Source organism: Humulus lupulus, chromosome 1 (assembly GCF_963169125.1).
Source record: "Humulus lupulus chromosome 1, drHumLupu1.1, whole genome shotgun sequence".
NCBI classification, from domain to species: domain Eukaryota; kingdom Viridiplantae; phylum Streptophyta; class Magnoliopsida; order Rosales; family Cannabaceae; genus Humulus; species Humulus lupulus.
In genome coordinates, this window is record NC_084793.1 from 273,127,287 (window position 1) to 273,199,375 (window position 72,089).

Below are 72,089 nucleotides of genomic sequence, written 5' to 3' on the forward strand. Positions count from 1 at the left end.
CCAAGAAGATGATGAATGCTATCAAACATTCATGATTAAATCCTTAATTCCCAAGGAGGTTCAATTGTGAAGCAAATTTGATAATCATGGTGAACTCCTCCTTCTATTTGACAACGAAAGCCCCAGTCCTATTGAGTCTCTCTTGCAATATCAGATCACATAGACTCATGCAATAGAAGGACTCAGTTTTGGAAACCTCACTTTGAAGAGCTACCTCGTGAGAAGGCACAGCTGAAAACTTTAGCGGAAGAGGTTCCAATTGTTCAATTGACCCAACTTCCCGAGGGTTTGAAACATGTCTTCTTGGGAGATAGTGAAACCTTTCCAGTTATCATCTCGTCCAACCTTCAAAATTCTCAAGAATTGCAATTACCCGAGCTACTGCGAACGCATAAATTTGCGATAGGTTGGACGCTTGCTGATATTAAAGGTATTAGCCCTTTAATTTGCTCTCATCGGATCAATCTGGTGGATGAGTCTATCCCTCAAAGAGACCCTCAAAGGTGACAAAACCCCACAATGAAAGAAGTTGTAAAAAATGAAGTTTTGAAATTGCTAGATGCTGGTATTATTTACACAGTAGCTGTAGTGTCCCAAAATATTTACTTAGCTAGATAGTAGTAGCAGTAGCAGTAGTAGTAGTGGCTAGTCGTGGTTTGTAGTATGATAGTTAGTAGTAGTAGTAGTAGCTAGTAGTGGTTTGTAGTATGATAGTTCTGTGGATTTTGGTTCAAGTCGGGACTTAGTTGGAAACTCATAGCAACAGTTATGGATTTTATAAGTTTAACCTATAGTTTAAGAATATTAATTATAACATAAGGTTTGATTAATATTGTTGGTTTCAGAAATATTATTTATTATAACCTAAGGTTTAGATAGAATTATTAAGAGCATGACACTTGTCATAATCATGTTTATTAAGGATTTACGTATTTTTGATGAATAGTTTAAATAAAAGAAAGATCTAGAAGCTCTAGAACCTTCCAGAGACTGTTAGGACCATGTTTAGACTTAGTCAAAGTTTTTTTATCAATTCAAAATATGCTGAAAAAGTACAAATACGTGTTTGATTATCAACGTATGTCGATATATCGCAGCTATAGGGGCCGATATATCGCCTACAGAAGATACGAAAAACACGTCAACTTTACAGAACGATCGAACGGGGCTCGGGAATATGGGGGGAGGCGATATATCGCCTATAGGCGATATTTCGGCTCCAACTCTCATTTTTGGAAGTTTGAGGATTTTTTCAATTTAAAAATAGCCTTAACCACTTAGACCTGCCTTTGAACGATTTTGACTGAGTTCTGGGCATCTGTTGAACGAAAATTCAAATCTTTTTCATTTTATAATCATTTATTTATTCAAATTAAAATGGGTTAGTTTCACTCCTTGAACTCTATAAATAGGACCTAGTACTCAACCATTTTCTTCATTCTTCAAGCATTTGTTCAAAGCCTCCAAGTTGCTAAGGTTACTATAGAGAGAAACACTTGGGTTTTGGGTTAAAAGCTTTATCATTCTAAGCTTTTCTAAACACTTGGGAAGTGAGATATAGTGAGATTTCGGTATCGAGGTTTAGATCAATAAGATCATTCAAGGTATTCTTATCCCTAAGTTCAGTTCTTTATGGTTCTTTAGTTTTCTTTTATTTTCTTTTCTTTTCAGATCCTAACTCTTGTTTATGATTCTTGGTTAGGTATTGAAGTTTCTTGAAACTTAAGATTCTTTTCGGTAAGTTTCTACTTGGATGGTTTGGTTCTCTTTACATCTTCATTCTTTAGAAATACTCATGGTTTTGCTGTTGGTTTTTAGGAGTGTTCCAATCCCGTTCTTGTTCTCAAATATCCCGATTTTCGGTAAGGAAAATAGGATATATTATATGTGTTTATATGTTTATGTTATGATATGTTTTATGCTATAAATATGTTTTGTAGTCCTTGGGCATATGACTTGCTTAGATAGCAAGCCCCGAGAATTTTTATCATTTTCATGGTTTAGAGTTATGATTTACCCTACCTCGATTAGTAGACAGAGGACCTAGATGGGTTATCATATACTACCATGTGATCTAACCTACCTCGATTAGTAGACAGAGGACGTAGATGGTTTATCACATGCTATGTTAATGAGTTAATGGCCATTAATATTATAGTCCTATATGATATACGTTTTTATAGTCATATGTTTTATAGTATATGTTTATGATAAAGTTTTATGTTTATGATTTATGATATATGTGTTAGTAGATTTTCCTTGTTGGGCATTAGGCTCATTCCTTTATTTTTAGCTTGATGCAGGAAAATGATTATGGAAGGCGGAAAGATTCATGGCAGCTTGGCTTGTGTGTTAAGGATGAATGGACTGCGTGAACGTCGAGGATGACGTTATTTTAAGTCTTTTGAATTATGTTTCTTTTGTAATTCTGCACTTAGTTTTTTTTAAACAATTGATTTAAGTTTATTGTTTATGTTTTTATGTATTAAACAATGGGTACCCATACCGTATTTCATATTTTACTTTGTATTTTGCACAATATTTATTTTGGGGTTTTAAATAAAGTTGTGTTATTTCTTATGTATGTTTCCCAAAATAGTAGCTATGTCTAGTAGTTTTAATGGTCCAAGGTCTTAGAAATAGTTGGGTCGTTACAGTAGGTGATAGCAAATGGGTGAGTCCAACTCAAGTCGTGCCCAAGAAATCTGGTGTCACTGTGATCCAAAATGAAAAAGGGGTCCTTGTCCCCACAAAAACTGTGACAGGGTGGCACATGTGCATTGATTATAGAAAATTAAATGTCGCCTCTTGTAATGATCATTTTCCACTCCCATTCATTGATCAAATCCTTGAACGTGTAGCTGGTCATCCATTCTTTTGCTTTTTTTATGGCTATTTTGGCTATTATCAAATTGAGATTGCATTAGAGGATCAAGATAAGACCACTTTCACTTGTCCTTTTGGCACTTTTTCTTTTCGGCTATGCCATTTGTCTTGTGTAATGCACCTGCTACTTTCTAAAGATGCATGATGAGCATCTTTAGTGACATGATTGAAAAATCAATGGAAGTATTCATGGATGACCTAACCATTTTTGGAAATTCCTTTGACACATGTCTTCTTAATCTTGAAGCTGTTTTAAAATGGTGTATTGAGAAAGGACTTGTGCTCAATTGGGAGAAATGTCACTTCATGGTATCTTCTGGCATAGTCTTAGGCCACATTGTTTCTGAAAGAGGAATTGAGGTTGATCAATCCAAAGTCGACCTTATCTCCAACCTGCCTACTCCTAAGACTGTCAAAGACGTTAGGTCATTCCTTGGTCATGATGGTTTCTATAGGAGGTTCATACAAAAAATTTCAATGATTGCTTGTCCGCTAAGCAACCTCCTAGCCAAAGATGTTACATTTGAGTGGACACCTAAGTGTGAGGAATCATTCCGAACGCTTATAAATTCACTCACTTTCGCTCCCATCATTCAGTCACCCAATTGGAGTCTTTCTTTTGAGATCATTTGTGATGCCAGTAACTTTGTTGTGGGAGTTGTGCTAGGACAGCGAAGGGAGGGGAAACCCTTTGTTGTCTATTATACAAGTTGAACTCTCAATAGTGCTCAAATGAGCTATTCCACTACTGAAAAAGAGTTGCTTGTCGTCGTCTTTTCCCTTGACAAATTCTGATCTTATTTGATTGGATCACCTATTACGATCTTCACAGGTCACTTCGCTCTTAAGTATCTCCTTTCCAAAAAGGATGCTAAGGTGCGATTAATACGATGGATCCTTCTTTTGCAAGAATTTGATATCACAATCAAGGACAAGAAAGTTGTTGAAAACGTCGTCGCGAACCACTTATCCCAACTTGAATTCAGGGATCCCACTGATGGTCCACCTATTCATGATGATTTCCCCGATGAACAATTGCTTTCTGTTGCTAAGTTACCGTGGTATGCTCACATTGTGAATTACTTAGTAACAGGTGAACTCCCATCTGAATGGAGTTCACAAGACAAACACAAATTGTTGTTCGAGGTGCGCAATTTCTTTAGGGATGACCCATACTTATTCAAGTATTGCCCCGACTAAATCATGCGAAGATGCATCCATGATGATGAGGTGTCTAGTGTGCTGAATTTTTGCCACAATGATGCTTGTGGTGGTCACTTTTCTGTGAAGAAAACCGCTGCAAAAATCTTACAATGCGGTCTTTACTGGCCCACTCTGTTCAAAGACACCAATGAGTTATGCCATTCTTGTGTAAGGTGTCAAAAGTTAGGTTCCTTATCCCGTTGGCACATGATGCCCTTGACCCCAATTCTTGTTATCGAAATATTTGATTGTTGGGGGATAGACTTTATGAGACCATTTCCACCTTCTTTTGGCTACCTTTACAATCTTCTCGCTATGGATTATGTTTCCAAATGGGTCGAGGTTGTACCATGTAGAACCAATGATAACGCTACAGTTGTCAAATTCTTGAAAGAAAATGTGTTATCAAGGTTTGGTACTCATCGCGCTATCATCAGTGATCAAGGCACTCATTTTTGCAACAGATCCTTTGAGGCTCTTATGCGCAAATACGGTGTACTTCATAAAGTTGCAAATGCCTATCATCCACAAACTAATGGTCAAGTTGAGTTAGCCAATAGGGAGATAAAACACATTCTGGAAAAGATGGTAAATCTCAACCGTAAAGATTGGTCTACACATCTTCTAGACGCTCTTTGGGAATACCGCACTGCTTTCAAACCCCCTCTTGGGATGTATCCCTATCGGCTTGTCTTTGGAAAAGCCTGTCATTTACCTGTCGAGCTCAAACATAAAGCTTATTGGGCTATCAAAGCCCTAAACTTTGATCTGAATGCCGCAGGTATCAATCGCAAACTCCAATTGTCTGAAATTGAGGAGTTGAGAAACGATGCATACGAAAATTCCAGGATTTATAAAGCGAAATTGAAAATTGCTCACGATAAACAAATCTTGCGAAAACACTTTGAGCCAAATCAGAAAGTGCATCTGTATGATTCTCGCTTGCACTTGCACCCCGGTAAACTGCGATCGCGATGAACTGGTCCATTTATAGTGAAGCAAGTATTTCTCAATGGTTCTGTTGAGGTCGAGGACCCAGCCATTGGGAGAATTTTTCGAGTCAATGGCCAAAGACTGAAGCATTACATTGAGAGTGTGAGTCATGTTGAAGAGGTCCTTCTTAAGGACCCAATTTATACACTCTGAAGTTCTGAATGGTTTGTTTGTTTGTTTTTATTTTATTTATTTCATTTTATTTTTATCTTTATTTTTATTTTTCTGTCTTTCTTTTATTTTTGTATGTTTTTTTTTTGTATTTTGTTTGTTTTGGGGTATTGTTATCAGGCTATTTACGCCCTCGCCTCGTGGACATGATCATCATCCAGGTGTTCTCTTTCCCTACCTTTGTCATTGATTATTCATTTTTACATTGAGGACACTGTTTGATTTTTGGTTAGGGGTGGTGAGCATTCATTAGCATTCATTTGAAAAATCTTATTGTCGAGTTGAATTTTTAAGTCAATGTTTTTCGAAATTATCCAAGCATGAGTACAACTTGTTGGTTTGAGTCAGTATTTACTATGCTTAGCTATTAAGAAGTGAATTTCAGAGTTCTTTTGTGCACTTTCCAAACATGTGATAAATTGGTTGTTAACACAAATAGTTGAGAGAAATTTCAAGTTTAAAGTTTTTCATTTCTTGGTGAGTTGTGAGAGTTGAGAAAACAACTTTTTGAACTTTTATTGATCATTTGAGTTGGTAAAGTCACATTTTTGGAATTTAAAACATAACATTTACTAGAATGATGTTTTTCATATAAGAATGAGTCTTTGTAATAAAGTTTAAATTTGTGTTCTATATATTTTATTTGTAATTTTCTTTTTATTTTTGTGTTGTCTCTTATAAAAAAAAAAGAAAAAAAAAAGGAAAAGAATGATGAAAAAAAATGAAAGAAAAAAAAAATAAGAGCAACACTTTCCTTTATTATTTTGTAGTTTTTGAAAAAAAAATTCTTTATATTATTATTTTCTGCTTTGTGTAATTGTTTAAAAGAAAAAATATATATATTGTTAATCGTTTCCTTTTCTTATTTATCATCTCTAGTTAGTTGTCATTTTATTTTTGAGCTTTCTCATGTAAATCCCAGAGGTTGTTTGTCATTTGAATTCCAATAAGTTGATATGTCTATCTTGTGATCAATACGTGTTCAAATTGCTTGTCCTAAAAAGTTTATCTTTTCTCATTTGAGCGTAAACTGTTACATTTCCAACTCCAAGAGTGGTATCTTTCCCATTAAAAATACTTTCAATGCCCGTGAGGAATTTGGAGTTGAGACATTTATACTTTTGAGATTTTTTGATACTATTTGTGTTATGACTTGCGATAAAAAGAATATGGTTTGGTGCACACACACACAACTCTGAAATTGCAATTGATGTAGCTTCGATGGTAATCTCTGACTTCTTGCTGATACTTTGAGAATGCTTAGATGATTTTGCTTGGTTTGACTTGACTATTCAACTTGATAATTTTATTTTTCGCTTGAATTGCTAGGGACTAGTAATAAGCTAGTTGGGAGTTGTGATTAGTGGTGAAAAATACACATTTATTGATTTTAATAGTCAAAATAAATTAAGTTTTAATTAATATTTTCATGGAATTAATATGATTTATTTTATAAATGAAAATATTTGATTATAATTTAATTTATTGTTATTTTTTAGGAATTAAAGTTGTATTTTGGCACTTTGAAATGAAGAGAAAAGAAAACAATTAAATCTGAAAAAGAGAATAGAAAAATGGCATTTTTCTTGAAACAAATGGGCCCAATCCGAAGGAGAAGCCCAGCCCAGCCGCCTAGAGGCCCACCTGCCTAGCGCCACCTAGCGCGCTCCTGCAGTGCCACGCGTCGCGCACCCCAGCCTGGTGACCCACGCGTGACCCGACGACCCGCCTGCTGACCCGGTTCGGCCTTTTCCTCTCCTAGACAGTCGTCCATGTGGCGCCTTTCCATTGGCCACGGCTAGGTCAATGGTCCAGCTGCCATAATGCTTCCAGCCCAACCTTTGATGCACTTTGGGCCATGAACCTCCTATTTTGAGCTTCAAAGCTCTTTTTTTTTTTTGTGTTTTAGAAAAATGGCAAATTGACCATTCACCAAAATAACTAGGTTAATTTTAATAATAAAATTTGATTTTTCAAAATCATATTTTATTATTAATATTTCAAATTTATTGTGTAACCCCCGTTTGTTGTTTAATTTCTTTTTAGTCATTTTCTCTCCCTATAAATAGGGACTCTTTCTTTCACAAGCATATGTAATTTTTAGAGTAAAGAAACTATAGCAAAATTTCTACTCACTTTCTTCTCATATTTTCTTTTTAGAATTTTGTGAGAATCATGAGCATAATGGCCTAATCTTTCTAGGAGGGTTGGGGATGATTCCATGTGCTAGTGATGTTATTTTGCTACTTTGATTTACTATGTTCTTAATGTAATGTATTTGAGTTATTTATGTTCTTTCATCCTCATCTCTATTTTGTTATCTATATTTGCTTGTGCTAATAGTATATAGGATTAGTCATGCTCTTTCTATGTGCTTCTAATTAGTAAAAGTAATATTGATACATAATTTTATGTCTAATCTTCTATTGCATTATTGCCTTTGGGTATTTTGTCATTTTTAGATTTTTTATAAGATTAACATTGTGCTCTTAAAGTAAATAACTTTATAACTCAAATGGACTTTTGTTAGAAAATAATATCGACTTTAATGTTAGATATTCCAAGTAAATGTTGGGATGTGAACTATTTACTTGTGTATTTTTGTAAATCAAGTAACTAAGTAACCAAACAAGCATATGGATGATTCTTGAAACCTTTCTATTTCTCAAACTCTTGATTACGCCTTACTTTTATTTCACTTGTCTCATTTTATCATTTCATCAAAAAGACAACACCAAAATCACAAATCTCTTTTCATTTCCAATTTTATTTATTCCATGTTACTAACTTTTTGTGTTATTTTCTACTAATATTTTGGTTTTAGGTTACCTCCTTGTGGATTGTCCACCCGATTTTACTACAACTACCGCTTAGTGGTTGTCACATTTTGGGTGTTAAACAATGTCATATATATGAACATCCGATTCGTGAATTAAAACAAATACAAAGATGTAGAAACTCACTTATACGCAGCGGAACAATAACTCCTTCCTTTAGATTCTCTAACATTTGATTCCTGGTGGTAGCAAAGTATTGTCAAGAATCTAAACCGCTTAGATTGTGCCAAAGTCTTCCAAGCCTATATCTAAATAAAGTCTAACAAAGAGTGGGCAAGTTCTCAACACATGAGATAGAATTAGAGAGGGAAGAATAAGAGAATGAGTGACCAAGAAAGGATTAGACTGTCTAGGTTTTCACTTACCCAATGAGTCAAATGAGACTAACTTGTGAAAACCCTAGACATCACATTCCTTATATAGGCAACTTAATGGGCTTTATTTAAATTTAAATTAATTAAAATAATAAAAAATCAATGCATTGGGCTCCCACAAATGGACTTTGGTCAAATCTCTTTATTTTGAATTTAAATCCCAATTGGGTCTAAATTCAAAAAAAAATTATTTATTTATCTTTCAACTAATTAATTAATTAAATAAATAAATCCTTATTCAAATTAACTAATTATAATTTGAAACTTGATTTAATATTATTTATTTATATTGACAAAAATTTATCAATATTAATAAATTTTCCCAAAGATTATCTTTTATCCCCAAATTCTTTTTACATGTAAATATCACTAAATTGACCTAGTCAATTTGATATTTCTAATTAATAATTAAGCCAATTGTTTAAGACTATTAAACTTGATTTGATAAAAGACAACATGGGGACCATGGATCCATGAATACAAGCTTCAATAAATTCTCGTGAGTTTATTTATTATATAAATTATCTCACAATTTATTAATTCTTTGTGACTCCACTATAGACTCAGAATTGGACTCTTGTGTTCATAAAACATATTGTACCAAACCACAAATATGTTATCTATTGTTATAACTGTTACAGCCAGTCAATCCTCTATCAATGACTTACTAACAATTCGGGTGCAAATTCTCGTTTTACCCCTCATTTGTATTTTATCCTTAACTCTCACTAAGTCCCTTGTAAATGATAAATTAGTGAATGTGATCATAGATTTATGAGCGCTCAACCATTTACTCTTTTGGACTAAGCTATTAAGGAAGTATTTTTTCACCTCTCATACAGAAGCTACAAATTTCATATCTATTAATAATACTCTCACTCAATTACACTACTAAATCTCCAAGATGTATGTATGGGCTAGACAGTAGGGTAAGCTGGTAACGAACAAGTTAAAAGATTTAAATAATATAATTAACAGAATATTACCACTCAGAATTAAGATCAACTCGACCTATAGTCAACGTTGTGACATTGATTAGATTCGATATCAACAATACTTATTTATCTATCAATAATCAATATCGGTCCTAGTTCAATGTACCCATATACATCTTATCTTATCTACTTGGTCAATGTCTTGGATAAGACATCACACCCCGAATGTGTTAGTAGATCATATCGTAGATTACCAGATCAGTGAAAATCCAATGCACTGACTTAACCTTAGGATTTGTTCTTTTGAACATATAATTAAAATTGTAATCCACTGTGACCTAGTCACTATAATTGTAACTATTTATATGATCGGGATTTTATAAATGTTTGTGTTATTCCAATAATCATGTAATAAAATAAGCAAGCAACACAGTTGTCAAACTAAATGATTTCTACTTCTTTTATTGACAATATAAAATCGTGTTACATATCCAACATGGTTTTATAAAGGCATAAAACCCAACAAAGAGGTCCAACCTAGGGTATCTCAAAGTGTGGGGGTGCATTGCTTATTGCAAGAGCACGGAGCCTAATAGGACCAAGTTGGGTCCAAGATCCATCAAATGTCTATTTGTAGGTTAAACCTCAAATAGCAAGGCCTATATGTTATTAGAGTTGGAGTCTAATGTGATAATTGAATCAAGAGAAGTTGAGTTCTTTGAGAGTTTGTTGTATAGTGACAATAAACCTCAAGAACCGATCTCATTAGAAGGAACTCAAGAGGAGTTACCTTCAAGGGTTTTAGAGCAACTGACATTCCCTAGAAGAAGCCAAAGGCTAAAAGAGAGTGGATCACAAAATAAAACCTCACAAGTGGAAACTCTTTGCCTAGTATAGGGAACCCACAAGGGAGTCACTAGGAAGTATCCTATGGCACTTCAAGTGGAGGATGATCCTAAAACTTTCCAAGAAGTTATGTCCTCAAGGGACTCTAAATTTTGGAAAGAGGCAATAAATGATGAGATGGATTCAATTATATCTAACCACACTTGGGAGATTGTTGATGTACCGCAAGGATCAAAGCCAATAGGTTAAAAGTGGGTATTTTGAAAGAAATACAACACTAATGAAACCATTCAAGCCTATAAGGCAAGATTGGTGGCCAGAGGGTTTAGACAAAATGAGGGCATAGATTATTTTGATACTTATGCACCAGTAGCAATCACAACATCTATAAGATTGTTGTTTTCCTTATCACCAATACACAACCTATATGTTCATCAAATGGATGTCAAAACGACATTCCTAAATGGTAACATCGATGAGGAGGTGTACATGGAACAACCATAAGGGTTTGTTCTAAGGGGAAATGAACATAAGGTGTGTAAGCTTGTTAAATCATTATATAGTTTAAAACAAGCACCAAAACAACGACATGAGAAGTTTGATGAGGCCATTGTTTCGGATGGGCTTAGACATAATAGTACGAACAAGTGCTTATACTCTAAGAGTTGTGATGACTATGCCATCTTAATGTGTTTATACGTTGATGATATGTTAATATTAAGTAATGACATGAAAGACATAATAGAAACGAAGATGTTTCTATCTTCGAACTTCAAGATGAAGGACCTTGGAGATTTTGATACTATACTAGGTATCAAAGTTAGAAGAAATGTGGATGGCTATGCCTTAGGTCAAGCTCATTATGTTGAGGAAATGCTTAACAAGTTTGGTGATCTTACTATCAAATAGGCAAACACACCCTTCGATTCAAGTGTAAATCTTGAAAAGAATGAAGGGAGAGCGGTGGCCCAACTAGAGTATGCAAGTGCAATTGGAAGTTTGATGTATGACGCTCATTGTACAAGAGCGGGCATTGCATTTGCAGTTAGTAAACTAAGTAGGTTTACTAGAACTTGAGTATCTTACATTGGAAGTTCGTGGAAAGAGTATTTGAATACCTTAAAAGGACCAAAGAGTTATGCCTATAATATTCTAAGTTTCCTAAGATACTAGAGGGATCTTCCGACGCAAGTTGGATATTCGGTGTAGGAGATAATCTCTCCATAACCGGTTGGGTGTTTACCTTTGAAGGGGGTGTGGTTTCTTGGGGATCTAAGAAACAAACATGTATATGTCACCCAACCATGGAGTCCGAGTTTGTAGCTCTAGCAGCAACCGACAAAGAGGTCAAGTGGCTAAAAGATCTCATGTTGGAGATACTAAAAATCGCAGTTGATGTATCGACGATTTCAATACATTGTGATAATCAAACCACGTTTATTAAAGCTTACATCAAAATATATAATGGGAAGTCTAGAAATATAAGTCTAGGACATGACTATGTGAGGGAATTGATTGATAAGAGTATCATATCAATTTCATATGTGAATTCTTGTGAGACTTTAGCGGATCCGTTTACCAAACCTCTTTGGAGAGATTTGGTTAGTTCTACAAATAAAGGGATGAGACTAAAACTCCTTGACAAATAGATTCCCCAATGATGGCAACCCAACTCAAAACTTGTATACATCGAGCGTCAAGTTCAATGGGTAAGAAAAAGTCATTGATAAGGGAATATTTTCAACATTAACAACTTAAAGGTCTCATCAAGGGTAAGTTAATGTTGGTTGCTATCGAGCACGAGAGTTAAGTCATAAGCTTCTAATGAAATTCTATTAAAGAGCAATAAGCATCTCTAAAGGTAGCAAAGATGTTGTAAGAATTTCACCTATGTGAACCTAAATGATGGCCGCCACTCAAGAGAGTAGGAGTTTTCTCTCTAGATGGTTCATGAATGGATCAAGCACAAGGCCATTAAAAGTGCTAAGCGCAAATAGTGGGAAATACATAAGTATTCAGATAGAGGTGTGTGAGACATTACCGGTTTTTATCACTAGGAATGCTGGGTTCATTCTTTTAAGAATACCTTAGAATTTTGATTTAAGCTTTGTAGTGTATTCACTACGATAAAGTTCAAACCCAAAAGGTACATTACTTTATGCACTAATATCATTTGGCTAGAGAATTAAGGATGTATTTAACCAAGTGGGAGAATGTTGTGATTGGTGAAATACATGGTGAAATTGGTTAGGCACGAAGATGTGCAAAACCATAACGATTTCACAAAAGTCAATATGTGAGAGTTGACTTTCGGTATAGGCATTTATAAATCTTCTTTTTGGGCTCAAAGTGTTTTTTTGGAGTATATGAGAGTACCCAAAAAGTTTGGAAGCATTTGGGGATGTTTTGAGATTAGTTTTGGAGCGTCAAAACAGAGGCATCGGCGATGCGTCAAGAGGCGACGTGTTGAGAGGCCAAGAAATGGTAGACCAGGCAACACGTCGCCTGGTGCTAGGTGTAATGACCCACTAATCTAGACTACTTGGACCATTAACGAATCTATACATAAAACTTACATTTTTGCGGAAATACCATAATTTTATTGAAACTTGTGGAAACAAAGGTTACTTTCATAAAATAAGTAGGATATGGGTACCCATTGTCTTTAAAACAAAAAAATAACTTAAAGTAAAAAGGGTTACATAGAAAATGCGGAAAAATACATTTAAAAACCATAAAAACATAAATAAGACTACATCCTCGAATCGAATAACGCTCGGCCCCTTGACTCCATTCACCATCGATACACATCCTCTAAGCGTCACGAATCTTTCCGCCTCTAAAGCTTATTTCCTGCACATAAACAGAAAGGAATGAGCCTAATGCCCAGCAAGGAAAATCTAACACATAGTCATAAACATAAACATAATTTCATAATAACGTAAAGACATATCATAACACATAATACACTTATTATAATGGCCATTATTACTTGGGGTCCCATAGACTAAACAAGCATATGCCCATGGGATTAGTGGGGTCCTACTAGCTAAGTAGGTCATATGCCCATAACCCATTTGGGGTCTTGTTAGCCATATGGGTCATATGCCCAAGCCTACAAACATACACATATACATATCATAACACATTAATAACATAAAGCATATAGATAACATAAGCACATAACATATTAATTCTAGCCTATTTTCCTTACCAAAGTTACCGAGATTATGGACTGAGTTGGGACTTTTGGAACACTCCTAAAACCATAAGAAAGAGTGAGTCTAAAGAGAGGAGATGAAATGAAAGAGATGGAAAGACTAAACCATAAAAACATACTTACCAACTTATATGCTTAAGAGCTTGGATTCCCTAACCAAAATAAGAATAAGGTTAGGGGACTGAGTAGAAGGTTTTGAGAAAAGAAATAACATAAAATACAGAAAGGAACTAGAGTTTTGGGTTTACCTCAAAGATTGCAAGATCACTCTAACCTTCACCGAAATACTATAGAACTCACTTCCCAAAGTGTTTGATAAGCTTATGATGTTTAAGCTTATAGTTTTTCCCCAAACCAAGTGTTTACACTCTCACTCTCACACTCACTTAACACTAGCAGCCTCTGAACTTAGAGCAAATGGTGAATAATGGCTGGGTACTAGGTCCTATTTATAGAGTTTGGGAATGAAAATATCTTGATTTTACTTGAATAAAAATAATGGCTTTTTAGGTGAAAATCATTTCAATAATTGTTCAGCAGAGGCTGAAGACTCGTTCAGAAGATGCTGGACTGTTGAAGGAGTTTGAATGGCTGAAGGGAAAGGAATTCAAAAGTATTTGAATTCATGCTGGTGGAGGCGATATATCGCCCCCTATAGGCGATATATCGCCTGGACCTTTGTTCCCGAGGCGACCGTGCATCGATTCGTGTTTTCCGTATCTACGTGCTGCGATATATCGCCCCCTATAGCTGCGATATATCGGCATACGCTGAATATTTAAACACGAATTTACACATTTTTAGCTGAGTTTGAATGGAGTAAACAGCCTTGACTAAGCCCTCAACGTGCTCAAAGCTGCTGACTGACCCTATACATTCAAACTTTTACCCTTATTTAATTTAATCCTCAAAAATACTTAATCCTTAATTACCATTCAAAACATGTGCTTAAAATCCTATTGGTTGATGTCTAAACCTTATAATATAATAATATAATCCTTAATATCAGTAACATTAATCAAACCTTAGGTTATACTTAATATTCTTAAACTATAGGTTAAACTTAGAAAATCTATAAGTACTACTATGAGTGTCCAAATAACTCCCGGTCTGAACCAAAAATCCAAAGTAACAAAGATAATGCTATAAATACTATCATACTACTATCTATCTTAGCTAAGTAAAGTTCTTGGACTCTACAATTCTCCCCTACTAAAAAGAATTTCGTCCTCGAAATTTACTTATCACATAACTCCGGATACCGGCCTTGCATGTCCTCCTCCAACTCCCACATTGCCTCGCATTCAGAACTATTGCTCCATAGGACTTTGACTATAGGAAAGCTCTTAGACCGTAACTACTTCATCCATCTATCTAGGATGCTAATCGGTCGTTCCTCGTAACTTAAGTCTTTCTGGAGCGCTATCGTATCGTACTTGAGGACGTGAGATGGGTCTGACACATATTTGCATAACATCGAGATGTGGAAGACGTTGTGACTATCGGCTAATGCTGGCGGTAGGGCTAGTCTATACGCAACTGTTCCCATTTTGTCCAATATCTAAAAGGACCTAAGAATCGGGGACTAAGCTTGCCTTTCTTTCCGAACCGCTTGACACTTTTCATAGGAGATATCTTGATCTCCAACTTGGAATTCCACATCGCGTCGCTTGGTATCCGCATATCTTTTCTGACAGCTTTGAGCAGCCAGCATACGCTGTCTAATAAGCGTTACTGCTTCTTGAGCTTGTCTAACAGCTTCGGGCCTTAGAAGCTGCCTTTCTCCTACGTCGTCCTAGTGCAACGGTGATCGGTACCTTCGTCCATATAGCAACTCATAAGATGCCATTCCGATCGTTGACTGGTAGCTGTTGTTGTACGAGAACTCGATCAGCGGTAAGTACTTGTTCCACGATCCTCCGAAATCAAGTATACACGCGCGTAGCATACCTCTAAGATCTGAATCGTACGCTTAAACTGCCCATCTGTCTGAGGATGGAAAGTTGTACTAAGGCTTAACTTAGTACCCATATCTATCTGTAAGTTTCTCCAAAATTTTGACGTAAATACTGATCCTCTATCTGACATTATCGTCTTGGGGATTCCATGCAATCGTACAATCTCTTGGATGTAGATGTCTGCATATTGGTCTGCCGTATAAGAAGTCTTAACCGGCAGAAAATGAGCCGACTTGGTTAGTCTATCTATGACTATCCAAGCATAATCATGCTGCTTATTCGTCTTTGGCAGACCCGTCACGAAGTCCATGGCTATATCGTCCCACTTCCATTCCGGTATGCTAAGCGGTTGCAATAAACCTGCAGGCCGCTGATGCTCTGCTTTCACTTGCTGGCATACCAGACACTTAGATACATACTCCGCTATGTCCTTCTTCATCCCTAGCCACCAATAGACTGCCTTGATGTCATGAGTCATCTTGGTAGACCCTGGATGAACTGAGTATGGGGTGCTGTGCGCTTCTTCTAGGATTGTCTTCTTAATACTTTGATCGTCTGGTACACATACCCGATCCTTATATCTCAATAAACCTTGACTAGATATTGAGAAATCTATAGTCTTGCCTTCTCTGACTTCATCCATGTGCGTTGTTAGTGTGTCATCATGCCTCTGACCAATCCGGATGTCCTCTAACAGATTCGATTGGATAGACAAGTTAGCCAGCTTGCCTACAATCACCTCTATTCTGGCACTAATCAGCTCCTGCTGTAGCGGCTCTGCTGTAGCGGCTTCTCTATTCCGGCTAAAGCTGCTAAATTTCCATAACTTTTCCTACTAAGTGTATCAGAAACTACGTTCGCCTTCTCCGGGTGGTATAGGATTTCGCAGTCGTAATCCTTGACTAATTCTATCCACCTGCGCTGCCTCATGTTGAGCTCCTTCTGTGTAAAGAAGTATTTTAAACTCTTGTGGTCCGTATAAATCTCGCACCGTTCTCCGTAAAGATAATGGCACCAGATTTTCAATGCAACGACCACCGCTGCCAACTCCATATCGTGAGTTGGATAGCGTTGTTCATACTCCTTCAACTGACGTGAGGCGTAGGCTATCACCTTGTCATTTTTGCATCAACACGCATCCCAATCCTAGCTTTGATGCATCGCATTAGACAACGAACTTATCGTCGGGTGTCGGTACACTAAGTACTGGTGTTGAGCAAAGCTTATCCTTAAGCAACTGGAAGCTTTCTTCACACTTATCATTCCAGTTAAACTTTTGTTGCTTCTGGGTCAGGTTGGTGAGTGGAGTGGCTATCTTAGAAAAGCCCTCTACAAACTTTCTATAGTAACCTGCTAGCCCTAAGAAGCTTCTTACTTCCGACGCGTTCTTTGGTCTAGGCCAATCCTTCACGGCCTCTACCTTCGATGGATCTACTGCAACTCCGTCTTTCGATAAGATGTGCCCGAGGAACGCCACTTGTGAGAGCCAAAACTCGCATTTCTTGAACTTCGCGTAGAGTTGATGCTCCTTCAATCGCGTCAAAATCATCCTCAAATGTTCCTCGTGCTCTACTTCATCCTTGGAGTATACTAAGATATTGTCGATGAATACAACGACAAATTTATCTGAGTAATCCTTGAAGACTCTATTCATTAAGTCCATAAACGCGGCTGGTGCGTTAGTAAGACCAAAAGACATAACCAAGAACTCGTAATGTCCATAACGAGTCCTAAAGGCTGTCTTAGGAATATCTTCTCCCTTTACCTTGAGCTGATGATACCCGGACCGTAAATCGATCTTAGAAAATACAGTCGCGCCTCGAAGTTGATCAAACAAATCATCAATTCGAGGTAGCGGGTACTTGTTCTTAATCGTTACTTTGTTCAGCTCATGATAGTCTATGCACATTCGCATACTTCCGTCCTTCTTCTTCACGAATAGTACCGGAGCTCCCCATGGTGAATGGCTTGGCCTAATGAAACCCAAGTCTAGGAGTTCTTGTAGCTGCGTCTATAACTCCTTGAGTTCCGTAGGTGCCATCCGGTATGGTGCCTTAGAGATAGGCTCGGTGCCTGGTACTAATTCTATCGTGAAGTCTATCTCTCGAGTTGGCGGCAATCCTGGCAAGTCATCGGGAAATACCTCTGGAAATTCTTGTATAACTCGAACATCTCCATCCTTAAGTGGCGTCTCCCTTTCCACGTTCGTGATGCTGGCTAAGAACGCTTGACATCCTTTCTCTATCCTTTGTTGAGCTTTGAGAGATGACACTAACAGGGTGCGTAATCCTGAAGCTTGTCCCATGAAGCATCGTCTCTGGCCGTCAGGAGTTTCGAACATCACCTTCTTGCGTTTGCAGTCGATCGTTGCGCCATGCCGTGCTAGCCAATCCATGCCTAGTATTACGTCGAAGTCCTTGATCACTAGCTCTATCAGGTCTCCTTCTAGTTCTATGTCCTCAATCTTGATCGGTACGCCTCGTACTATTCATGATGATAGAACTACTTTGCCCGAAGGCAACTCGGTCACAAACCTAGTTCTAAATCTTTCACTAGGTTTGTCTAGTTTTTTTTTTGTATCATTCCTAACGAGATCTACGAGTATACAGCTACCAATCAAGTGATACTAGAACATATACTATCGAGGATAGGATCTGACCTGTAAATCCTTAGCATGGGTTCCTCCTTGGGTCAATGCAAAGACTTTGGTCTGGAACCATCGTTTAATCCTTCTTCTCCTCACTAACATTCATCAGAATCCTTTCTATTTCGATTGCCGTTTCTAGAACATTGGCATAGGTAGTGGTTCCCAGGTTTGCTAACTTAACCCCTAATTCCATCTTTGGTCTAAGTCCTCTTGGTCAACCTCGTAAAGTCAGTTGGGACCAACTCTGGTGCAAACTTGACTAATCTGTTGAACTGACGAGCATATTCTTCTACCATTAGCGATGACTGCCGAGGAGTAATACTTCTTGTGGAACGGCTCCACAAATCTTGTCCATATTATGGTGGTGACATCGTTAGTCTGCTGAACGAAGTCCCACCATATTCTGGCATCCTTCCTGAGTAATGACGAGACGCAGGATATGCGGTCCGTATTACTGAGGTTCATGTGCGTAAGAATTGGTTTTACATTCCTTAGCCACTCTTCTGCCTCAAAGGGGTCTATAGTCCCTTCGAAGTTTGGAGCGTGCTGCTTGCGGAACCTTTCATACACTGACTCCATATTCGGTACTGGATGTGGCGCGTAGTTCGTCACTGGGCATCCCCCATATGGACCAACTTGTTGGGGTGCTAGGGCCATTTGTTGTAGCTACGGCTGCGGTTGCGGCGGAGGCTGAGGCTGAGTCTGCGCCTGTTGACGTTGTTGCTGCAAGAGTTCCTCAACTTGTTGTCGCCGTCTAGCGATTTCCGCGGTGTTGTCAGCTGACGGTGTCGGCGCGTTGCGGCTAGTAGTAGCACGCACTCCTCTTCTGCGAACTGGAGGGCATCATTGGTCGTTGGAATCAACGTTGGAGGCGTTTCCGTTGGTGCGTGCAGATCTTCGGAGCGACATCTTCACCAAAATTTCTAACAGTCGAGAACTTGTTAGAACTTACCCTAATAGGCTCTAAGGCAAAAACTTATTCTAAAACAAACATATCTCGGACCTATTTATTATGACTTCTTATGAAAAATTATATAGGTCTTTATTTATTATTAGAGTGGGTTTCTATACTTAGAAAAACAAGTCATCTTTATTTTCTAGGTGTGTTTCTAATCATCCTATATGACTTAATTCTCAGGCTCGAAACTTATCTTTGTTCCAAAGTTAACCATATTGAGGGAGGGCTGGGATCAGTAAAATCGTTCCCACTACTAAGGCCCCCTAACTCTCAATAAGGAAACTTGGTTCATTGATTTGTATCCACCCTCACTGAATTTGGTCAATATTCATTTTATTTATTACTTATTATGATTGCGAAAATAAAATCAAACTCATACATGATAAAATAACATGAAATTAATTTGGAAAAAGATTTTCACTTATTACAATCATAAAATAAAGAAATAAACAAAGCAAACAATGAAAAACTAGCTATTCTAAAAATCAGGATCTTCTACATCCGATCCTTCATCTAGCATATCATTATCTATCTCCTTATAATCATCATTGTCTTGAGCCTCAAAATTTCCTCGGGGAAGATTCAAGAAGATCCTATGTTGTTGCTCATTAGTGAATTGAAACTCTAAATCATAGGTGAACTTAAGTATGAGAGAATAATATCTTAGGGCTGCTTGTAAGTCATCATCATTATTTATATTCTCCCATATTTCTTCTAAAGTTAAAATTGCTGAAGGAAAATCTTTTAAAAGCCTAATTACTAGGACATATTGTTCTGCAGCTCTCATCATGATTTGCTTAGACTCTTGAAGGTGACCTATCTCTTTGTGGAACAAGATCAATCTTCGAGTGATCTTTTCTAGTGCTCCTACGGTGTTTCTTGGCTCCCTTATTCTTTTTAAAGCCTTAATGGCTCGGATATCCTCATTGCTTAAAGCTCCATTCATTCTTAACTGAAACATAAACACTAAAGTCGTTAGCTATACACATAGACAAAGTAACTTGTAACTTGTAACTTAAACACTTACTTGGCGGTCCGATTCGGAGCTTTGAGTGTGTATCGAGGAGAACTTCATGCAAAAGAACCATTTTTCTCTGATACCAACTGTAACGACCCACTAATCTAGACTACTTGGACCATTAACGAATCTATACATAAAACTTACATTTTTGCGGAAATACCATAATTTTATTGAAACTTGTGGAAACAAAGGTTACTTTCATAAAATAAGTAGGATATGGGTACTCATTGTCTTTAAAACAAAAAAATAACTTAAAGTAAAAAGGGTTACATAGAAAATGCGGAAAAATACATTTAAAAACCATAAAAACATAAATAAGACTACATCCTCGAATCGAATAACGCTCGGCCCCTTGACTCCATTCACCATCGATACACATCCTCTAAGCGTCACGAATCTTTCCGCCTCTAAAGCTTATTTCCTGCACATAAACAGAAAGGAATGAGCCTAATGCCCAGCAAGGAAAATCTAACACATAGTCATAAACATAAACATAATTTCATAATAACGTAAAGACATATCATAACACATAATACACTTATTATAATGGCCATTATTACTTGGGGTCCCATAGACTAAACAAGCATATGCCCATGGGATTAGTGGGGTCCTACTAGCTAAGTAGGTCATATGCCCATAACCCATTTGGGGTCTTGTTAGCCATATGGGTCATATGCCCAAGCCTACAAACATACACATATACATATCATAACACATTAATAACATAAAGCATATAGATAACATAAGCACATAACATATTAATTCTAGCCTATTTTCCTTACCAAAATTACCGAGATTATGGACTGAGTTGGGACTTTTGGAACACTCCTAAAACCATAAGAAAGAGTGAGTCTAAAGAGAGGAGATGAAATGAAAGAGATGGAAAGACTAAACCATAAAAACATACTTACCAACTTATATGCTTAAGAGCTTGGATTCCCTAACCAAAATAAGAATAAGGTTAGGGGACTGAGTAGAAGGTTTTGAGAAAAGAAATAACATAAAATACAGAAAGGAACTAGAGTTTTGGGTTTACCTCAAAGATTGCAAGATCACTCTAACCTTCACCGAAATACTATAGAACTCACTTCCCAAAGTGTTTGATAAGCTTATGATGTTTAAGCTTATAGTTTTTCCCCAAACCAAGTGTTTACACTCTCACACTCACTTAACACTAGCAGCCTCTGAACTTAGAGCAAATGGTGAATAATGGCTGGGTACTAGGTCCTATTTATAGAGTTTGGGAATGAAAATATCTTGATTTTACTTGAATAAAAATAATGGCTTTTTAGGTGAAAATCATTTCAATAATTGTTCAGCAAAGGCTGAAGACTCGTTCAGAAGATGCTGGACTGTTGAAGGAGTTTGAATGGCTGAAGGGAAAGGAATTCAAAAGTATTTGAATTCATGCTGGTGGAGGCGATATATCGCCCCCTATAGGCGATATATCGCCTGGACCTTTGTTCCCGAGGCGACCGTGCATCGATTCGTGTTTTCCGTATCTACGTGCTGCGATATATCGCCCCCTATAGCTGCAATATATCGGCATACGCTGAATATTTAAACACGAATTTACACATTTTTAGCTGAGTTTGAATGGAGTAAACAGCCTTGACTAAGCCCTCAACGTGCTCAAAGCTGCTGACTGACCCTATACATTCAAACTTTTACCCTTATTTAATTTAATCCTCAAAAATACTTAATCCTTAATTACCATTCAAAACATGTGCTTAAAATCCTATTGGTTGATGTCTAAACCTTATAATATAATAATATAATCCTTAATATCAGTAACATTAATCAAACCTTAGGTTATACTTAATATTCTTAAACTATAGGTTAAACTTAGAAAATCTATAAGTACTACTATGAGTGTCCAAATAACTCCCGGTCTGAACCAAAAATCCAAAGTAACAAAGATAATGCTATAAATACTATCGTACTACTATCTATCTTAGCTAAGTAAAGTTCTTGGACTCTACACTAGGCGACACATCGCTTGGGTCGTCCATATGTGTCTGTATAGTGATGTGTTTTGGCTTCAAAATTCAAATTAAAATGCTCTAATCTCATTTGTTGAGTCTAATGAGGTTCATATACTATTTGAAGGGTTCATTTGAGTTTATTGGTGACTTGATCACTCATCCCTCTCTCTCTCTCTCTCTCTCTAGCTTTCCAGATTACTAGTTTTCTCCAAGATCTTCGTCAAGAAAGCTTGACTTGTATGAAGGATCAATGCTTGTGAATCTCAATCTCATTCCTTATCTACCTATAGAGTTAGATTACTTGTTTTTTATGCTTTGAGTTGTAATACAAAACCAAGGTTGATTAAGCCTATTCTCCAACACCTTCATCATAATTAAAACAAACCCTCATATACATCTCTTTCATCCTCAACAATAATGTTGTACAATATGATGCATGCATACATAATATATTTGAGAGCACCTCTTTTCCAAAAATGTGTCGGTCCTCGTACAATGGAAAAATGAGATTGAAGTACTCTGAATGCTCGCTCAACATCTTTGTGTACCACTTCTTGGCATCAAGCAAATAATTTTCTTTTATTCTCCTTGAGGCAATGGGATAGTTTTAACAAATATACCCGACTTTGGATAGATACCATATGCTAGATTGTACATCTTGTTGTATTCTGTGTCATTTATCGTAAACTCAACTTTAAGAGCTTGCCCTTGTAAGATGTCAGTGAATAATGAGGATTAATTTAACACGTTGAAAACATTATTGGATCTCGAAACACCAAAAAATGCATGCCAAATCCAAAGGTCTTGTCATGCAACTACTACGAGCGTGATTGTTGGCATGCCATGATCACCTCATGTGAATTGGCCTTTCCATGCAACTGGACACTGTATTCCATTTCAACTCTTTCTTTAGCAATCTCCAATAGTCTACAAGCAGAAAATTTGAGTTTTTATTTTCATATTTATACATTTGATGTACATTCTCAAGAATTTACTCACCAGACCAACGACTGTAACATGCTTGTTGTACTCATTTATAATACCCATTGAGACGCGACACCTATTGATTCATCTTGTTCCAATGATCTTTGAATTGCTTTCCAGTTCTTGTTTGCTTACATTTCTGGTTGGTGTTGAAGTATTCTTTGATCTGATCCAAAAAATTTGTAGAAGTTTGGTCATTCCCCACAATGACATCCTTAGATGTATTAAGCCATATACTTATCAAGAGTCTAATTGCTTCCTTGCTCCATTTGATTTTACCATTTTGGCTTGGTTCCATTTCGTTGTGTAGAACCACATTTTCCAACCATTCATCACCATGTGCAGATTGAGTTTTAGAGATAGATGTAGATGATGTTTCAAGATTTAAATCATTACTAGACTTTTACATACTTGGCCTATAATTTCTTGAAATCATTTCGGGTTAGTGTGGGGAAGGCGTATGAAAGACATATGATAGTGAATTTCCTAGTGTGAAGAATGAAGCATGTTGGGGCGTCTCAAAAGAGCCAAAATTTAAGTAAGGGAAGGAGGACATGAGATAATTTTGAAAATTTTGGTTGACTTGAGAATATTAAAAATTTGGTATAGGGAGAATTTGATAAGTTTTGATTAACTTGAAAATATTGTAAAATTGGATTTTGGGGTTTGTGTATGGAGAATATTAAGAATTTTGAAATCCATTTAATAAGAAATTTTTTTTTGTGATATTAAGAATTTTGTAAAAGAATATATGAAAATGTATGAAAAATAAATAAAATTAATAAGTATTTATATATTGTTCTTTTAGAAAAAAAAGAACAACCCAACAGTCATTTTAGCTGTTAATTTAATTTGTTTGTTAATATTTTTTTATATATATGAACATTGTCGCGTGATATTTGTCAAGTGGGCAACAACCTTTACTACAAAGTAAAAGCAACCTCAAAATGTGGTTTGAGACTAAGAATGTCAATGAAGCAACATCTTTTACAAACAAGTATAAGAGTAATTATACTTAAAATATTAACTCAAATATTATATATAGTGACGTGTTACTGTTTTTAAATTAGTGGATTCAAATTTTAATAAATGTGATTGGCTAGGCTAAACTGTCACATCACTATGTGTAATATTTTGTTGTGTATATTTTGGGTACGCATATCATTACTCTAAGTATAATTAAGACTTCTTAATTACCTTAAGTTATATAATTATAATTTAACTATTTAACAAATATTCCTACTAATTACATCAAACTCCAAATACCCCTCGATGAAATTGAAAACTGTCGTTCTAATCCCCAAATTGTCGTTTTGTTAAGTATTATTAGAACTTGTACGACGTCGCGTTTCCACTTTATCCGTTCTTAAGCGCATCTTTTGCTGCTCTGCTCTTCTCTATTCTCTTTGCGTTCTGAACTGAAGCACGCTGCCTAACACCATGAGCAGTTTCATGGCAATGGATCTTTCCAACTCCGTAGCCAAATACTCAGTTCTCACCAACCTCTTCTTCTCTCCCATGGTGAAAAATCTCTCTCCAACGACACTTACAATCCCCACCATGTCCTCTGCTTCTCTTTTCCCGCCTTCCACTAAGCACCAATGGAAAAGGAAAGACTTTAACATTAAAAGCCACACTGCCCTCTTCAGCTCCACAATCAGTGAGTGAGAATTTTCATTTTCATGGTCTTAGTTCTACTTTTTGGCCAATTGTTTTTTTTTGGGGGGGGGTTTCTATTTTTCTTTCTTGGTTTATTGTATGAACCTTTTATAACCTTCGAATTCTAAGCAACTGAGTTATTTGAGGTGGGTTTTTAATACTATAAACCAAAACACCAAAGTTTTTACTGCTTTGCCGTTTTATTACTATTCTGTAATCATTTTGATGGGACTTGAGGAAACCTAAGAAGAAAGTCTCTTTCAGGGCCTGAAGCAAGCAAAATGGCCAGTGCACAAGTGGAAGAAGAAGTACAGGTTGAAGTTGCTGAGGGTTACACTATTACTCAATTTTGTGATAAGATGATTGATGTGTTTCTATATGAGAAGCCTAAGACAAAAGAATGGAGAAAGTATTTGGTGTTTAGGGAGGAGTGGAACAAATATAGAGAGAGCTTCTACAATCGTTGTAGAAGACGTGCAGATGCGGAGAGTGATCCAACCATGAAACAAAAATTGATTTCATTGGGGCAAAAGGTGAAGAAGGTAAGGCTGAGTGTGTATGCTCTGTTGATTTGATTCTCGTACCTGCATTTCATCTGGTTGCTGAAATAACTGAGTGAAGGAGAAAATTAATATTTACATTTTGAATATTGTTTTCTTTTTCATTTTTTGATTTTGTGTGAGTTAAGGAATATGTCACTTTCATTAGATAATATTACTAATTTTATTATTATGATTTTTCGGGATTGGGAGATTTAGTTTACCCGGTGCCGTAGTAATAGGAGATAAGATTGAACGTTTTGATCTTTTTTAGTCTACTTCATTCAGTAAGATAATATCTATACAGAGGGCAAAGAACTGCATATACTGAGATACTTTGAGTTTAGAGTCTTTCCTATTTGTGTTTGATCAGGAATGAGCATTGCAGATTGATGAAGAAATGGAAAGGAACGCTGAACTTCTTAAGGAGATACAGGACAATCCAACAGACATTAACGCAATTGTTACAAGGCGGCCTAAAGATTTCAGTGAAGAGTTTTTTCGTTACCTCACCCTACTTTCTGAGACCTTTGAAGGTTTGGAGGATCGTGATGGTAAGTGTTTGAATCACGTTCAATTTTTGCTTTTTCAGCTTAAGGTTTTACCATTAATGATAGATTGGCATAATTCGTTCAGCATAACTGATAGATTGTGTACTCATCATCAACAAGGACCATTGAGTTAAAGTTTATACATTTGGATGACTTTGTATAAATTATACCCCATTTCACGAAATAAGATCTATCTACATGTAGCTTGCTTAAGGCTTCTTTTCTTTTGCACAATTATCTTTTTATTCTACAGAGATGTCTCGGCTGGGGGCTAGATGCTTGTCTGCTGTCAGTGCTTATGATAACACATTGGAAATTGTGGACTCACTGGATTCTGCTCAGGCCAAATTTGATGATATCTTAAACTCTCCGTCAGTGGACGAGGCATGTGAGAAGATAAACAGCCTTGCTAAGGCAAAGCAACTTGATTCTTCATTGATCTTATTGATAAACGCTGCCTGGGCATCGGCTAAGGAGTCCCCAACCATGAAGAATGAAGTATGGTTTGCACCTTATATTCAGAACATCCATTTTAAACCATTGATTATTACACTGGACCTGTGTTGATCTTACAGGTGTTTATCAGCATCTCAACAAATTTTCTTCTGAAGTTAACTTGGACATTTGAAGTGCATTTTATGATAGTTTCAAATTAGTTGCATTTGTTTACATTTTTTTAAGTTGCACTCATATCTCATATGCATTATACATAAAGGGTATAAAATCATGTAGGTGAAATTCTAGAAAGTGAAATGCTAATTGATTAGGTTTTATAGTGCAAAATCAAATAGGAAAATCTTTCAGGCTTTAAATACTGCCTCATATAGATATAATCTTTCGTCCTCTGTATGTAGCTTCGTAACATTTACATTAAGTTCATGTTTGGAATGTAAGATTAGACGGAACTGTATCTCTCAACTCCAAAAGAGGGGTATGCCTTTGCTGCATTAGTTTTAGGGATTTGACTTTGCTGCATCATATGGTATGCCTTTATGATTTTTTTTTTTTTTTGCTCTTGCTTCCTTTAAGCTTACATGTTTAAATCCAGGTCAAAGACATAATGTATCGTCTGTACAAAGCCACAAAGAGCAGTCTCAGGAGCATTGCACCAAAAGAAATAAAGCTTCTCAAATATTTGCTAAACATAGCTGATCCTGAAGAGCGATTCTCAGCCTTGGCAACATCATTCTCCCCAGGAGACGAACACGAAGCCAAACATCCTAAAGCTTTATACTCGTAAGAGAATTTTTCTCATTCAAACTATTACATTATCTTTTAAATGGTAGCCAAACCAAATTTTCTTTTGCTCAAAACTAATAAATAACTGATATATGCAGTACTCCAAAAGAGCTACTCAAGTGGATTAAGATCATGCTCGACGCATACCATCTCAACAAGGAGGAGACTGATATTAGGGAAGCCAAGCAGCTGATTGACCCTGTAGTTATACAAAGACTCTTCATCCTCAAAGAAACTATTGAAGAGGAATATTTGGAACAGGGCACAGTTCAAAAGCCTCAAACAGAAGACGATGGAAAGTCAGAAGAGTTATAAGGTGCTGTGCTGCCCATAATTTCATCTTAAAAGCTCCAACGATTCCCAAAAAGAGTTAGGATTTCTGAATCTTTGAGCTTCACAGAACCAAAGAATCATATGCTTATCTGTAGCATGCTGAGTTTCCTTAGCTCTTAACTAGGAGGAATAATCAGGAGAAATTTTGGTGCCAATTTTGTAACATGGGAATGGGATTTTTTTTCTCTGTTTTGTAATATAGTTGTACTTTTAGTTTGTTACCATTTTTACATTTACTACACACATTTTATGGCCACAAAGCTATAGCTCTGACTCCAGGGGATGACTTTTATCAAAGCACCAAATGCTATAAAGTATGAGCATTGCTACAAGGTGTTCTAGGGTGTCCAACACCACACCCTAATATGGGTCATATCATCATTAGTGCAATTTAGTAGTGGTTTTTACATATTTCATTAGTGCAATTTAGTAGTGGGATTTACATATTTCAATTAAATTTCAAATATGTGCGTGATATTTATTTGCACTAATAACAATATTGGTTATTAGATAGGGTGTTGGGTTCGTTAGGGTGCTCTTTATGTTTCTTGTAAAGTATTGATATGGCATTGGTGTCCCTTAACAATACTCAAACCAAAAACAAGTATCAAGGCTTAGGTGAGGCTTTTATGCTATGTCTCAAACTAATGGTTTACTAATTAGAGTTTTATTATTAAAAATTGTTAAAACCTTGTTTGACAAATATTTTTATAGACCATTTATTTTATTTACTAATGATTTTTATGAATTAAAACTAGATTGTATATGCTGTAAAATATATGTGACTCATCATTGAGTTGTCAAAAGTTTTAATTTTTATTTATATCTTAAAAGGATTCCTAAAATAGAAATTACAATTTTTGAAAATATGATTCTATCATGATAATTTCGTGTAAATTAAATTACATATACTCAAGATATTATTTGATCTGAATGTGATTTATTTTTTCAAATGAATCTGGAATTAATTCTGCACAGGTATAGAAACTGCCTAGTCGGATGTTTAATTTTTCGAAACAAAATCAGACAGACTGACAGATTGTTTCCTTATAAAGACAATTTGTAAATCATTTATTTATTGCTCCAGACTAAAGAGAGTCTCTTCACAACGTGCAAACAGCTATAAATAGATAACAAGAGCTATTGGAAAGTCAAATCTCTTATATTGTGTTAGAATTTAGCCACTTGGAATAGTCTGTTAACTTACTTAACTGTTTTGATAGTTAGGTAGTTAGCTAGTGTTTCCCAACCTCTTGGAGCCCATATATGTGTCTATATATAGGTTCTTTATTCTCAGTTTTAGGTGACGATGTAGAGAGAGAATTTTGAGAAGAAAAAATAATGAGTGCAGAGGGATGTACAGGGACTGTGTGTGTCTGATCACAGTACCCTTAAGTGAGGAAATTTTGTAAGTGCGTGACACCATTTTGAGTTTGATCTTTGAGTATCATCTTCTGTAATTCTGAGCTACATTTTAAATAAAGATTAGTCACAAGGTGGTTCCTCCCGAGGATTAGATCACAAACAAGAACTTGTTTGTGATTGAACCTCGTTAAATCTGGTGTTCACTGTGTTTATTGCTACAACATTGACTTATAGCATTTGTTTACATATTTGGTTATTTTTTCTGGTTTTACTAAATTGTCATTTTGTGTTATTCCGCATTATTACTTAAACTAACGTGTTCTTGAAGTGTGTTTATTCACAACATATTGTGATAAGGATAATTTATTTTGTTTATTCTGACTAAGTATTTTTGGGGATTGAGTTATTCTAGATAAGAAATGTTCGAAAATGAACTTGGTAAAAAAAATGACCAAATTCGTTACAGTCATTTAAGATTGATGATCATGTTGACTCAGTAATTTCCTGTTTTGTCGGAATAGAATCAACCTGGCTGGCAGATTTTTTTAATCAAGGAAATTTGCAAATATCCTTGTATTAATCGCAAGATTTCAGAAGAGCTAGCCTTAGACGTTTTTCTCAGCTATAAATACATTGCCAAGACCTTTGGAAAAATTACATCCTCCATTTTGTATTTTGTAAAAATTTGTTATTTTTTAGGAGTGTTTCTTTGTAAAGATTAAGTTGATCACCTTAATATTTGTGTGTGTAATAAGTGCATTTGTCCACATATCTATCTTGTTCCTAATAAACAAATGGTATCTCTTGTGAACGTGTTTCTAAGGATCTTTGGGAGAAGATTTCGTCAAAGTCTCACTTCGAGAGAAAGAGAGCACTTGCTATTCTTTGAAAGGATTTCAAGAGAATCAGTGTTTTATCAAAACCAAATTCATAAAGAAGAGTACAACAAGATTGCGACAATAATTCAAGAGGGAATCTTACATGGTTTAAGTCAATCCTTTTGTACATATTATTTCTTTACTAATTGATTTATTTTCTGGGCGTGATCCTGTGGATATAGATTATTCGAAATAATTTTTGAACCAAGTAATAATTATTAATTATTATTTATTCGGTTAGTAATTTTAAAATACACAATTTCAAAAATAAATGAAATCATTGATTGAGAAATAACAACAAAAGGGTGACGATTTCGTTTCTCTTTAGTTTAAATAATTTTTTAAAAAAAGAAAAAGGATAAGATTAAGAGAGTAATGTATTGATGTCTGAAAAGTCCTTCCTTGATTGGTGTACTACACATGTTTGATGCTTGCCAATAAGTTGTCGTTTTTTTTGGCTAAATCTTTCGTGGTTGTACTGCAACCCCCTTCCTTGTACTTTAACTCGTACAGAAATTGAGGACATGAAGTTGGCATGGATGGAAATCGTGTTGAGATTTCTTTTTCTTTTAATTTTCTAAGGTGTAAGGGTTAGACAAAAACTTGAGTAATCAAAACTAAGTCTATTAATGTCTCTCCTGCCCTTTTAGTTCTTATTATTATTATTAGTTGTTGAAAAATTGTTTTTAGTTATATATTTTTTATAACATGGAAGATGCTCCAAAAATTGATCAAAGCTGCTTCACAACCACAATTTTAATTTCTACGCCTTATGTATATTTTATTTTCTTGTACTTTTCTTTCTTTCTTACCAAATATGACATACGTATCATGATCATTTACACTACTAATAAATCAAATTACAAAATTTACAATAAACATTAAGGAAGTCCACAAAATACTATGTTGTATAGAAGTCAATGTCGTTTTTAAACCCTTTGTTTTTTATTATTGTTATTTTCTTCATTGAGAATATCAAAATCTAATCTGAGGAACGAAAGGTTAGTGGACTCTTTTTTAAGTTGATGTACAAAATATCCCCATTGACTGGTTTCATAATTCTCTTCTCATTGATTATAATTTAATTGGATAATAATAATAATAATAATAATAATAATAATGCAAGGGTAAAATAGGACATGTATATACACTCAATATTACGATAGGGGTATTCTGGTCTTTCGAATAACACGTAGGAAGACTTTACTATAAATATCTGATCGAAAATGACGAAATATGCATTGCAAGGAAAGTTCAGTTAAGTAAGGTAGTGTATAAACTTCACCTTCAAACCTCAATTCTTTGACTTGTCAATCTTTTCTTTCTTCTGATTAGCCTTGTGTTTTTGTTGTGCTATAATCACTTTCTTAGAATCAATAGCAGGTAACTATGGCGATGGAACAAGAGCTTGAGTGGATTGAAGCACAAAATATAGGAATAAGCGTTGATCTTGTTGCTGTGGCCAAACGCCAGCTTCAGTTTCTAGCTGCTGTTGATCGAAATCGCTCTCTCTATGACGGCCCCGTTCTGAACAGAGCCATATATAGGTTAGTGTTCTCCTTTTTTTTGTTTATAATTGTCAAGTTTTGGTTAACGCATTATGTAGTTGAGATGTTCTGGGGTTAAATAAATTATACAACAACGTGTGACCTCTTTTGGAGAATCTACTTTCTCGTGTGGTGTTATTTGGTTTAACTAAAGGAAACCGAAATTGGGTTCAGCACCATAATCTTAAGCTTAGTATTAGTAAAGTAGACCCTTTTGGTTGAGTGATTGATATCAAAATTGGGGAAAAAAAGTTTGTTTCAGTTCGTTCAAACAAAATTTTGTCTGACATGTATGTTTAGTACTGAATCCATTTTATGGCTTATGGGTTTATAGGTTTTTGAAAATGATTATGTGGGTGATCCTTTTTATTGAGGTTGAATTGCATTTACGTTTTGAAGTCTGGCTTAATAGAATGATAAATTCAGGTACAATGCTTGTTGGCTTCCTTTGCTAGCGAAACATTCTGAGGCACCGGTTTCTAAGGGACCTTTGGTTGTTCCTCTTGATTGTGAATGGATTTGGCACTGTCACAGACTCAATCCTGTAGGTTTTCTGGGTTTTCAATTTCAATTAACTTTGTCTAGTTGGATTGAAATTATCAATATTCAAGCTTTTGGTTTGGTTTGGTTTGGTTGTTCAGGTGCAGTATAAGTCTGACTGTGAGGAACTTTATGGAAGGATCCTTGACAACTGCAATGTTGTATCCTCTGTTGATAAATCCTGTAAGAGGGAAACTGAAGAAATTTGGAAAAGTCTTTATCCTGAAGAGCCCTATACCTTAGACTTAAACTTGGCATTGTCCGAGGATATCTCTGAAAGAGTTTATGTACTAGAGAAATGCACCAAATATGATTTGGTTTCAGCTGCTAAAAGGCAGACTCCTTTCTTTTACCAGGTAATGAAGAATGGCTGTTCCAAAATTATTATCATCTTGAAGACTCTATTACTCTTAATTGAAAATAGTTTGAATATGGTTTCTTGGTCATCTTCTGAGGACTTTATGTAAGTAAGCAATGCGATGGTGGTGCATCAATTACGAAGTGAGAAGCTATCCTATTAATTTTTGTTATGTTGTTTTCTGGACAGGTGTCTAGACCCCATATGAACAATGACCTGTTTCTTGAAGGAGCTCTGGCTAGATATAAAGGGTTTTTGCATTTGATAAGGAGAAACAAGGAGAAGTCTTTGAAGCGCTTTTGTGTTCCAACTTACGATATTGACCTTATCTGGCATTCCCATCAATTGCATCCTGTATCTTACTCTAAAGACCTGAATGAAGTACTTGGAAAGGTATTGGAGCACGATGACACAGACTCGGACAGAACTAAAGGAACGAAGCTTGATGTTGGGTTTTCTAGCACTACCAAACAGTGGGAAGAGACATTTGGTACAAGGTATTGGAGGGCAGGGGCAATGTATAGAGGCAGTACTCCAACTCCTGTTACAAACACTCCTTGCTCACCAAACATGATCAACAAAGAGAAAGTTAAAACAAATGAGTGTCAGAAAATAATTCAGCTACCCGAGGTGAAATTTGTGGAGGTAAGCTTACTATTACTATATCTACCTTATCATGCTTTTGAAAGATAACACAATAGAGTGACTCAGCTGTCTTAATTTAGAGCTTAAGCTTAGCTTATGCCTATTTATTTACTCGTCCGTTCATCCCCAAGTAGAATGTTCGGCATAAGGCTTAGATCTCGTTTATACATTGGAAGAAATGATTTACAGAAGTTTAATTTTAGTATCTCTGACATGTACAACCTGGAGTACTGATTGATATAAATTTGTTGGTATGCCTCGGCCCTATTCTTGGGTTTTGATCTCTATATTTTGGTGAGAGTAATGCATTGCTCATAGCTTCTGATTTGTTTTTAGCCTCTTAAGAGTTACTAACTTACAAGAGGTAAAAGATCTGAGCCTATTCTAGGGAAGAAAGCTTTCAATGTCCTAACAATTTTCTTTATTGTCCTTTCTCTTTTCAGGTGGTTTTGGAGTTTGTGGAAGTTAAGAACTTACCAGAGGGGCACAAAGGAAGTCTCTTTGTCACATTTAGTAAAACACAACCTGATATTTTGTTTGATGCCAAGCGAAAACTGACTATTTTGTCAGAGGCCAAAGAGAAGCAGGTTGCATCTTTCCAGTGTGAACCTAACGGAGAGCTTCTCTTTGAACTTGTGTCTCGTTCTCCTTCGAACTTACCAATAACAAAGCCATTGAAGACATTGGGTACTACTTCACTATCTCTTCAAGACCTCTCTGTCTCAGCTTCTAACCTATCTGTGGAAAAATGGTTAGACTTGGTCCCAAGTTCTGGAAATGTGAGCTCAAAACCAATTCGTCTACGAGTTGCTGTCTCATCTACTGTTCCAGCACCTGCACAATGCGTGCTTGAAATGGTTCATTCTCGACAGTTGTTAAAAAATTCTTGTTTCCCCATTTCTGGAAAGACTAAAGATGCCACGGGCAGAATCCATGTCATTGATGAAACCGGCACTAAACTCATCAATCTCCAAATCAGGTATAGCTGTGTTCATATTCATATCACTTGATACGTTTTGAAGTTTCACTATACATAATGGTCTACTTATTTGCATAATTAGTAATCGCATGCATTCACTTTTCTGTTTGGTCACAATTTTAACTATGGAAACATACATTTGCAGGTGATGAAAAATGTTAGTTTCATAAGTTGTTTGTAGTTATCTGATTAGAGATGTTAAGGTATATTAGTGTATTCCATGCCACACATTTTGGGTGTAGTCTGAGGTCGGATCACAAGATTGCTATAGTACGATTAGCTCTTTGATTATCAAAGACCATATTGTTGGATCTATGCACGGTTAAAACATATAACGTATATCATATTTCACATCAAATGCTCAATGACTTTTCTATCAGCAGCTTATTAACGTGTGCAATTAATATGGGTTTTCTAACATTTAATTTATTAACTATTAGTGTTCAACTAGCTAGCTACTCATATGCACAAACAATTAAGCCAAACTAAAAAATCTTGTACTGTTATGGCTGCATAATTTTCCTTGAAGTTTCAAAGAATACACATTTATAGTAGTACAACATATTTTAAGTTTTTAGATATTCTTTTTGAAAGGATCAAGACCGTGTAAAGCAGAAGGGATCTATTGATGCGTTATTAGTGCATAAGCTGAACCTGTTAGTAATCTCTTTCAATCATTTGTGGAAATTCATATTCCTGAGATTGAGAAGTTTGTTCCTTTCAAAAAAAATTAAAAAGAGATTGAGAAGTTTGTGCACTACATTCAATCTGGTTTGAAACTTCTGCTTCAGTGTGACCAAAGTTTGTTAGCAACGATGTATGCTTCTTTTGTATTATGTCTGTGTTTATGATGCATCATGAAACTCCCACTTATTTATATATATTGTCTTGCATTACATCTTAGGAATATTGAAAGGGCAAAGGCGAGGGAGAACAGCTATGCTCGGAAGGAGGTAATTGGAATGATGAAGTCTGGTGAAATGCATACTCTTGCAGAATTTATTGGGACTGGATGGTCTTTGATGAATTGTCAGTGGTCTCTACACCCTTGTAAGAAGTCCAGTGGAGATTGCTGCATTTTTGAGCTTGTGGGTGATAAAATGGTAGGCAACCATCCAGTTCACTTGTCTTTTGATTGTTCATTGTTCCAAGCTCTTTAACATTTACTTCAGAGTCAATACTTATTTTTAATTATATAATGGCTTCTCCAATTAAAACTTCTGTTTTCTTTGTAGAAAAAAAAAACAGAACTTAAAAAAAAAAAAAACACGATGTTTGTTTACTTGAGAGGGGCCTAAACCAGCACAAAATCACCATGCTTGATTGTAGAGTCTATGTTGAAAAATCTTATAAATATTGTTTTTCGGTTGTATTTGGAGATGGTTTTGTGATAGTCTTGTTGGAATACGAAGCACAGTCTTCCAGCAACAAGAAGCCAAAAGAACAAAATTGCTTGTTCAAGTTAAGTAAATCAATGTTGACAAATTTACCTTCATGTTTCAGGTGAAATTTTATCCCGGCAGAAAGCTAGACTACGAACCTAAACATTGTGAGAAACATAAAAATGAAAAAGACTTCATAACTGCAGTTGAGTTCTCTGCTGAAGATCCTTATGGCAAAGCAGTGGCCCTGCTCAACTTAAAATCTGGATTTGTTAAGGTATTGTCCTTGGATCTCTCTTTTTTGACTAGATGATTTCACATGTTCTAACTATGATTTTCATTTGGAATCTAACAAATAGGTGAAGGAAGAATGGATGTTAATCCCCAGCGTCATATCATTTTCAATATTTTCAGATACAGTAAATGAACGATATGATGGCTTTGCTGTTAATGCTAAGAATTTGGAGCTTAAAAACATAACTGAAATTAGTAATGATACCAACAAAGAGGCCAATGGAACCGACTCCATCCCTTCTGCAACAAGTGAAGTTAAGTTTAACATGGTTGTGGCCGAAAGAGATGCATTGGTGCCAAGAAAGGGCGAGTTATCCATTGGAGGCTGTGGGGCAGGATGTGGCAGTGGATGTGGAAACATGGTGAGGAGTGGTGGACAGTGTGAAAATATGGTGAAAAGTGGTGGCTGTGGCAGCAGTGGATGTGGGGGTTGTGGTGCTGGCGGATGTGGAGCCATGGTGTCGAGTGGCGGTGGCTGTGGCAGTGGTTGTGGTGGTGGATGTGGGGGATGTGGAGCCATGGTGTCGAGTGATGGCTGTGGAGGTTGTGGTGCCGGCGGATGTGGAAACATGGTGTCGAGTGGTGGCTGTGGAGGTTGTGGTGCCGGTGGATGTGGAAGCATGGTGTCTAGTGGTGGCTGTGGAGGCTGTGGTGGTGGTGCTAATTTTGCACAATCTGACAACCCTTGTGCGGATGCACTCTCGAAGGGAACACCAACTCCCCAAGTCAACGAAGCAGTAGCTGCCTAATGGGGTCACTGTTCATATCATCGACTCAAAAGAAATGCACTGCATCTTAATAATAAATTTCTTATGAAGGGACACTGCCTTGTAGTGTTTAATTGGGTGTATTATGGTATCTGCTTTGGTAATAAATCAGTGTGAGAAATCACTTTCAGTTGGCTTGCACATATACGTTTATGCAATATCCAACTCTTCATATTAGTTTGCACATATCTGCTTTCTGTAATGTCAATATCTGTCGTTTGGGTGCAACTTTTCCAGTTCTGTACACCATGTAAAAATTTCTGGACCTAAAACTAAGTTATTTACCTTTGTGATGAATATAGTTCTGTGTTCGTGTTAATCTTATTTATGTCCAAACTAAGGTCGACGTTGTCTCCCCAAATTAGTGAAAAGACTTGACAAAACATCAGAACCACCCAAAGTTTTCCCTGGTTGCTTCTCGTTTTACTATATCTTTGGTCTCAACAAATATGGTTGCAGTCTTTAACCAAGCCAAGGTTGGGTTTGTGCACCAGTAGAGTTTTCTCTTCTTTCATTTGGCTAATTGTCGTTTTCCAAGCTGGAAGCTAATGAGAAAAACTGTACTGTGCATATCACTAGGTTAAGCCAAGCAGATGCAGGTAACAAGTTATAGTTGGGTAGATTCTTAATGAAGCATATAGTCTTTGTAGAAGATGAGAAACCTAGCTTAATAAACTTAAAATACTTTTTCCTTATTTAAATATCAAGGACTTGAAGTGACTGAAATTTGGTACAGTTAAATTAAATGCTTTCTCATGTGAAAAGACGAAACCTTTTTAATGTAACTTGAGTACAATGATTATAATACGGACCAACCAATTCCCACTAAGTGTATTTACACAACTTATTTCTTCAATTACCTTCATACCGTTGGTTCTCTCTGGAATTATCTCTTCCTTTGACTAGGGAGTTGCATGCCATGAATTGTCGTCCAAGTCCAGGTCCTTATTAACCAAGTTTCCCATCTTTACGTATGTGTAAACTAAAAATACGATACCTTTACTTATAGTGGGATTGGGATATATATCTCATGATTCCTAAAACAATTTTTCACTTTTGATTTTCGAGTCCTTTTCCAAGAAGTTTCCCGCAAGGAAATGACATCATGAAAAGGACCCATACATAAAATAATATGCCTTAATTACTAGGAGAAGTCTTTTAAGCTTTCAATGGCCTCGATTTGTCCACCTCATGTTGTGTCGTTTATGCCTCGACACCTTACTCTTATCCATACATATTCTTTCAATTCAACTCACTCGTGGCATCAACTTTATGAATCCAAACAAGAAATAACGTGTTGCTTAAGATTGGAATTTTCCTCTAATTCGATGGTTATAAAGATTCTTCATTAACTTAATAATTAGATATCTTGCAACAGCTTCCATTTTCAAACTGCCGCGTCCATTCACAATGGCTTGCATTTCGCCAAAAACCAAGTACATAGAAAGATAAGGATTGAGTAATCAAATTTACACAATTTTACTTGTTAAGGCCTCACTTTTAAACATGAAATGTCAAAATCAATGCCACATGTGCGTAAATTTGACATTCTCCTTGTTTACTTGGGTTTATGTTCGCTAGAAGAAACCACACCCACTTCCGATTAAGACGTTAGCTGAGATTGTTAACTTGAGAAGCTGACTGGAGTTTCTGTTATGGTGGCAGATTATATATAATGAAATGCAGTAAATAGAACTGCAATGAGAACCAATTACAATTAGCGAATACCACAGTTGTGATCCTAGTATGAAATTTTACTTTTGTACTTTGTACAGAGTATTTATACATTATGTGTTGTTGTCAACTTGTCAATGTCATCCTCCTGCACTTGTGATCCGTAATGGATTATTTAAAGCTTTTACTGAAAGACCATCGAATTTGTAATTCATTAGATGATGGTCGCTGGCCCATCAGACTCGGGCTCATTTTCTTTATCATGAAAATTAAAATTTAATGACAAAATGGGGAGGAATAGCCTAAAGAAAGGAAAAGCAGCGAGAAAGTAAAAGCTGGGAGAAAAGGGAAAAAAATGGGCTGCCAGAGGAAATGAATCAAAAGCATAAATGAGCCAATTAGCAAGAAAGAAAAAGAAAAAGAGCCAAACCTCTTTCGTTTTTTTTTCCCATAATCATTCTGTACATGTTTTCTGCTGTGCTGCTTGACCACTCTGAAAATCATGTGGTGGTGTTTAGTATGATACAAAAAAAAATTTCCCAAACCAAGTTTTTGTTCCTTCTCCTCCCTTCTCTCCTCAAAGTTAAAAAGTCCATTAAACTACAAAAAAAAAAAAAAAAACCCTACTTCTAACTCTCCTATCTACTTTAGCAGAGCTATCTCTTTTCCTCTTCTATCTACTGGTCCCTAGAAAACTCAGTTGCATTTATGTTCTGGTCATTCTTTCTTTACACAAGGTACAAATGGAACCGCCCAAGCCAACCACTACTGCTCACTCTCTTTCAATTCTTCATCCACTCTTGCACTGTTCCATAAAAGAAAAAGAAGCAACAAATACCAAACAAATCCACACAAAAAAGCCACAAACCCAAGCCTTTCTTCCAGCATCCACATCCTTGTCTAAAGACTAAACCAATCTCACAGATTTCGTTTTGCTAATCTAAATGAAGACTTTGGGTTCTCACTACCTGTTCTAAAACGCTTTCAGGGCTTTCACGTTAGCTGTCGGGAGCTGGAGCTTCTTTTGATGCAACAAATGGCGATTGAACACTATCCGCTTCTGACTCACTACCAGAGGAACTCCCTGAATCCGAACCTGCAACAATAAAATGATCAATTTCAGAAGAGCAGATACTACATTGCCATTATAGATACAAAAATGCAAAGAGACTGGCTTCGTACCGCTAGATGAGGAGGAATCACTACTAGAGCTTGAGCTACCAGAACTACTAGACCCACTACTGGCACCACCAGCAGTGTCCTTCTCAATAACCACAGGTGGGAAATTTCCCATTGGAATATCCTCTCCGATGTCAATATCCTCCTCAGCAGTATCGATTTTCTTGCTTTTAACTGTAGCAGCCTCTGGAGTCTCAGTCACCAAAGACTACAATGTGGTACACAACAACAGAAAACATTACTTCTCCAAATCAAGAAAAAGAAAATTCAAGCTCTCATGCGAAACAAAAGGTAACATATTTAATTACCTGCTGGTTGTTGTTTTGTGGAGCTGGAATAGGAGTCTGTATGAGCGACTGCCGCTTAATTTTGCTAGCAAACTTTTTGTAATTGCTGACAAACCTATCAAGCTCCCAAAGGGTCTCGGTATCGACAGCCTCGATATCAAGCTCAATCTCATCCCCATCTTGAGACAAATGATCGCTCCTTTTCTTCAATATCTGAACTAGTTGACCCATCTTCTCTTGTGGAAGGTTCTGTAAATTGGCTCCCAACTTAGCCTTCTCCTCATCACTCATTTGCCTTTTGTTGGGATCCTTCGCTTTTGGCTTGGGTAGCTTCATGGGTCTTGTGCTCCCTGAGGGGTTCGTCACGGGAGCTGACATTGTGGGTATTGAAGGCGTAGCAGGCACTGAAGGCTTCGTCAAGGACTGAGTTTGAACTGGTGGTGGTGAGTTCGAAAATGTGGGCTGTGGTCGCACCGCTTCAGGCTTTTTCGCTATTACCCTAGCCTCAAAGTCCTTGGTAGCACTCTCGGGAGCAATGCTTTGAGCACCAACTCCAAGCGTACGGCGCCGCTCATTTTCATACTTCTTGTAAGCGGGATTAAACATCTCATCAAAGCGCAGCAGGAGCTGCTCTGCCATGACATGAACGTCAGAACCTTTAGGATTATAAAGCATTGCATTGTTAAAGGCAAGCCTCACATCTGAAGCAAAATCGATTGGTGAACGGTACCGATTTTTCTCAAGCTTGGACTTGACAGTTCCGAGATCCATTGGATTTTTGACGATTTGGTGGTAATCGTGGAGATTCAACCCAACCACATCAACTGGAGCATTGAAAACCCACCCGAACTTATGCTTCATCAGCTTCGTCAAGATCTGACCACACCTCTTCATCATACTCGAAGCAAGCCTCTCATCAATTGGGTCCAATGTCGGCCGTTTCGCCTCCATAACCGATCCGTAAGGGTTACTCCTTTTCATACCAGAACCCATCTTCTCCGCAGTTGTCGTCACCACCGTACTCGTATCTTTCGTTTTCTTCTTTTTTCCGGTAACAAAGTTAGAGTCAGGATAGTTTTGGTTGGCCTTAGGGGTTCTTTTCTCCACCCCAGCGGCTCTCGGCGACTCCGCCAAATGATTCATCTGAAGGGGAGACGGCCGAGTCGTCTTCGTGGAAAACTGCGACAAATGATGATGCCCAGGTCCCGATTTCAAATCTCCTGACTCGATCCGAGCCATAAGGGCTCTGACCTGTTCAAGCTCTGAACTCAGCCGCTTCCCAAGCTCCCTCAGATCTCTTCTCGAACACGACGCGAGATTAAAAGTCACATAGCTACGCGAAGATGACGACGAAGACCTCTTCTCATTTAGGCTCATCAATTTCCGATTCGACGAGGGAAAATCGCCCGACGCCTGAGCCGGAGACGAATCATACGCCTGACGTACGGCACTCAGATTAGGGTTAGGATTGAACTTGAGAAGAGGGTTTTTCTTAGAGCCAGTAGCAGCAGCGGTTGTGTATTTCCTCATATAAACCTTGTTCTCACCCCAGGAAGGTTCGCTTCGACTCGCCGATAAGGCTGATGCCATTTCGGTCCGGGTCGGATCCTCCGGACCCGCGGCTAACCGCAGATCGGAGATCCGAACCCGAAACGGCGGCAACTCATAATCAGTCGGGAAAAAAATTCACGGTGGCCGGCGAGGGTTTTAGGTGTATATATATAAATCGCAAGACTACTGAGAGAGAGAGAGAGCACAAGAACAACAAGAGAGAGAGAGAAGAAACGGGGGTTTCAGGCACCCTCCTGAGATCGAATTACAAAAGAGAAGGTCACCACCTCTTCTTAAAGGCGTTCAGATCTGCCCGTCCACGAATCGGGCAGATTCTCCACCGTTGATGCAACATCTGACGGTGCACATGCATGTCCTTGCTACCCAATGTTTTGCCCGTGCCATCTGTCACCTGCGGTGTAGATCCTTGGGTTTATACACGTGGCGAGTTTTCACCCGCTGATTCTTGGGGAGGGTGAGATTTTCCTGGTTCTGGTGGGAATTTTAAAATTTCGGGTTGGTGTTTTGGGGGGGCTGATAAATAAAAAAACTGAAACTTTTTTGTTTTTATTTTTATTTTGTTTGGAGAAGGGTAAAGGAGTTTCGCTCTTGCCGGATAATTTTCAATAAAGAATTGCTGAGTCTAGTTTTATGATGACGTGGTACTGGGGCCATATATGAAGTGAATGACTAGACTTAAAATATCTTTTTTTGCTCTAGTTTTTTTTAGCAATGCAGAACAGCAATCCACCACCACTTTTTTATAATATATTTTTTTTTTCTTTTTAAGTATGTGTCGATAAAAGTTCCTCATTTTTTTAGCTTGAGTTTTTCATTTTAGTTCTCAAATTATCATATTTCATATTAGTGTATGGAATTTGAGTGATAGTTAAGTAAAAATTACATTTTTCAAAAAAATTATATTTTACAAATTTTAACTTGGAGAGTAGTATTTTATTTGATCGGGATCCACTCTTGTATGGTCTTTTTTATAATGGCTTTTTCATAGTTTGCTCAACTAAGTCTTGGATCCTTTGGCTATATCATTTTTAGTCCATTCTTCGTTAGAATTTAGAAATATAGTTTGTTAAGGACCTCATTCTACAACTACTCTTAAAATTATCCACTTTTACACCAACTGTTCATGGAGGTACACCCAATTCTATTTGGATATGATTCATATCCCAACACAATTAGTTGATATTTCAGTTATGATCTATCGTTAAACATGATTATTGGTTAGCAAATTCCTTACTACATAAAGCTCCTTCTTCGAGTAATTCTTTAACAAGTGTTTGGTGGAAGAAGTTATGGAGCTTACATTTGCTTAAGTCAAAAAATTTATGTGGAGAACAAATCATATGACATTTTGCTTACTAAAACAAAACCATGCCCCTTGTCTTATAATTCATTTTCATTGTGATTTTCTTCATGATGATATTATACCCTCGTTCTTCTTATGCCTCGTGGCTCTCATAGTTTGTAGCTACAATGAAATTTCTTGCATATCGAATGGATCAAAATATAAAGTAATTTAAATTTGGATCACCAATAATCACGTTCATTTTTTTTTTTGTCATTACTTATTATTTTATTATTTTTTTTATATTTTTTTTTATTATTGGCATTAAATATTCATTTTTTATTTACTTTTTGTTATTTTTTGTATCTTATTTATTATTAGCATTAAATATAGACTTTTTTACATCACTTTTATATCTATGTGCATTGGAGCACAATTATAAAAGTTGTGTCAAATATGTTATTTATTAACTTTCTGTATTAACCTCTATCCCTCACGCTTTTACTATAAAACCTATAAACTTTCCCGAAGATACTCCGAAAGAGCATTTTTGTGGGTTGAGTTTCATGTTATATTTTCGTAATACAACACAGCATTCTTTGAGGTCGTCCACATGGTTATCGTTATGTTTACACTTGACTAGCATGTTGTCAACATAAACTTTCATGTTATTACCTATCTGCTCGGAGAAGATTCTGTTCACAAATCTTTGGTATGTTGCTCTAGCATTTTTAAGCCCGAAAGGCATAACATTGTAGCAATATAGTCCATTATCGGTTACAAAGCTCGTATGCTCTTGGTCAGGTGCATGCATGGCGATCTGGTTATATCCAGAATAGGTGTCCATGAACGACATGAGGCCGTGACCTGCTGTGGTATCTACGAGCTGATCGATCTGAGGTAAGGGAAAACAATCATTGGGGCATGCCTTGTTAAGGTCGGAGTAGTCGATGTAGGTTCGCCATGTTCCATTGGGTTTCGAAACCAACACAAGATTGGCAATCCAATCAGGATAGAAGGCATCTCGTATGAATCGATTTGCCTTTAACCTGTCGACTTCTTCCTTTAGGGCCTTCTTTCTATCGTCGTCCAGGAGTCTTCGTTTTTGCTGTTTCAGGGGGAAACTCTTATCGATGTTAAGTGCATGACTTATGACATTTGGATTTATTCCCACCATGTCTAAATGCGACCATGCGAATACATCTTGGTTCTCTTTTAAGAAGCGAATTAATTGCTATTTCACTTTTTTAGAAAGATTCTTACCCACCTTCACTGTCTTCGTGGGATCGATTTCTTCGAGCTTAACCTCCTCGAGCTCTTCTAGAGGTTCGAGGTCAGTCATTTCCTCTATTCTGGGATCGATCTCTTCATCAATCTCAAAAATCGTCCCATCCTTGTTCTGTATTATCACAAGTGCTTGTGCACTTGTTTGTTTCTTCCCTCTAACGGATATGCTATAGCACTCCCTCCCCGCAAGCTGGTCCCCTTTCAGAGTCCCGATGCCACTAGAAGTCGGGATCTTGATGGCCAAATGTCTAACAGATGATACTGCCCCCAGCCTAACTAGGGCGGGTGTCCTGACCAGTACATTGTAGGAAGATGGAAGATCCACCACGACGAACTCCATCATCTTGGTTACAGAGACTGGATAGTCCCCCAAGGTCATAGGGAGTTCAATGGATCCCATACAGGCAATCCCTTCTCCTGAAAAACCGTACAGCATGGTTGCACAAGCCTTTAGGTCGTGAAGCGCGAGTCCCATCTTTTCTGGAGTGGCTTTACAGAGGATATTCATCGAGCTTCCGTTATCAACCAGGACTCGGTGTACCCTCTTGTTCGCAAGCTGGAGGGTTATGACCAGGGGGTCATTGTGGGGAAAATCGGACATGAGATGCGTCTTCTTCAGTGAAGGTTATAGGTTAAGTTTCAACCCTTTGTTGTTTTGGAGCTCTTGGTTCGGGTTCGTAGGGAGGACTGTCACCTGTCTTGAGCTCATTTACATATCTCTTTTGGGCGTTCCTGCCCGATCCTGCGATATGGGGTCCCCCTGAGATGGTTATGACATCTTCTCCATCAATTGGAGGGGGTCACTCATCCTCCCGAGGTCGGGAGTTACTGTTCTGGGTAGGTGGTGCAGCTGCTGCCCTTTGGCTGATAAAAGCTTGGTTGGGATTTCGATTTCTTATGTCTTGTCTGAAATAACCCCTCGAGATCAATCCTTCGATCTCGTCTTTTAACTGTCGACACTCATCGGTTGTATGTCCAATATCTTGGTGAAATCTACAGTATTTACTAGAATCTCTTTTTGCTTTTTGGTTCCTCATGGGGTCAGGTCGTCTGAATGGGACCTGGTTTTTATTAGCCAGGTAGATGTTCTCCCAAGACTCATTGAGCTCGGTATACACTTTGTATACGGAGAGGTATCTTTCCCCTTTCTTCTTCTCTCCCCCATCTGCTTCGAGGTTATTCCCTTCATTTTTCTTCCTTTTGGAAGGGTTGTCCCCGGGGGGTTTCGAAGTTGACGGGTCTGCCGAGGTCAAAGCAGAGTTCATGTTTTTCGTTGTAGTTATGTGCTGGGAGGTCATGTTCAATGCTGACCTCACCTCTTCTACATTGACAAACCTCTAGGCTCGTCAATTGAACTTGGTTAATGACTTGACAGGTTTCCTTTGTAAGTCTTCCCAAAGAGGACTTCCTGGCATTACACCAGCTCAAACTACCATTAAGTGACCACTATCGTCGACATCTCGAGCTCGAGCCACTTCTAAGTTAAACCTTGTGAGGTAACCTTTTAGTGACTCGTTTGGTTGTTGCCGGACATTGGTCAAGGCTGAGGCTTCGGGCCTAATGCCAACCATAGCTTTAAATTGTTTTTTGAAATCTTTTGACAATTGATCCCAGGACGCGATCGAATGCCTTTTGAACTTTTCAAACCAGTTTTTTGCTGGTCCTGTGAGTGTGGCTGGGAACATCATACATCTGAGCTCATAGCCCACATTGCTAGCTCGCATAATAGTGTTGAACGTGCTCGGATGGCTATATGGATCTGAATTTCCGTCGAATGGCGGGACATGAGGAATTATAAACCCCTGAGGAAACGGGGTGTTGAAGATATGTGGGGCAAATGGCTCGACCTCCTCATCGAACTCTTCATCCCTTTCCCAGCTACGCTCGTTCTATAAGAGCCTGAATGCTCTCTCCAACTATTCAATCCTTTCTTGGACTAGATCTACGGGAGGTCTAGCCTGGACCTAAGGGGGCTGGTTATTGTTGATAACAACTCCAGCTCCCTGTCTTGGTGCAGAATTGTAAATCGGCTATTTGCGGCCATTTAGATGATCTCGTAAATCTGGGTTCGAGGGATTATCACGTCTCCAATTATGGTTTAAGTGTTCCCGTAGATTAGGGTGATCTCCTCGATTCCCGGCATTCCTTGGTTTCGTGTTGTACATGCTCACGGACCTAGTGTAATCCAAGCTTTCACTTACTTAGCTTGCTGCTCGATTATTACAAGATGGTTCTCCTGCTGGCCTCCTTGTCCCAGCAGTTTGTGATCGTGACATTTGGCTTCTCGTAGGTTGAGGATCCCTGCGATCTCGGGCAGCTTCTCCTTGTTTGTGCCTAGCCTGTCGATTCCTATCTTGAGGGGCAGGTCGCGGAACTTCCTGAACTGGCGAGGGATGCCTTATTGGTGATGGCGGGTGTCTTATGGGAGACGGTGGCTGTCTCCCATTGTTGGGCCTAGACGGTCCCGAATTTTTCGGTTAGGCTCCGGGATGTTCTGTGCAGCACCAGGATTTGGGGTCTGAGCCACTGAGGGGGCTCGGTTGTTCCCTGTTCCTGTTTGTGCTTCTACAGTCGGGTTGGTGGTACCCTCAGCCCGGTTACTCCTCCTGAGTCTTGGCCAAACAGGCTGGGACGCTGGTGGCGGCGTCTGCTCTGCCCTTCTGGCAACCGTGTTCTTACGAGGACGTCCCTTGGGTCTTCAAGGAGGGGCCTGGGCGCCAGCAGCCAATCTAGCTAATTCTTCATTGCGTTTCGTTGCTTCTGCCAATTGTTTGCGCAATTGGCGATTTTCAAGTTCCACAATTGGAACATACCTTTCCGGATTGTAATACATATCCTCGTCGGCCTTGGGGAGATGCGATCCTCGAGAGTTGGATGAGTCACTCCTTTCTTCGGGATCGGGATCCGCCATAGGTTACTTTCCAGGCCGTCGTGGGTAATCTTCATCATGAGGAATTTCCTCCTCAAGTATATTGGGGTTACTTGTAGTGGCCATTGATGATCCGAGAGGCTCTCTAACTAAACAGGCTCACGTCTTGTTTAATAGCTCTCAATGAAAGCACCAAACTGTTGACGCCGTTTTTCGCCAACTTAAGAAAGAAGAGAAATTAAACAAAAATATACCAGAGGAAGTAAATAAAAAGAATGTAGAAAGGGTCTTTTACGTGGTTCAGCAATTAAAATCTGCCTAGTCCACGGGTCTATATTATTGACTCTTTTGGAATTCCCTGGAGCTTTCAATAAGCAATTGCCCAGAGTTTTCTCTCCAAATCTCAATATTTCGGTCCCTTACAAATGAATAATCCCACTCTATTTATAGAGGGATTTTTTGAATTGCTTCCCACATATTTCAGGAAAATGTTCTATAAATCAAATCAAATAATGACATTAAATGCATCAGTTAATATGTACGCGATAATATCCCATAAAATGTGGGATTTAATAACGAATTACATCAGATCCCTTAAATATAGGGAATTTATAATAATAAATACATTCACACACAGGTGATGAGCTTAGACACTAGATCCATGTGCCTTCAAGTTCGTTTTCCTATTACGAGCTTGTCATCTTATTTCGCCTATGCTCCCAACAAGTAACCGTTGTCGAAGCCACCCCCTTCGAGCTTACAGCTCTCGAGTTCGAACCATCTTGTCTAAGGGCAAGAGATGAATCAAGAAGTTTATGCAAGTGTTGAACCCTTGCTATTGTGAGTTGTGAGCCTAACTTATAAGCTCGGAGAACCTTCGAGGCTACATAATACTCGAGCTCATGAGGTCTGACACTTACAACGAAACTGTCTCTGACTTGTGGATCACATGATGACTGTGCTTATTTCGAGCTTACACCTAATACACATGCCAAGCTGCCATGAATATGTTCTGCCTTCCAGGTTTATTTTCCTGCACCATCTAAAATAAAAGGAATAAGCCTAATGCCCAGCAAGGAAAATCTACTAAAAACATGTACCATAAATCATAAGACTATGTCATAAAACATATATTATAAACATATGATGTAAAAATGTAAATCATATAGGGCTACAATATTAATGGCCATTAACTCATTACCGTAGCATGTGGTAAAACCATCTAGGTCCTCAGTCTACTAATCGAGGTAGGTTAGATCACAAAATAGTATATGATAACCCATCTAGGTCCTCAGTCTACTAATCGAGGTATGGTAAATCATAACTCCAAACCACAATAATGATAAAAATCTTGAGGTTTGCTATCTAAGCAACTATAAGCCCCAAGTGACTACAAAACATATTTATACATATGTACATAGCACATAACATATCATAGCATATAAACATATCATACCACATATAATCTAACATATTTTCCTTACCAAAAATTGGGATATTGGAGACAAGAACTGGATGGAAAACTCCTAAAATCAACAATAAGAATCATGAGTTTCTAAAGAAATGGAGATGAAAAAGAGATCTAAACCATCAAGATAGAAACTTACCGAAAAACCTTAAGTTTCAAGAAACTTAAACACCTAACCAAAAGCCATAATAATGAGTTAGGATCTGAAAGAAAATAAAAGAACTATGATGGATTAAACCTGAGAATAAGAATACCTTGAATGGACTAGAACCTTGATCTATACCTCAATACCAAAATGTCACTCTATCTTACTGTTGGAAATTGTGCCCTGAAAGCATATGTAGTAGACATTGTTTTATGAAATAAATAAATGAATTGAATTTGTTATGCATATATTTTATGGACTATATTATTTTGTGATAATATTATGTAAATATCATAAAAATTCCTAAGTTCATATATGTGATCTCAAACACATATTGGTACGAGAGGATTGTGTTTTAGATAAATGAACTTGAATAGTTCGCAGTAAAATAAAATTATGGAATCTTTAGATTAATTACTGCAAGTACGGTCCACTAGTATTATGAATACATGTGATCTAGATCTGAATCACTAGTGTGGAGGACACTTTAGTGGAGGTGCTTTATATATTAGAGAATATATAGAACTGGACCAGATATGTTTATTAATACTTAGTTAAATACCGTTTCGAAGTATTAATTAAATATATCAACTGATGATCATATACAAATAAATCTTAATTGATAACTCTACAAAATAGAGTTATTTTACTACTTTTTATATGCTAATTGTTGCTTAGTTCTTGAGTTTTTAATTAACTTATTAAGTTTTTATGTAATTTTTAATTTATTAGTCTTATTGTAGTTTTCTAGATTTTTATATGTTTTTAAAGATATTTTATTATAATATGTTGTAGTTTAATTATTTGAAATTTGTATTGATAGATTATAAGTTAAAAAATGTGATTTTGTTGAACTTAATTCCCAAAGTAAATTAAATTTCAATTAGTATTTTCATGGACTTAATATGAGTTATTTTATAATTGAAAATATTTGATTCTAATTTATTATTTACTTATTTTGTAGGATGTACTTTGCAATTTTTTATGCTTGAAAAGGAAGAGAAAAGGAAATAAAAGTGGCATTTGTGAAGAGGAAATAACAAATTTTGGCACAGGCCATCTCATTTCAGCACCCCACGGATTGGGCCTCTCTGGGCCCGAAGCCTCCCAGCCTGTCTTCCTCAAGCCCAAGCCCGCTCCTGCCACTCTTTGCCCAGTCTGAAGCCCACAAGCTCACCCCAGGCCCACGGTTCCTTCCCAGCGTGTTGCCCCTGAAGCTGCCCCAGCCGAGCATCACATGATGCCTTTCCACAGCCAACTGTCAACCGCCTGGCACACCACCTCACTCTGAAGCAATCTCCCATCAGCTTCAGCATATAGCATCATCACCACACGCCTGCCTCTTCCTTCAAGCCAATTGCTCCAGGCCCAATAGCAATCCAAAGTAGCCCACGCTTGCTTCTCCTTCCAGGCCCATCATAGCCCAAACGGCCCAAGTCAACCAAGCTGCCAACATAGCCACCAAAATACCAAAAAATCATATTTTTCTTCCCAATGTTTTCTTCTTTTCACTCAAATATCAATTCACTATTCCCTATTTTTCTTACCTAAATAAACATTCCTAATTCATTTTTTTTACCCTAGCTTTTCACTAATCTTTTACCCAACCAAACATTTCATCTTTCCAATACTCTTACACTTACTCTATTTATCCTACCACTTCCCTACACAATTAAATTAATCAATTTATTTATTTTAATTTGATTAATTTAATCTCCATATTTTGCCTATAAATAGAGTCTTGTAAGACCATTTGGGGGGCTCTTCTTCATCTTTTCAACCTCTCCTACATTTCATATTTTTCTCTCTTCTTTTCACTATTTTCTCTACCATTTTCATCTTTTGAAGAGCATGTCAAGTATGTTATTTTGTAATTTTTATTTCAATCTAGTTATGAGCTTCTAATCTTTTTCAAGATTATTAAGATGATGATGAAGCAAAATGTAACTAGATAATATTTTTTATTGTATGTTGATTCCCCATTTGTGCAACATTGTTTATGAATTTTTCTATCAAAGATATGCATTTTTCATCTATTATTGATTGTTAAAGCATATTACACTCAGTTCCTCATTATGCAAAAATATGATATTCTTTGATTAAATGTTTTTCATTAAATTGTTCACATCTAATTCTTAGAGCATAAGTATCATATTTTGCCTAAACATAATCTCTATGATTTTCTGTAGTTTCATTAGGTTGTAACACAACTAATGCTTAGAAATTATATCTTATATAAGTGAAGAAAAATCCTACATTTTTTAAAGTAACTTGTGCTTGAATAGAAAATGTATTTTGAAAAAAAGTATAGTGTGATTTATTTCAACTATATCTAAATTTGGGAATCAATATACTTATAAATATTATTGAACTTGCATTTTGTGGATTCTAATATCTTAATAATCTTATTTGAAAACCATTTTTTCTATTTAATCATTAATCTTTTTATTACTTGTCTTTTATTTTTCTAAAACAAAATCTCATCAAATATTTGGAACTAGGTTAGAATCTTCTTGCTTTGTTTGAAATAGTTTCTTTTGATGTTAGTCAACTCCCATGGGTTCGACCTCGTACTTACATGAACATTATATTCCGAAACGATTCGTACACTTTCGAGTATAATTATTAAAACACCATCTTTTGGATTCAACAAGTTTTTGGCGCCGTTGCCGGGGAGTTGTAAGAAAGAAACGATCTTTCTACAAGGTAAGTAACATTCTTCTACTAGTTATTTTATATTTATTTGTACTATCATCTTAAAAAAAACAAGTAAAGTAAAATATATATATATCTATAAAAAAAATCGAAAAAAAAGAGTAAAAATCGAAAAAGAAAAAAAAAGAAAGTTATACATATATTTATTTATATTGTTATATATATTATATTATATATATTTCTTGATAGTTGATGGCATTTAGTGCCTCCTACATACTTATTAGTTGAGTGCATTAGTGCCTCCTAACCCTTTTTCTTTTTCTTTTACTTTTTATGTTTTTTTTAGTTGAGTGCATTTGTGCCTCCTACATACTTGATAGTTGAGTGCATTTTTTGCCTCCTACATACTTGAACAATCTATCTTCTCTAGTGATGGCATTAGTGTCTCCTAGCTTTTATTTTTGTTTATTATCTTAGTTGATGGCACTAGTGACTCCTAAGTTTTATTATTATTATTATTAGTGTTGGTTGATGGCATTAGTGCCTCCTAATTTTTATTTTTTTGTTGATCATTTAGTTGATGGGATTAGTGCCTCCTAATTTTTATATAACTATTTACTATTGCTATTGTCATTTTTTTTCTTAATTATCGCATTTAGTTAGTTGTAATTTTATTGTTTAAGAAAATACTTGAAAAAAAAACTAAAAAAAACAAAGCTTGTTCTTTCAACATAAGCAATTTTTTCTTAAAGGAAATTTGGCAAAGTTCTCATCCACGCTTATTAATTAACCTCGGGGAGTTGTTATTAAGTTGTGAGTAAGTGGAATCAAATAGGCCTGGGAACAAGTTAAACAAAAAAATAAAATAAAATAAAAAATCATAAAAATCATAACAAAAAAAAAAATATATAAATATTATAATCCCTTCTTGTTATAAGTATGCTATGTGGTTGCAGTTCTAACTGATCTTCCACATCAGAAATTTGTTTTCTTGTGATTGTTTGTGTTACTTGGTGAAATTTGTGACATTGTATGCATCATTGGCATCGTAATTCAAAAAATCGTTTGGTGAAAAAATTAGTGTCTTTGCGTGAAATTGAAAGTGTTTTTGAAAGTTTAAGCATAATGGAACAAGAACCTAATGCTGTGCAAGAAAAAACTCTTCTTGAATACTTTTCACCTATTTCATCTAATGCTCCGTCATGCATTGTTTTTCCCACTACTAATGCCACTCATTTTGAACTTAAACCTTCAATCATTCAATTGTTACCATCATTTTATGGTTTAGAAAGAGAGGATCCATACATGCATGTAAAAGACTTATTGGAAATTTGCTCAACCTTTCATTTTCAAAAAATTTCAGATGAGTCGGTTAAACTTAGGTTGTTTCCTTTTTCTTTAAAAGATAGAGCCAAAGCTTGGTTAAACTCACTTCCAACTGGAACCATAACTACTTGGGATCAACTTTTTAATAAATTCCTTGCTAAATTTTTCCCCATGTCCAAAACTGATAGTTTAAGAAGAGAAATTTCCGAATTTTATCAAAAAGATAACGAAGAATTTTATGAATGTTGGGAAAGATTTAAAGATTTATTATTAAAATGTCCCCACCATGGTTTTGAAAAATGGAGACTTGTAAAATATTTTTATGATGGTTTAACCCCTTCAAACCGACAAATGATTCAATCTATGCATACCGAAATTTTTTTAAAATTGCAAGGGCAAGAGGCTTGGGACGCTCTTGAAGAATTGTCTGTTAATTCACAACAATGGAATTATTCTGAGCCCAGGTCTAGAGCCAACCCTTCACCGAAAAGAGAAGGAAAATATGAAATAAAAGAAGAAGGTGATTTAAGAACATCATTTGAAAAATTAGCAAGAAAAGTAGAAGCCTTAGTAATAAGTCAATCTATGAATTCTCATGTGCAACCTAAAAAAGATGTTTGTTCTTTATTTGCTAGTTCATGTCATAATGCTCAATTATGTCCTTCTTTTATTGAAACATTTTCTGAAGAGGCTAATGCTTTACATTCATATGGAAAACCTTCTTCTGATAGCCCATTTTCCAACACATACAATCCAAATTGGAGAAACCATCCTAATTTTTCATGGAGACAAAACCAACCACAAATGAATCAAGGAAACCAATTCAACATGCCAAATCCAAATCATGCCCAACCAAGTCAACCTTACCCTCCACAAAGAAAACCTTCCTTAGAAGACACCTTACAACAATTCATGCAATCCACCCAACAAATCTTACAAAATCAGCCTCAATCCATTGCCAAACTCGAGACACAATTGGGTCAACTTGCTAATGCTGTAACCGAGAGAGAAAAAGGAAGATTTCCTAGCCAACCCATCCCAAATCCTAAAGGCCAATATGAAATAGGAGCCCCTAGTCATAAAGAAGAAGCTAAGTCTATTTCAACTCTTAGGTTCGGAAAACAAATTGTCAAACCCGATTACATACCTCAAGTTGAAAAAGACCAAAGCCAACCTCAAAGTTCCAACACAAATGACCTTTCCAAAGATGATGCTCAAATCCTCCCTTCCATCCCAAAAGCTCATTTTCCACAAAGATTAATTCCACTCAAGAAAGGCAACCAATATAGTGACATCTTAGAAGTTTTCAAACAAGTAAGCATCAACATTCCTTTCTTAGATGCCATTAAACAAATTCCTACCTATTCTAAATTCTTAAAATACCTTTGCACTGTTAAAAGAAACACAAATGTTCCAAAAAAGGCGTTTTTAACTGAACAAGTTAGCTCCATAATTCAACATAAAAGTCTTGTGAAATATAAAGATCCCGGTTGTCCAACAATTTCATGCATCATTGGCGATCATTTTATTAACAAAGCTTTACTTGATTTAGGAGCTAGTGTGAATTTACTGCCTTATTCTGTGTATAAGCAACTTGGTCTAGGAGAATTAAAGCCAACTTCTATAACACTTCAATTAGCCGATCGTTCAGTGAAAATCCCTAGAGGTATTGTAGAAGATGTTTTAATTAAAGTGGATAAATTCTATTTCCCTGTGGACTTTATTGTTCTTGACACTCAACCTGTTGAAAATGCTCATGCTCAAATACCCATAATTCTAGGTAGACCATTTTTAGCTACATCTAATGCAATTATCAACTGTCGTAATGGTGTATTGAAATTATCTTTTGGAAACATGACTGTTGAATTAAATGTTTTTAATGTTGCTAAATCTGTTGAGTGTGAGGAAGTGCATGGAGTTAACATGATAGAGAGTATGTGTGAAGATGATGGAAATGACTTACTTGATTTTTGTGAAAAATACTTTGGTATGAACTTGCATATTGATGATTTTAATGATGATGTGAATTCTTTGTTAGAGTCTATACCCTTAAATGAAACCAAAGTTGAACCCTTTTCACCCTTAGATCATGTTCAATCAATTTCCGAGTCTCCAAAGTTAGACCTTAAACCTTTGCCAGAAAATTTAAAATATGCTTTTCTAGGAGAGTCCGAAACCTTGCCTATTATGGTAGCATCTGCTTTAGATAAAGAACAAGAAGATAAATTGTTAAATGTCCTTAGAAAACATAAGGAAGCCATAGGTTGGACTATTGGAGACATCAAGGGAATTAGCCCATCCATATGCATGCATAGAATCCATCTAGAAGAAAATGCTAAAACCTCTCGGGAATGTCAAAGAAGGTTAAATCCAAATATGAAAGAGGTCGTTAGCGAAGAAGTACTTAAACTGTTAGATGTAGGTATCATTTACCCTATTTCTGATAGTCAATGGGTTAGTCCAGTCCAAGTAGTGCCTAAAAAGTCTGGGATCACAGTTATTGAAAATGAGAAAAATGAATTAATCCCTACTCGAGTACAAACGGGGTGGAGAGTGTGTATAGACTATAGAAAGCTAAATAATGTTACTAGAAAAGACCACTTTCCTTTACCCTTTATTGATCAAATGCTTGAACGTTTAGCTGGCCATGCATATTATTGTTTTCTTGATGGCTATTCGGGATATAACCAAATCCCCATTGCCCTTGAAGATCAAGAAAAGACTACCTTCACTTGCCCTTTTGGAACCTTTGCATATCGTCGCATGCCTTTTGGTCTTTGTAATGCTCCTGAAACTTTTCAAAGATGTATGATTGCAATATTTTCTGATATGGTTGAAAGAAATCTTGAAGTGTTTATGGATGATTTTTCTGTGTTTGGAAACTCTTTTGATGACTATTTGCACCATCTTTCTCTTGTTTTAATTCGTTGCAAAGAAAAGAATTTAGTTCTTAATTGGGAAAAATATCATTTTATGGTTAAAAAAGGAATTGTTTTAGGTCATGTAATCTAATCTGAGGGAATAGAAGTTGATAAAGCAAAAGTTGACCTTATTTCAAAACTTCCCCCACCTAAAACAATAAAAGAAATTAGATCATTCTTAGGCCATGCCGGTTTTTATAGAAGATTCATAAAAGACTTTAGCAAAATTTCACGTCCATTATGTCATTTGCTGGGAAAAGAAAATGCTTTTGTCTTTGATAATGATTGCCATGTTGCCTTTGAAAGATTGAAATCCCTTTTGACTAGTGCACTTATTATTCGCCCTCCTGATTGGATTATTCCTTTTGAAATAATGTGTGATGCTTCTGATTATGCTATTGGTGCTATTCTAGGACAAAGAATTAACAAGTTACCTCATGTAATCTACTATGCTAGCAAAACTTTGAACGATGCTCAATTAAATTATTCTACAACTGAAAAAGAATTGCTTGTTGTTGTGTTTGCATTGGAGAAATTTAGGTCTTATTTGTTAGGATCTAAAATAATTGTCTATTATGATCATGCTGCATTGAAATATTCCTTATCGAAAAAGGATGCTAAATCTCGCTTAATTCGTTGGATCTTGCTTTTACAAGAATTTGATTTAGAGATACGAGATAAAAAATGTTCTGAAAATATTGTTGCTGATCATTTGTCTAGAATTGTAGTTGAGACTAATAATGACTCCACCACTATAACTGAAAATTTTCCTGATGAACAACTCATGCATATATCTTCTTTGCCTTGGTATGCTGACATTGTGAATTATTTGGTCACTGGTGAAATTCCTTCTCATTGGTCTAAGCATGACAAATCTAAATTTTATTCTGAAGTGAAAATTTTCATGTGGGATGATCCTTATTTGTTTAAATATTCCCCTGATCAAATAATAAGGAGATGTATTCCAAATTGTGATCAAACTAAAATCATATCTTTTTGTCATGATCATGCATGTGGTGGACATTTTAGTGGTAAGAAAACTGCTTTGAAAATTTTACAATGTGGATTTTACTGGCCTACTATTTTTCATGACACTTATATTTATTGCAAATCTTGCGAACGTTGTCAAATGTTAGGAAGTGTAACTAGAAAAAACATGATGCCTTTGAATCCTATCCTTATTGTTGAAATATTTGATGTTTGGGGCATTGATTTTATGGGTCCATTTCCTAACTCTTTTGGTAACTTGTACATTTTTGTTGGTGTTGATTATGTGTCTAAATGGGTTGAAGTTGTTGCATGCCACACAAATGACCATAAAGTTGTGCTTAAGTTTTTGAAAGAAAATATTTTCTCCCGTTTTGGCTCACCACGTGCTATCATTAGTGATAACGGTACACACTTTTGTAATAGATCTTTTGAGCATTTAATGAAACAATATGGTATTACACATAAAGTCACTACACCTTATCACCCACAAACTAGTGGTCAAGTTGAAATATCAAATAGGGAAATTAAGCACATCTTAGAGAAAACTGTCAATCCAACTAGGAAAGATTGTTCCTTAAGACTCATTGTTGCATTATGGGCATATTGAACTGCATACAAAACACCCATTGGAATGTCTCCCTATAGACTTGTGTATGGAAAGGCATGTCACTTACCCGTTGAGCTAGAACATAGAGCCTATTGGGCAATTAAGCAATTGAATTTTTCCTTAGACAAAGAGGGTGAGAGAAGAAAGCTTCAATTAAATGAGTTAGCAGAGCTTAGGCATGATGCATATGACTATTCCAAAAAATATAAGGATCGAATGAAGATTTACCATGACAAAAACATTTTGCGAAAAGATTTCTCTCCCGGTCAAAAAGTCCTTCTATACAATTCTCGTTTGCATCTCTTCCCGGGGAAGTTACGCTCTAGGTGGGTAGGTCCATACATTGTTCGCACTGTTTTTCCACATGGAGCCATTGAAATTGAAAATCCTAATAATGGTAATGTATTCAAAGTGAATGGACAACAATTGAAACCATTTTTAGAATTGAAAACTGCTAAAGTGGATGAAATCCTTCTTGAGGATCTTATTTACCATGGTCCTTGATCGCTCTCATCAATTATTGGTAAATGTGTGTTTTATTTATGTTTTAGGTTAACTTCTTGTTTTGATTTTTTGTTTCCTTTTTGTTGCACTCTTGACAATGCTCCATGATGAGGTACGACCATTCTAAACTCTAAACTCTTTCACACTTCAATTTATATTTGTATTTTGATACATTGAGGACAATGCATAAATTAAGTTTGGGGGTAGTGGGTTTATATGGTTACTTCTTTCATATGTTTGAAAATGGTAGAATTTTTTTTTTTTTTTTAAAAACAACAAAAAAAAAACAAAAAATTAGATGGTAGAGTATCTATTTTATATATTAATTATAAAAAAACAAATTAAAAAAAATTTATATATGTTTAATATTATCTTTCTAGTAATATATATATAGTTTTGTGCTTTTACACTTTATTTTCTATTTAAAAATTTAAAAAACAAAAAAAAAAACCCCTTTTGGTGATATCCGTTTTTCCTATGATAATATCCTTGATTGAGTTTGATTTTAGTTTAAAAAATATATGAATCTTTCTTAAGCTTTGTGTTTAATTCTTGGGTCAATTTTGCTTAAAAAAAATGAAATTTTGAACAAAATTATTCATCATAATATGTGGAATAAATAGTTTTGGACTTCTAATTTAAAATATATTTTCAAAGCAAGATTGACTATGGAATTAATTACATAAGGTTAATTTTGATTCATATTTTTTATAAACTATTTTCAATGTGCAATCTTTGAGGACATTTTTTATATCACCAAATATGTGTGTTTTTTATTTTTTATTTTGCTTGAGGACTAGCAAAACTTTATGTTTGGGGGTGTGATAACTCTACAAAATAGAGTTATTTTACTACTTTTTATATGCTAATTGTTGCTTAGTTATTGAGTTTTTAATTAACTTATTAAGTTTTTATGTAATTTTTAATTTATTAGTCTTATTGTAGTTTTCTAGATTTTTATATGTTTTTAAAGATATTTTATAATAATATGTTGTAGTTTAATTATTTGAAATTTGTGTTGATAGATTATAAGTTAAAAAATGTGATTTTATTGAACTTAATTCCCAAAGTAAATTAAATTTCAATTAGTATTTTCATGGACTTAATATGAGTTATTTTATAATTGAAAATATTTGATTCTAATTTATTATTTACTTATTTTATAGGATGTACTTTGCAATTTTTTATGCTTGAAAAGGAAGAGAAAAGGAAATAAAAGTGGCATTTGTGAAGAGGAAATAACAAATTTTGGCACAGGCCATCTCATTTCAGCACCCCACGGATTGGGCCTCTCTGGGCCCGAAGCCTCCCAGCCTGTCTTCCTCAAGCCCAAGCCCACTCCTGCCACTCTTTGCCCAGTCCGAAGCCCACAAGCTCACCCCAGGCCCACGGTTCCTTCCCAGCGTGTTGCCCCTGAAGCTGCCCCAGCCTAGCATCACATGATGCCTTTCCACAGCCAACTGTCAACCGCCTGGCACACCACCTCACTCTGAAGCAATCTCCCATCAGCTTCAGCATATAGCATCATCACCACACGCCTGCCTCTTCCTTCAAGCCAATTGCTCCAGGCCCAATAGCAATCCAAAGCAGCCCACGCTTGCTTCTCCTTCCAGGCCCATCATAGCCCAAACGACCTAAGTCAACCAAGCTGCCAACACAGCCACCAAAATACCAAAAAATCATATTTTTCTTCCCAATGTTTTCTTCTTTTCACTCAAATATCAATTCACTATTCCCTATTTTTCTTACCTAAATAAACATTCCTAATTCATTTTTTTTACCCTAGCTTTTCACTAATCTTTTACCCAACCAAACATTTCATCTTTCCAATACTCTTACACTTACTCTATTTATCCTACCACTTCCCAACATAATTAAATTAATCAATTTATTTATTTTAATTTGATTAATTTTGTTGACTGCGTTTTTAGCCAACGACGTGAGAACGCCAATAACGACAAGCCTTCAAGAGAAATCAAAACGACAACAAACGGTATAAACAAGAAAAGTAAAGAACGCAAGAGATTTTTATAGTGGTTCAGCCCCGATTGTCGGTAATAGCCTAATCCACTTAGAGTTGTGATTTATAAATCTGTACTCAAGATCAGATGGACTGAGCCAACTGAGTTTCTTCAGTACAGATTGTGAAAATACAAGAATTCTCTCTAATTTCAGCACTTTCTCTCTCTAGAATAGACAGACCCAATTTTATCTCTCTAGAAAGAAGAAGCAGAAGGAACCCCCCTCTCATCTCATAAGCTCTCTATTTATAGAGATGGGATCCTCAACTGATATCCCCTTATAATAGGGATATTTTATTATATTTATTACATTTATATTACAAATAAACATTCAAAATTCAAAATGTAACAAATTCCCCATTTGTGGGAAGAATGAGAGATTCCCGCACATGTTGTTGAAGTTGTGTCTGACTTAGTCTCCTCTAGCTAGTTGGTCCACCTCCTACTCACTACCCATGCAAGTGCTGGTTGAACATGCATGGTGGTAGGATATGCATGGTGGTAGGTTGAACGTGCATGGTGGTAGGAGATGCACTTCTCTCCTCTAACATGCACTCTCCTCTAGCATGCCATGTTCCTCCTTGAACCAATCTCCTTGGCTTCTCCTCGGACCAAGGTGGTCCGAGGCAACCTCCTTGGCACCTCACCTTGAAAAACATTGAGGGAACCTCACCTTGGACAATATTGAGGCAACCTCACCTTGGACAACATTGAGGGAACCTCACCTTGGACAACATTGAGGGAACCTCACCTTGGACAACATTGAGGCAACCTTCTTTAGCATCTCCCAAACATGTCCGATCGAACATTGTATAGACTTTCCTTATGAAAGTCTAAGTCTCCATTCTCTTGCATGAGACTCCTCCTCCTTAGCTATTTACCTTGGACACGTTCGAGCCAACACTTAGAAAACCTTGGGAGGCTTGCCTCCTACACACCCTTGAGGTCTCCTAGGACCACACCCTCCTTGGGGTCTCCTAGGACCACATTCTCCTTGGAGTCTCTTAGGACCACTCCCCTTAGCTCTCCTAGGAGGCACTCTCCTAGATGCATTCTCCTTAGCCTCCTAGGATGCATTCTCCAATTTTTGGGTATAACAAATTTAATCTCCATATTTTGCCTATAAATAGAGTCTTGTAAGACCATTTGGGGGGCTCTTCTTCAGCTTTTCAACCTCTCCTACATTTCATATTTTTCTCTCTTCTTTTCACTATTTTCTCTACCATTTTCATCTTTTGAAGAGCATGTCAAGTATGTTATTTTGTAATTTTTATTTCAATCTAGTTATGAGCTTCTAATCTTTTTCAAGATTATTAAGATGATGATGAAGCAAAATGTAACTAGATAATATTTTTTATTGCATGTTGATTCCCCATTTGTGCAACATTGTTTATGGATTTTTCTATCAAAGATATGCATTTTTCATCTATTATTGATTGTCAAAGATATGCAAAAATATGATATTCTTTGATTAAATGTTTTTCATTAAATTGTTCACATCTAATTCTTAGAGCATAAGTATCATATTTTGCCTAAACATAATCTCTTTGATTTTTTGTAGTTTCATTAGGTTGTAACACAACTAATGCTTAGAAATTATATCTTATATAAGTGAAGAAAAATCATACATTTTTTAAAGTAACTTGTGCTTGAATAGAAAATGTATTTTGAAAAAAAGTATAGTGTGATTTATTTCAACTATATCTAAACTTGGGAATCAATATACTTATAAATATTATTGAACTTGCATTTTGTGGATTCTAATATCTTCATAATCTTATTTTACATATCTCATTTGAAAACCATTTTTTCTATTTAATCATTAATCTTTTTAGTACTTGTCTTTTATTTTTCTAAAACAAAATCTCATCAAATATTTGGAACTAGGTTAGAATCTTCTTGCTTTGTTTGAAATAGTTTCTTTTGATGTTAGTCAACTCCCATGGGTTTGACCTCGTACTTACATGAACATTATATTTCGAAACGATTCGTGCACTTGCGAGTATAATTATTAAAACACCCTCTTTTGGATTCAACATTAATCCTGAAGTTACTATGAACTCCTGTTTATGTTATATGAGTTCTTTGATTCACTTGTTAGGGTCTGTTAGAATGATCAGGCTAGAAACTTTTATTTTGGGAACTCATTAATGTAGATGGCTGGGGACATAGTATACAGATATGAAATCTATGCCTTCTCTCAAGAGATTGAATGATAATTCTCTTAAGGGCTGGCTTTTGGGACTGAAAGGTTATTGAGCTCAAATTCATAATTTAGTTATGAATTAACCTTCACTAGTAAAGTCAATGGTACTTAAGGAAAGAAGAGATAATTAAAAGGGTAAAATGATAATTTTATTCCCGATTAATTATGAACCATTATTAGAGGGTCAATTTGTATGCAATGATTATATCTATGGACGCTTTATAATTATAAAGTACTCAGTAAATGAAATGTCTATAATTACAAGAGTGCAGTCTCATATTTATAGTGGAATAATCATGAGATTAATAAATTAAGATTATTTAATTAAAGAGTTTAATTAATAATCTCAAATTTATTGGAGCTTGGAATTATAGGTCCATAGGTCCCCATAGTGGCTCTATCAACAATATTCAAGGTAAGAGTTGATATGAAGGGAAAAATAATTTAAAGACATATTTAAGAATAAATTTGTTCTTCAGGCCAAATATGCAATTATATGATAATAGTAATTAATTAATTAATTACAAATTAGTTGTAGTTAACAAAATTAACTAATATTTAATTATTGTATAATTTTTGAAATTATATTAAATAATTAAATTAATTTGGAAATTTGATTAAATAATTAATTATAAAATTTGAAATTATAATAAAATAAATATTTATTTTTGAAAATATTGGATTTAATTAATTGGTAGAATTAATTAAATATCTTTATTTGAGTGGGAGATAATAGTATGATAAGTTCAAATTGGATTTGAATTTAAAATATTAATATTTATTCAAATAATTAATTATATCTGATAATTAGTTAAAAAGATAATTAATTCAAATTTGAATTAGTTATCAGGTTGTTAGATTTTATCTGACAAAGTAGTTTGAATAAATAATTCAATAAAAATTGAAAAAACCAACTTCCCTAAAAATAAGGATGCTACACGTGCACACACAGTCCATGGACTGTGTGTGGCGTGTAGGGCTATTTTTCAGGGATATGATTTTTATTTTTATTTATTTAATTAATTAATTAATGGATAATTCAAAAAAATTGGTTTTTGGATATTTTCATTAATAAAATAATTAATTAATTAAAAAGTAAATTGTAAGTTAGTTACATATTTATTTTTTAAATTTGAATACTTTCTTTTAAGTATGACTAATAAAAAATATTCAGATATCTGAGACAACTCAGAAGATTCGCTCTGTCAAAAATAGAACGATAGTTTTCTCTCCCTGAAAAATAAAGAACCAATTCTCAGGCCTATTCTCTTGATCTCATGTGTTGAGTACATCAAGTAGAATCACAAATAAACTACCCTTCATTCTCTAAGTGCCCACACACTTCTTGAGGTGTAGAGAACGCTTTGGAAGATCTTGGTGTGAGTACCTGGGAGCGGCTTGGATAGGAAGATCGTTCTAAATACGAAAAGATAGCAATGACACTTAATAGACTTCAAGAGGTATGAATTCTATCCTTAACTTGATAATGATTAATGTATGTATATTAATGGATCCGCATATTTAAAGGTAGTTTAAATATGTTACAAAATTTTTGTTGTACACTGGGCCAACCCCACCACCATTCCGTTGCGTATTAGGAAATTCGTTCCTAACACTTACTTCCCAAGTGTTTATAAAGATTAAATTGAAAATGTAACGCCCTGCGTTCGGTTACCTTTAAACGACTCGGGTCCGGATTTTTCCCCGAGTTAAGAATATTATTTTAAATAATATTATATTTGTTTGGAATTTATTTCCACGAGTTATTGCTAGCCAAATTATGAATTTTGTGATTAAAAGTCAAGATAAGACTTTCAGTCTTGGACCGATAAAAAAAATCATAATCGGGTAAAAATCTTAGTAAATAAAATGAAAAACTATGACAAATATATTTTGGGCATAAAATACATTCATAAAAAAATTAAAGTTTGGTTAAAAATAATAAACGGAAGAGGAAATGGAAATTTTAGGGCGTTTTGTGTTAAAATGCTTAATTTTACTGAATTGAGGAATTTTATTCCATGAATGGACCTTAGGTTAAATTGTATTGTGTGATTAATTAAATTAAATGTGTCAGACATTTAATTTAATTATTATATGTTAAGTTTTATTTTTTTAAAACTTTATATGAGTGAAAAATGTTATACAAAGTCATTTTGAATTTTTCTTCTTAGGAAATATTTATTAACCATTATAAAAAAAATAATAATAACATAAATAAAAGAAATAGTGGCCGGCCATGTGAAGGAAATTAATTGGGTGGACCAAATTATTTTAGTTTTAATCCCCATTTAATTAAGGTTAATGGCATCAAGTGGCCAAAGTAAAAATACTCAAGTGTTTTAGATATTTTAGAGTTGTCTAAGCTCTTCCAACCTCCCATAACCGACCCCTTATCTCATCTCACTCTCATCTTGTTCAAAAATTCTCTCTCAAGTTTTCTCATCATTTTCAACTACCAAAGAACACTAAGAAAGCTTGGAAGCTTAAGTTTTGGTCTAGGAAGAGTTTCCCTAAGGTAAAGTTTCAAAAAACTTGACTTTTGTAAAGTTTTTAACCATAGATATTTCAATAGCTGACTATATATGTTGTTGGGGGAGTTGGTTAAGGTTTTGAAGGATTCAAAGCTAGTAGAAACATCAAAACCTAAAGCAAGAACAACAAGAGGGAAAAAGTTTACTTTTTATGGTTGTTATTGTATTGTTTTTATTTTTAAGCATTATTTTGTATATTTAATGCTTAAAGTTTCTTATTGGTGATGTAATAAGGCTATGGTAGTTGCTTTATAATTTTTATGATGCTTGTGTGTTGATTTTTGAAAATAGGGACCAAAATCCCTAAGGATTTTGTTGAAAACCCTAAAACAAAAATACAAGTTTTGAGCTGTGACTTCCAAGGGGGTCAAGCATCCACTGTATATTTATTTTGGAAAAATAAATTATAATGTGATGCTATTGAGGTGGAGTGCATAAAATTGAGCTTTTGAAACACTCAAAAACGTTTAGAAATGAGTGAGTTATGCTATTTCAAAGTTGAGGTAAAAAACTGTTTTTTTTCTTCGTATTCTTAAATTCGGGACTAAGTTTGGACAGCCACTGTATATGTTAAATGAACTCAGTTTTTTCTAAAATTTGGTGGACATGTTTTTGGCATAACCTGGTATTCCACTGTAAAATTTGGTAGCAAAATAATGAACGGTTTGAGAGTTATTAAGTGACAAAGTTTGGAAAAAATAAGGACTTGAAAATAAGGTCATTTTTACCTCAATGTTTGGAAAATATTTTCACCAATAAAAAATGCTTCTTTTGACCTAAGATTTCACAAAGACCTAAATGGCATACCAAATATGGAATTGAAAATTTTTGGTAGTAATTGGGCAAGTAAATTTCAAGTTATAACCTAACAAAGTATGTAGTTAAAAATGTGAAAAATGAGTTTTCACACTTGGTGTAAAAATGAGATTTTAGAACTTAAGATAAAAAGTACATTTGTGCTTATTGTAAGATAAAAACTTGGTAAGTCTTAAAAACATTTTGACCTAAAATACCACTTTGAGTTTAAGTGAGAAATATTTTATTAAAGAATTTTTATTCTTTCTAAAAATAAAAGATTTAACTTATTAATAAGTTGATAAATTAAAAGAGGGTTTAAAAGCCCTATATTTTGAGAAAATAATTAAGTAAGTTATTTTTCTAAAAAGTAAACTTGATTAATTGACTTCAGAGAATTAACTAGTCAAAATAAGAATATATTAACGATTTTCCTAATTAAGTTAAAATTAGGCTATTTTCTTAAAACGATTTTTAGAGATTAAAACCTTAAGAAAAATAAAAGAAAAATTAAGAGATTATGTTCTTGAAAAATAGTTAAGGAATTTAATTAGTATTTTCTAGACATAATACCGGCAAAAATCTTTTATATATTTAACCGCTTGTTGAAAGTACGGGTTAATAGCGAAACTTTTAAGGAATAATTTTTTTAGCAGATTAGGGTTTACTCTCAAATATTTTTGAGTACGAATGGGTTTAAAACCAAATAAGGATCTTTAATCCTTACAAGTGATTTTTAAAATGACCAAACTGTCCAAAATAATAATAATGAATTATGAAGTTCCATAATTAATCTGAGTATACTGTATGATAATTACAATATTGGCTAAGCATAACTTGACTATACATTGGAGGGTGAAATCCTGCTGAGAGCTAAGGACTCCAAGTAAGTCAACTTCTATTGTGTGGCTACAACATGAAACGACTATTGTATTGTTTGTTAGTATAGGGACACATGCACATATATACACTGTCGTAAAAAGTTTGCATAGAGACATTAGTCTAGTAGGTGTTGATTAAGAAAATATGAACGGTAGATATCCGTCATATCCGAGACGGCTGATCCCCGTCACACTACTTGTTTGATTTTATTATGTCTGGTTCACTACCGCGACGAGTGGCAAAGAGGTGAGGATTGCTGATTTAAACCTAGGGGTGCCAAAGTGAATGGGACATAGGGGCCCTCATGCTTACTTAATCATTGAATGGTTAGAACTCAAGCAAATGCTTTGATAAGTTATTCCCGGATAGTAGCCGTGAATATTGGCCATTCAATGAGAGTTCCTAGAGATACTAGGGGTTGCCAAGTTTGAGTGAGGCTGAACACCCTAGGGGTAACTGCTCACCAACACAACTGATTAACATAGAAGTTTATGTAAACCCGTGTAACTTTGACTACACTCTTGAATAGTAGCAATGCCCTAGGTAACTTGATGGTTATTTTTGTGAGGGATTTGCTCTTGGATAAGTAGCGATGCCCTAGGTAACTCGATAGTTACTGTAACACCCTACTACCTTAGAGCCACTACTAAGTGAGTTTAAAATGTGCAATTAACTCGCTAAGCGAGGTTTTTAGAACAAAATTGTGATTAAGCAAAAAGTCAAGGCTCTAATCTTTGAAAGTACTCTATTCCATTAAAAGTTCCAAAAGTTTAACATTCGGGATCCCAAAACGAGGTTTGTAAAATATTTACAATTCAAAATAGGTTTTCAGATGACTAATTATCAAAAACATAGTTTAATATAGCCATTTCTCAAAATGCCCCCAACCAAAGCAGTCGGGCAGGCCAAACATGTACGTGCCGCCCCCACGCTCTCCGTACTCATGGCTGGTTGACTTTCTCCTTGCCTTTACCTGCAACACAGAGCACCCGTGAGTCGAAGCCCAGCAAGAAAACCCACACAGCACATAGCATACGCATAACATATAACCATTATGTCAGATAATCCACAGATAAACAGATAGTCTATAAGATTTAAACACATATACGACCATGCCGTCCTAGAAGCGTTACCAAAGCCTGGGTTCTCGGTCCACACCGTAAGGATATCCCATGTATCCATTGGGGTTTCACCCTAACCATAAGCACTCCACGTGCTAAGTGATATTCTCGGCCCCACTGCCGTTCTCGGCTCCTTTGCCGTTCATTCTACTATAACCACATGTAGCATCCTCAAACAACATATGAACATATAATAATTCAATCAAGGCTACACCCTAATAATAATAAAATCTAGGGCAGTGCCCTACAACAACACTATGGGCCCATGCCCTGCTCTACGGGTGCTACAGTTTTCTTACCTGTATCCCGAGCTTCACAATGCACCAAAGTCACGAGCACGGTCCTCTATCCCGAGCCTCTCCGAAGACCTAGTCACAACACATATAAAACATCCGTTAATACTAACCAATCCAAAACTACTTCCCGGGACCAATCCCACACTCTCGGAATCCCCAAATTCCTAAAACAATGCATCGGAAACATCCCCCGAGCCCCTGAAGCAAAAGTCCAAAAATGTAAAATTCCTTGTTCTGAAAATAGCCTAGCGCCACGGCGCTGCCCTTGAGGGCTGTGGTGCCCAGCAAGTCAGAGAGTATCTCCCAGCTCTGAAGCAGCCTCGCGCCGCGGCGCCAAAGAACAGGGCCGCGGCGCCCCTTCGCGAACCCAGAAATCTGGGTTTTCCCCTGCGTTTTTCCCGAGCCAAAACACCTCCTGTAATGCCCCGGATTCCCTATTATGGTTTAATGGCCGGGTTAGTAGGCCGGGAGGGCCATAACTGTTTAATTATGCTATTAAATGTGTTTATGCGTGTATATGTGAATTATATTATGATATGATGTTATATGCGTGCATGTGGGTCCACATTTAAATAATTATGCTAATCTGATAATTTGGCCCATCGAGGGTAAATTTGCGTATTTGGGTGTATAACTTGATTTGTGAATGAGATCCCATTATTATGGAGATATATTCGAGCTATTCGGCATGAGACGGTCGTATATGATGGATTAGCGGTTTTGTCATAACGGGGTCAATTTTGGGGTAATAGGAATGTTCATTTGATGATAAATTGGGAATATTTGAGATCAGGGTGAAATTTTGGAGGTTTTGACTATAATGTCCCCGGGGGTGTTTTCGGGACCCCGAGCACTAGGTTCTATTTGAGGTTACTTAAGCTTGAAGTAGTTGTCAGATAGAACGTACGTTAAGAAAACCTCTCGTTCTTCCTTTTGTTAGCCTGTTTTACCGTTTGAGCATATTCGAGGATATCTCGAGTTCTGGGAGTCGGAATCAAGCGAGGATTGAGGCGTAGCGATCCTAGGAAAGATTAGAAGCTTCTTAACCGAAGGATTTGATGGAAAATAACCCAATCGAAGGTAATCAAGGTTTAAGTTTTGAGTTTTCCGAGTTTCTAAGCTTTGAATTAATTTTGTGAATATTTGAGTTTCCGATTCGTTTGAACCTTGGGTTTTGAGGGTTTTAATGCATGGGGAAGCTTGGGAACTTTGTTTTGATGATTGGGGAATGTTTAGGTATGATTTTGGAGGCTTTGGAGTGATAAAATCATGGTTGGGAATGGCCTAGGGTGGAGAGCCGCGGCCCTGTTCTTGAGGCGCCGCGGCCCTTCTTTGAAGAAGCAGGTGGAGGCTTTGTGCCTGCTGGGCGCCGCGGCCCTAGATGGGGGGCGCCGTGGCCCTTGCCTCTGGGAACCCTGGGGGCCGCGGCCCAAGGTGCCAGGGCCGCAGCCCTTGCCCTATTTTCGCCCCGTTTGCTTGTTTTGACCCCGGGAACTTAGTTTTAGGCATCGGGAGTGTTCCTACTACTTGGATTAGTTGGGATTGATCTTTCGGAGGCTAGATATTGGTGTGGGAACCTATGTTGATCATTATTATTAATGATGTCTCATGTTTGGTTTTAATTAGGTGACCGCTAAAGGATTAAAGGTTGATCGTTCTCACGGGCCGTTCTTTTAATCTTTCTAGCTCGAATCTAAGGTAAGAAAACAATGTATGAATACAGTTGCACCCTGTATAGGTATATGACATGCATGGTTTGATATTGAGGCATGTTGATTGATGTATGTGGACATGGATTTCATATTAAATGCTAGTGAACGCTGATTACCTGTTTGAGACACTGATTAGTCAGGGACCGACTCTAAAGTCGACGATCACGCATTGAATGGCTCTATGGCATTAATGCGGGACCGACCCTAAGGTCGATGAACATATAAGCGCTTGCCTGGTCTACGACCAGATGATTATAGCCAAGGTATATGACCCCGGTGACCATTTGTCACAAGGCTAAGGGACGTTGTCCATAGTTTCGACTCTAGAGTCGTGAGGAGGGTTATGTTGGTGACTAATCACCTTGCACCTGTCCTAAGAAAACTTATGAATGAAACACTTATCGATTAAACCCTGGTGACCCTATCGTCACATGGCTAGAGGGAGCGATGCTCAATATTGTGACTTTTGGCTATTGTCACCTATTTGTTGGACTGATAGTCTTGAATGGTTATTATGACCGTTGTTGATATTATATCGTGCTTTACTGTGTTTTCTTGCTGGGCCTTGGCTCATGGGTGCTATGTGGTGCAGGTAAAGGAAAGGAAAAGCTTGGCCAGCCTTGAGTGGAGAGCTTGGGCGGTGTGATGTACATACAGGGCCGCTTGACTGCCACGGTCAAGGAGTTCTCAGAGGGACTAGGGGTTTACCCTATTTTTGCCGCTTAGGCCGGCGGGGATTGTATATTTGGAACTGTAGAAACTCTTTTGTATTACAAACTACTTGTAAACATTTTAAAAGGCTCATGAGCAGTTTATTTACTTAATGAAAAGTGCCCTTTCCTTTTTACTGGTTTTGCACCTTAACCTGTTAATAACACCTAGATCACGTTTTTAACCAAAGGACTCGGGTAGCGGGTCAAATTTCCGGTTCACCGATCACCGTAACTGTTCTGGGGTAGCCAGGGCGTTACACCTCCAACTCAACCCAAACACATACCTAAACCCCAAAACCAATTTAAAACCCCAAATGAACCATTATACAACCTATAAACACCAACAAGAAACTCAAACATACAATCACATCCAAAATCCACCCTTGGGTTCCAAATTTCATAAACTTAAATCATGGCTTCTAGAACATAACCCATAGCTTGAAAACTATACACCATGCCTCTAAAATCTTAAACCACATCAGGTACGAAAATTTAAACATGTTAAAACTCTTACCTCAGTCAAAAACTCAGCTTGAATTCTCCTCAATCCTAGCTTCAAGTCACCTTCCTTTTGATTATCTAAACTGAATTTTCAAATAAAACCATCCATCCTATCTTTAAATTTCCACACTTAATCTTTGAAAATCAACCTTAAGCTCAAGCAAAAACAGAGCATAATCCTTACCTCTGAGTAGTCCTAGCTTAAATTTGACCTTGGTTGTCTCCAATCCCTCTTGAATTTCCTCCTAGGTCTTAAGTTTCAGCCCTTCTTCTTGCTTCCCTTTCTTTCTACCCTTTTCTTCAATTTCAGCATAAACCAAAATAATAAAGTGTGGAACGTGAACCATCTTTCCTTCAGCTGAAACTTATCTACCCTTAGCCAAATGACCATTCTACCCTTCCATAAAAATAATTTCCTAACTAAACCTCAAGGGCATTTTTGTCATTTCATCTCTATTACTATTCTACCATTTCCCATCACAACTTGTTACTCTCAGCAGTTACTAATGGTTACTCAAGTTACTCAATCACCAATAACCATTAACCACTAATTCTCAACTCAACTTACGAAATTCCTAAAGTACCCCTAGGCTCCTCCCAAGCCGGGTATAAAATCCCGTTGTGACTTTTAAGTTAACTAGCTCCCTAGGACCATCTCAGCACGTGCATCACATTAATATCACCACACTCACGTGGTACAAATCACATAATACAATTATCACATTTATGCTCTCAACGGGCTAAAATTACCAATTTACCCCTAACATACAAACGGGGCTCACATGCATATTTATACCACCTAAACATGCATTCTAATCACATATTCATTCAAATTCACATATATTATCATGTTAATTCACTTATTGCCCTCCAGGCACGCTAATCAAGGTCTTAAGCCTTATTAGCAACTTGGGGTGTTACAGTTACCCTTGATGGGGATATTTATTGGCTAGATCTTAGCGTTGAGACTCAATTCTCTATTAGCAATTATGCTGGAGGGCGTGATACGCTCGAATTGTTGGAAATTGTCGAGCGTTTGTCTCGAATTATATTGTGATATATTATATCTGCTTGCTCTGGGATTTTCTGAGTGCAGGGTGTTGTGAAAATTAATATACGCAAGTATACGCAGTCACACAAGTAATATAATGATAAGTAAGATCGTCTCCACATGGATTGCAAACAAAATTCAATGTGAAACCAACTAATTAACAACTTAAAATAAATGGAAAATATGGGAATGATTGAGTAATGAATCTAAATTTAAATGACTGTAAATAAAACCTGCTTAAAATGTGGCTACAATTACTGGAAAAATAATCGCAAGAAAAAGTATCTATGGAATGATAGACTTGAATAACTAAATCCCCCCTATGTCTAATCTGCCCAGTTGTTACAACATTTTGTTTAGCAAAGTTGCACAGAGTTAACAGAATTCTAGAATTGCTCGTGAGATTTTTCCAAAACTCACTAATTATGTTCTACTACTTAATTTAGTATATTCCTATATTTAATCAGGTTGCAGAACATCAATTAAACACCAATTCTCAAGTTATGCAAGGTAGTAAAATATTCCTATCTTACTTACTAAGAACAACCTAAACATGGAAATTCTCTTACATCATCCAAGTTATATCCACTAGATTTAGCCTTTCCAGAACCAGATCTAGCTTAGCAAATTGTTACTCATGGCCAATTAATAACAATTAAATAACAGTAAGCTCACTTGAATGAACAAAGGCAAAATTGCTAAACTCATGCATTCACATTAATTAATCACAAGCATAGGGGTTCATAGCTATTCAAATCTCAAAAGAGCTTAGCTCATGTTCAAAACAGAAAATAAAATATAAAATAAAATATGTTCTTCCATGGAAACTACTTTGTCTTTACAAAATTATCAAAATCCAAGTTTAAAAAGAAGGGAAGAAAATAGAAGAAGACAAATAGAAGGTGGACTAAATGAAGTTTTGGCCTCCTCCTTCTTTTCTCGATGGTTTCCTCTTTTGAATACTTGGTTTTCAGTACTATCCTTTTTTGCAACTGTTTTCTCCTCTAATGGCAGCAGCACACATGTGTTCTCTTCTTTGAATGCATGATGGTGGCTGGTACTTCCTTTCCTTCTATATCTCCAGGGTACAATTTCATTTACCCTAATTAGAAAGCCCACTTTCTTCTCTTTGGCCCACTAGTCCAATCCACATCAGCCAGCTGACATAATTTTAAGTGACTGCCACATAGGCACTGAATTAGATGAAGAAATTCCTGCTGGTATTTTGTCCACGTCATTCCCCAGTGCCCAGAAATGCTATAGCATTTTGTTTTCCAGCAAATCAGAAGCATTTCCAGCTTTAGTGTTCACTTTGGCCTTGAATTCCTTTCTTTCCCTTGGCAATTCAAAAATTCCTTTCGTAAACAACAAAACAAACATAATTAATTAATTAATTA

General features: G+C 36.2%; 3 protein-coding genes and 1 non-coding gene across 5 annotated transcripts; 2 read left to right on the forward strand and 2 right to left on the reverse strand.

Moving 5' to 3' along the window:
- Positions 1-24,395: 24,395 nt before the first annotated feature.
- On the forward strand, positions 24,396-27,671 carry LOC133806782 (uncharacterized protein At4g37920). The gene is made up of 6 exons (XM_062244873.1): positions 24,396-24,678; positions 24,942-25,219; positions 25,605-25,770; positions 26,021-26,265; positions 26,816-27,003; positions 27,105-27,671. Exons 1-6 carry the CDS (start codon positions 24,459-24,461, stop codon positions 27,319-27,321), a joined length of 1,314 nt encoding a protein of 437 aa, XP_062100857.1. The 5' UTR covers positions 24,396-24,458; the 3' UTR covers positions 27,322-27,671.
- Positions 27,672-30,782: 3,111 nt separating this feature from the next.
- On the forward strand, positions 30,783-36,391 carry LOC133806790 (glycine-rich domain-containing protein 1). 2 transcript variants are annotated; one of them, XM_062244887.1, is made up of 9 exons: positions 30,783-30,849; positions 30,954-31,129; positions 31,556-31,673; positions 31,771-32,025; positions 32,217-32,672; positions 33,116-33,651; positions 34,556-34,754; positions 35,155-35,310; positions 35,393-36,391. In XM_062244887.1, the coding sequence occupies exons 2-9, from the start codon at positions 30,972-30,974 to the stop codon at positions 36,074-36,076; spliced, it is 2,562 nt and encodes an 853-aa protein (XP_062100871.1). In that variant the 5' UTR covers positions 30,783-30,849; positions 30,954-30,971; the 3' UTR covers positions 36,077-36,391. The 2 variants fall into 2 exon arrangements, with proteins under 2 accessions (XP_062100871.1, XP_062100865.1); XM_062244881.1 differs by lacking the exon at positions 30,783-30,849 and having other exon boundaries at positions 30,906-31,129.
- Positions 36,392-38,177: 1,786 nt separating this feature from the next.
- LOC133806804 (transcription factor GTE2-like) lies at positions 38,178-41,230 on the reverse strand. Its single transcript, XM_062244894.1, has 3 exons — positions 39,256-41,230; positions 38,951-39,155; positions 38,178-38,864 (listed from the first exon to the last, which is right to left on the reverse strand). Exons 1-3 carry the CDS (start codon positions 40,822-40,824, stop codon positions 38,767-38,769), a joined length of 1,872 nt encoding a protein of 623 aa, XP_062100878.1. The 5' UTR covers positions 40,825-41,230; the 3' UTR covers positions 38,178-38,766.
- Positions 41,231-52,024: 10,794 nt separating this feature from the next.
- On the reverse strand, positions 52,025-52,131 carry LOC133813744 (small nucleolar RNA R71). Its single transcript, XR_009884745.1, has one exon. It is a non-coding gene; the product is annotated as a small nucleolar RNA R71 (small nucleolar RNA).
- Positions 52,132-72,089: the final 19,958 nt, after the last annotated feature.

Coding starts and splice junctions, on each gene's coding strand:
- LOC133806782 (XM_062244873.1), top strand. CDS start 24,459: ATGAGCAGTTTCATGGCAATGGATCTTTCCAACTCCGTAGCCAAATAC. Junction 25,220..25,604: donor TGGGGCAAAAGGTGAAGAAG/GTAAGGCTGAGT, acceptor TGAGCATTGCAG/ATTGATGAAGAAATGGAAAG. Junction 26,266..26,815: donor CCCCAACCATGAAGAATGAA/GTATGGTTTGCA, acceptor GTTTAAATCCAG/GTCAAAGACATAATGTATCG.
- LOC133806790 (XM_062244887.1), top strand. CDS start 30,972: ATGGCGATGGAACAAGAGCTTGAGTGGATTGAAGCACAAAATATAGGA. Junction 33,652..34,555: donor CTCATCAATCTCCAAATCAG/GTATAGCTGTGT, acceptor ATTACATCTTAG/GAATATTGAAAGGGCAAAGG. Junction 35,311..35,392: donor TAAAATCTGGATTTGTTAAG/GTATTGTCCTTG, acceptor TCTAACAAATAG/GTGAAGGAAGAATGGATGTT.
- LOC133806804 (XM_062244894.1), bottom strand. CDS start 40,824: ATGGCATCAGCCTTATCGGCGAGTCGAAGCGAACCTTCCTGGGGTGAG. Junction 39,156..39,255: donor CACAAAACAACAACCAGCAG/GTAATTAAATAT, acceptor ACCACATTGTAG/TCTTTGGTGACTGAGACTCC. Junction 38,865..38,950: donor TGATTCCTCCTCATCTAGCG/GTACGAAGCCAG, acceptor TTATTGTTGCAG/GTTCGGATTCAGGGAGTTCC.